General features: G+C 42.1%; 2 long non-coding RNA genes across 5 annotated transcripts; both read left to right on the forward strand.

The window, feature by feature from the left end:
* The first annotated feature begins 29,279 nt into the window (after nt 1-29,279).
* LOC127307886 (uncharacterized) lies at nt 29,280-34,520 on the forward strand. 4 transcript variants are annotated; one of them, XR_007855956.2, is made up of 5 exons: nt 29,280-30,109; nt 31,621-31,969; nt 32,689-32,827; nt 32,927-33,033; nt 34,120-34,520. It is a non-coding gene; the product is annotated as an uncharacterized lncRNA (long non-coding RNA). The 4 variants fall into 4 exon arrangements; XR_007855957.2 differs by having other exon boundaries at nt 29,282-30,109; nt 32,689-32,781; XR_007855953.2 differs by having other exon boundaries at nt 29,283-30,109; nt 32,689-32,816.
* Nucleotides 34,521-34,762: 242 nt separating this feature from the next.
* LOC127309641 (uncharacterized) lies at nt 34,763-36,222 on the forward strand. Its single transcript, XR_007857257.1, has 2 exons — nt 34,763-35,724; nt 35,822-36,222. It is a non-coding gene; the product is annotated as an uncharacterized lncRNA (long non-coding RNA).
* Nucleotides 36,223-72,089: the final 35,867 nt, after the last annotated feature.

A 72,089-nucleotide genomic window follows, 5' to 3' on the forward strand; every position in this document is an offset into this window, starting at 1 on the left:
TTTAAAGGTAGCACTCAAGCAATTTACTTTGGAATGGCGGAGAAATACCATGTAGTAGGTAGGTATGGTGGACACAAATGGCATAGTGGTTGGCTCAAGGATTTTGGATGCATGAGAAGTATTCCCTCTCGATACAAGGTTTAGGCTAGCAAGGTTATTTGAAACAAACACAAGGATGAACGGTGCAGCAAAACTCACATAAAAGACATATTGTAAACATTATAAGACTCTACACCATCTTCCTTGTTGTTCAAAACTCAATACTAGAAATTATCTAGACTTTAGAGAGACCAAATATGCAAACCAAATTAGCAAGCTCTAGGTGTTTCTTCATTAATGGGTGCAAAGTATATGATGCAAGAGCTTAACATGAGCACAACAATTGCCAAGTATCACATTATCCAAGACATTTTAGAATTACTACATGTAGCATTTTCCAATTCCAACCATATAACAATTTAACGAAGAAGAAACTTCGCCATGAATACTATGAGTAAAGCCTAAGGACATACTTGTCCATATGCTACAGCGGAGCGTGTCTCTCTCCCACACAATGAATGCTAGGATCCATTTATTCAAACAAAAACAAAAACAAAAACAAAAACAAAAACAAACCGACGCTCCAAGCAAAGCACATAAGATGTGATGGAATAAAAATATAGTTTCAGGGGAGGAACCTGATAATGTTGTCGATGAAGAAGGGGATGCCTTGGGCATCCCCAAGCTTAGACGCTTGAGTCTTCTTAGAATATGCAGGGGTGAACCACCGGGGCATCCCCAAGCTTAGAGCTTTCACTCTCCTTGATCATATTGCATCATACTCCTCTCTTGATCCTTGAAAACTTCCTCCACACCAAACTCGAAACAACTCATTAGAGGGTTAGTGGACAATAAAAATTAACATGTTCAGAGGTGACACAATCATTCTTAACACTTCTGGACATTGCATAAAGCTACTGGACATTAATGGATCAAAGAAATTCATCCAACATAGCAAAAAGGCAATGCGAAATAAAAGGCAGAATCTGTCAAAACAGAACAGTTCGTATTGACGAATTTTATTGGGGCACTAGACTTACTCAAATGAAAATGCCCAAATTGAATGAAAGTTGCGTACATATCTGAGGATCACGCACGTAAATTGGCTTAATTTTCTGAGCTACCTACAGGGAGGCAGGTCGGAATTCGTGACAGCAAAGAAATCTGAAACTGCGCAGTAATCCAAATCTAGTATGAACTTTTCTATCAACGACTTTACTTGGCACAACAAAACACAAAACTAAGATAAGGAGAGGTTGCTACAGTAGTAAACAACTTCCAAGACTCAAATATAAAACAAAAATACTGTAGTAAAAACATGGGTTGTCTCCCATAAGCGCTTTTCTTTAACGCCTTTCAGTTAGGCGCAGAAAGTGTATATCAAGTATTATCGAGAGACGAAGCATCAACATCATAATTTGTTCTAATAATAGAATCATAAGGTAACTTCATTCTCTTTCTAGGGAAGTGTTCCATACCTTTCTTGAGAGGAAATTGATATTTAATATTACCTTCCTTCATATCAATAGTAGCACCAACGGTTCGAAGAAAAGGTCTTCCCAATATAATGGGGCAAGATGCATTGCATTCAATATCCAAGACAACAAAATCAACGGGGACAAGGTTATTGTTAACCATAATATGAACATTATCAACTCTCCCCAAAGGTTTCTTTTTAGCATTATCAGCGAGATTAACATCCAAATAACAATTTTTCAATGGTGGCAAGTCAAGCATATCATAGACTTTCTTAGGCATAACAGAAATACTTGCACCAAGATCACATAAAGCATTACAATCAAAATCATTGACCTTCATTTTAATGATGGGTTCCCAACCATCCTCTAGCTTTCTAGGAATAGAAGTTTCAAGTTTTAGTTTCTCTTCTCTAGCTTTTATGAGAGCATTTGTAATATGTTTTGTGAAAGCCAAGTTTACAGCGCTAGCATTGGGACTCTTAGCAAGTTTTTGTAAGAACTTTATAACTTCAGAGATGTGGCAATCATCAAAATCTAAATCATTATGAGCTACAGCAATGGGATCATCATCCCCAAGGTTGGAAAAAATTTCAGCAGTTTTATCACAAGCAATTTCAGCAGTTTTAGCAATTTCAGGCAGTTTTGTACGCTTTGCACTAGGAGTAGAAACATTACCAACACCAATTATTTTACCATTGATAGTAGGAGGTGCAGCAACATGTGAGGAATCAACATTACTTGTGGTGGTAATAGTCCAAACTTTAGCTACATTATTCTCTTTAGCTAGTTTTTCATTTTCTTCTCTATCCCACCTAGCACGCAATTCAGCCATTAATCTTATATTCTCATTAATTCTAACTTGGATGGCATTTGCTGTAGTAACAATTTTATTTTCAATATCCCTATTAGGCATAACTTTCGATTTCAAAAGATCAACATCAGAGGCAAGACTATCAACCTTAGAAGCGAGAATATCAATTTTATTGAGTTTTTCCTCAACAGATTTGTTAAAGGCAGTTTGTGTACTAATAAATTCTTTAAGCATAGCTTCAAGTCCAGGGGGTGTGTTCCTATTATTATTGTAAGAATTCCCATAAGAATTAGCATAACCGTTACCATTATTATAAGGATATGGCCTATAGTTATTACTAGAATTGTTCCGATAAGCATTGTTGTTGAAATTATTATTTTTAATGAAGTTTACATCAACATGTTCTTCTTGGGCAACCAATGAAGCTAACGGAACATTATTAGGATCAACATTAGTCCTTTCATTCACAAGCATAGACATAATAGCATCAATCTTATCATTCAAGGAAGAGGTTTCTTCAACAGAATTTACCTTCTTACCTTGTGGAGCTCTTTCCGTGTGCCATTCAGAGTAATTAATCATCATATTATCAAGGATCTTTGTTGCTTCACCAAGAGTGATGGACATAAAGGTACCTCCAGCAGCTGAATCCAATAAATTCCGCGAAGAAAAATTTAGTCCTGCATAGAAGGTTTGGATGATCATCCAAGTAGTCAGTCCATGTGTTGGGCAATTTTTAACCAAAGATTTCATTCTTTCCCATGCTTGTGCAACATGCGCAGTATCTAATTGTTTAAAGTTCATTATGCTACTCCTCAAAGATATAATTTTAGCAGGGGGGTAATATCTACCAATAAAAGCATCCTTGCATTTAGTCCAGGAATCAATACTATTCTTAGGCAGAGATAGCAACCAATCTTTAGCTCTTCCTCTTAATGAGAAAGGAAACAATTTCAATTTAATAATATCACCATCTACATCCTTATACTTTTGCATTTCACATAGTTCAACAAAATTATTAAGATGGGCAGCAGCATCATCAGAACTAACACCAGAAAATTGCTCTCGCATAACAAGATTCAGTAAAGCAGGTTTAATTTCAAAGAATTCTGCTGTAGTAGCAGGTGGAGCAATAGGTGTGCATAAGAAATCATTATTATTTGTGGTCGTGAAATCACACAACTTAGTATTTTCAGGAGTACCCATTTTAGCAGTAGTAAATAAAGCAAACTAGATAAAGTAAATGCAAGTAACTAATTTTTTTGAGTTTTTGATATAGCAAACAAGATAGCAAATAAAGTAAAGCTAGCAACTAATTTTTTTGTGTTTTGATATAATGCAGCAAACAAAGTAGCAAATAAAATAAAGCAAGAAAAAAACAAAGTAAAGAGATTGGGAAGTGGAGACTCCCCTTGCAGCGTGTCTTGATCTCCCCTGCAACGGCGCCAGAAATTTGCTGCTGGCGTGGAGTTGACGTGGGAGATAGAAATCTTTGTGGTGTAACTTTTCTTCAGGTCCCCGGCAACGGCGCCAGAAATTTGCTTGATGCGTGTAGTTGACACGTCCGTTGGGAACCCCAAGAGGAAGGTGTGATGCGCACAGCGGCAAGTTTCCCTCAGTAAGAAACCAAGGTTTAATCGAACCAGTAGGAGTCAAGAAGCACGTTGAAGGTTGATGGCGGCGGGATGTAGTGCGGCGCAACACCAGAGATTCCGGCGCCAACGTGGAACCTGCACAACACAACCAAAGTACTTTGCCCCAACGAAACAGTGAGGTTGTCAATCTCACCGGCTTGCTGTAACAAAGGATTAACCGTATTGTGTGGAAGATGATTGTTTGCAGAAAACAGTAAAACAAGTATTGCAGTAGATTGTATGCGATGTAAAGAATAGGACCGGGGTCCACAGTTCACTAGAGGTGTCTCTCCCATAAGATAAACAGCATGTTGGGTGAACAAATTACAGTTGGGCAATTGACAAATAGAGAGGGCATGACCATGCACATACATATTATGATGAGTACTGTGAGATTTAATTGGGCATTACGACAAAGTACATAGACCGCTATCCAACATGCATCTATGCCTAAAAAGTCCACCTTCAGGTTATCATCCGAACCCCCTCCAGTATTAAGTTGCTAATAACAGACAATTGCATTAAGTATTGCGCATAATGTAATCAGTGACTACATCCTCGAACATAGCACCAATGTTTTATCCCTAGTGGCAACAAAGACATCCATAATCTTAGAGGTTCTTGTCACTCCTCCAGTTCACGGAGACATGAACCCACTATCGAGCATAAATACTCCCTCTTGGAGTTACTAGCATCAACTTGGCCATAGCATCTACTAATAACGGAGAGCATGCAAGATCATAAACAACACATAGACATAACTTTGATAATCAACATAACAAGTATTCTCTATTCATCGGATCCCAACAAACGCAACATATAGAATTACAGATAGATGATCTTGATCATGTTAGGCAGCTCACAAGATCCGACAATTAAGCACAATGAGGAGAAGACAACCATCTAGCTACTGCTATGGACCCATAGTCCAGGGGTGAACTACTCACTCATCACTCCGGAGGCGACCATGGCGGTGAAGAGTCCTCCGGGAGATGAATCCCCTCTCGGCGAGTGCCGGAGGAGATCTCGAGAATCCCCGAGATGGGATTAGCGGCGGCGGTGTCTCGATGGGTTTTCCGTATCGTGGCTCTCGGTACTGGGGGTTTCGCGACGGAGGCTATTTGTAGGCGGAAGGGCAGGTAAAGAGGCGGCACGAGGGGCCCACACCATAGGTCGGCGCGGCCAGGGCCTGGGCCGCGCCGCCCTAGGGTGTGGCCACCTCGTGGCCCCACTTCGTCTCCTCTTCGGTCTTCTGGAAGCTTCGTGGCAAAATAGGACCCTGGGCGTTGATTTCGTCCAATTCCGAGAATATTTCTTTACTAGGATTTCTGAAACCAAAAACAGCAGAAAACAGAATCGGCACTTCGGCATCTTGTTAATAGGTTAGTTCCAGAAAATGCACGAATATGACATAAAGTGTGCATAAAACATGTAGATATCATCAATAATGTGGCATGGAACACAAGAAATTATCGATACGTCGGAGACGTATCACGCGCCCGGTACGGCCATACCGCATCTCCGTGGGGGCCCGTTTTGGCCGGATGGCAATTTAAACTAAGTTAGAAAATCCCTTGGAGTCGCATGGCGTCATTTTATGTGTCCTAGTAACCACTCCAAAAGACGGAATTAGGATATAACAATTATTTTGAAAAACCCTTCACAAACAGAGCTATCACGTCCGGAGTTCTATGGCTTTTAGGGCAAATGAGTAGGAAACGGTCCGTGACACCGCATAGTTTGTCGGAACGAGGCCATATTTGGCACGTGCGTGGTCCCTGGGATGGGAAGCAATGCACCGGAAGCGGATTTCCAATCCGACCCATGGCCGATGGATTTTTCATTTTTGGGGTGCCAAAATGGGGTTTTTTTGTGAAGCAGCTACATGAGGCGTATTTTAGTATTGCGCGAGACCTCCGCGTAGTGGTAGGATACCGCCTCCGCACCACATATCACATGCCATATGTGCGTGCTAGCTATCTGGAAATCCCTGTGGCTTCCTGCGGTGTCCCGCCGAATCCGCTGGAAACTGACCGGATTTGAACTAGGGGTACACTTTCCGTCGCTCAATAAATTCCGCGAAAAATGGTTTTAGGTCTATAACACATCACTTTATGTGCTAATTTTTTTCCGTTTAGCATGTTGGCGAACGGTGCACCAGTAGCGTCCGTCTTGCCATTTCGCATCTCCCGAGGGGGGCGTTTTGGCCAGATGGCAAGCTGGACGTCATATTTGGATTACTCTAATTTTTAGGTTCAAATGATGATATGGATGTTATATTTAGATTCCTCTCATTTTTCTGATCGATTTAGACATATTATTTGTGGAATTTCAGTTTTTCGATTTAAAGATATTAATTATTCCATATTAAATAGAAAAAACCAAAAAATAAAATTATTTTATTGTTATTTGAATTCAATATTATTGTTCATTGTTACTTATATATTCATTGTTGTTTACTTAAGTAATTTTTTGGAATTCAAAAATAAAGAGTTGTGACATCACGGTTCAAGGGTTAATAGGGTTGATAGACTATTATTATCAGTAAGGTGTCAATTCTTTAAGGGAAGCTCATCCGAATGGAACCAAGAAGTTAAGCGTGCTGAGGTTGGAGTAGTGTGAGGATGGGTGACCGGTTGAGAAGTTTAACCATGATTGTAATTTGACCTAGGATTAAGTGTACTTAGAGTTAAAAGTGTATGGGTGAAAGATAAACAAGAAAAAAAAATGGTGTAAAAAAAATTAAAATTTTAAAAATTTTAAAATTCTATGCCGACGGCAAAGCCCTCTGCATATAAAAAAATTTATTTTTTTCCGAATTTTTTTTTTAATGTTTTTTGGAAATATGAAAATTCAAAATTTTAAAATTTGTATGCCGACGGTTTTGCAGTCGGCGTAGCGTGCTACGCCGAGGGCCGGGCTACGCCGACGGCAATATTGTCTATGCCGAGGGACCTAAACGCCGACGCCATACGCCGAGGGCTGCCGTCGGCGTAGCCTACGCTGAGGGCCAGGCGTGGCTACGCCGAGGGCAGCTGGCCGTCGGCGTATGCGTCCATTCCTGTAGTGGAGGTCTTACTGCCCTCGCCGGCGCCGGCGGGTGGCTGCAGGGTCAGGGGCGGTGGCTGACTCTGCTGCCTTTTCTCGGTAATCGAGCGACAAAGCTTGGAGGCATTCTGTGTTTGGAAGATACGAAGCGGTACGAGGCTTGCGGGAGATTTTCCACGCCTTTCGGAGCGTGCGACTTCGGAATTGGAAGAGGCCGCAGAGCACTTGTGGGAGGGTGCGCTCAGAAAGTTATTGTGTTTCCACGGTTTAATTCCATGACTAGTCCAAACGTGTCAAAGCGGGCTACAAATTCCAGATAACCAATTCCAGGTCAGTTTTCCAACATCTAAACACAGTGTTACAGATTTGGCTTGTAAGAATACGGAATTATATAAGTACTTCAAGCACAATGGTTATCACAAGGAAAGTAAACTCGAGTATAGAGATAACCGAGGCACGCGGAGACGAAGATGTATTCTCGTGTTCCCCCACACGAAGTGAGGTACGTGACATTGGAGATGCGGGCTACCACGAAGGTCTCCCGAATGCCACAAAGGCTCACCTTCTTCTCCAAGCTAATACCACGAAGGACAAAGGTCTTTCTGTTGGAGATATGCCCAAGAGGCAATAATAAAGTGGTTATTATAATATCTTTGTGTTTATGATAAATGTTTGCATACCATGCTATAATTGTATTAACCGAAACATCGAGACATGTGTGTTATGTAAACAACAAGGAGTCCCTAGTAAGCCTCTTGTATAACTAGCTTGTTGATTAATGGATGATCATGGTTTCGTGATCATGAACATTGGATGTTATTCATAACAAAGTTATGTCATTAGTTGAATGATATAATGGACACACACCCAAATGAGTGTAGCATAAGATCAAGTCATTAAGTTCAATTTGCTATAAGCTTTCGATACATAGTTGTCTTAGTCCTTCGACCATGAGATCATGTAAATCACTTACACCGGAAGGGTACTTTGATTACATCAAACGCCATTGCGTAAATGGGTGGTTATAAAGATGGGATTAAGTATTCGGAAAGTGTGAGTTGAGGCATATGGATCAATAGTGGGATTTGTCCATCCTGATGACGGATAGATATACTCTGGGCCCTCTCGGTGGAATGTCGCCTGATTAGCTTGCAAGCATATGATTGGATCATAAGAGATGATATACCGCGGTACGAGTAAAGAGTACTTGTCGGTAACGAGGTTGAACAAGGTATGGAGGTACCGATGATCAAACCTCGGACAAGTTGAATATCGTGTGACAAATGGAATTGGCATTATAAGTAAATGGTTCAATCGATCACTAAAGTCATTGTTGAATATGTGGGAACCATTATGGATCTCTAGATCCCGCTATTGGTTATTGCTCGGAGAAGAGTCTCGACCATGTCTGCATAGTTCGCCAACCGTAGGGTGACGCGCTTAAGGTTCGATGTCGCATAAGTAGATTCGGAATATGAGATGGAGTCCGAAGTTTTTGTTTGGAGTCTCGGATAGGATCCAGGACATCACGAGGAGGTCCGGAATGGTCCGGAGAATAAGATTCATATAAGGGAAGTCATTTACCGGGGTTCGGGAAAAAGTCCGGTGTTTTGACCGGAGCTTCTAGAAGGTTCTAGAGGGCCACCAGTGGGCCCACCACCCCGGGATAGGCCACATAGGCGCCACATGGCATGGTGGGTCCAGCCCACTATGACATGTGGGCTCAGGCCGGCCCCCCTTAGAGATAAGATCTATCTCTAATTTAAATGGTTTAAATTTAGAGATAGAATCTATCTCGAGATTAAAGCGTTTAAACGAAGAGATAAAGGGAAGACTTGGGGGGAAGACTTCCCCCTCTTGATCCGCCGGCAAGGAAGGAGGTGGGGCCAGGGGGAAACCCTAGGCCGACCCCTCCCCCTATATAAAGAGGGGAGGGGGTGGCCGGCCACACCACATCTCCTCCAACCCTAGCCGCCCCCTCTCTTCCTCCTCCATACGCTGTGCAGGCTTAGGCGAAGCCCTGCAGCAAATCTTCTCCACCACCACCACCACGCCGTCGTGCTGCTGGGATTCCGTGGAGATCTACCACACCTCCGCTGCCCGCTGGAACGGGGAGAGGAAGGGGCTTCATCGACACCGTACGCGCGACCGAGTACGTACGGAAGTGCTGCCGGATTGCAGCACCGGAATGATCGTCTACACCAACAACGAGATTAATCTCGTAGGCTTTGGAATCTTCGAGGGTTAGTCTCATCTCCATCTCGTTGTTCAGATCTCATAGATTAGATCTTGGTTTTTCCATAGATTAGATCTTGGTTTTATTCGTCTTTGCGGTAGGAAATTTTTTGTTTTCTATGCAATGAATCCCATCAGTGGTATCAGAGCCATGTCTATGCATAGATCTGTTGCATGAGTAGAACACAATGGTTTTGTGGGCGGTGATGTTTTTGTTGCTTTAGTTTGTGTACTTTGCTTCTTGCGGGATGGTGGGATGAAGCGGCCCGGGCTAACTTTACATGACCGCGTCTCATGAGACTTGCTCCACGCTTGACATGCAACTTGTATTGCATAAGTGGCTTTGCGGGTGTCTGTCTCTCCCACCATAGTGAAGATTGTAATTTGCACTTCTATTGTCAACACTAGTATCACCGTTGTGGTTCATGTTCGTAGGTAGATTGGATCTTACTCGAAAACCCTAAACCACGTAAAATATGCAAACCAAATTAGAGGCGTCTAACTTGTTTTTGCAGGGTTTGGTGATGTGATATGGCCAAGATGTGATGATGATTATATTTGATGTATGAGATGTTCATTATTGTATCATGGCAACCGGTAGGAGCCTAATGGTTGTCTTTAATTTTTGTTAAAGACCTGCGTGTCTATTCATCATGTAATAGCTTTATTTCAAGTAGTTGTTATAGTAGCTATAAGTGATGGACAACCATGAAGCGGCGCCACTGGCCTTGACGCCATGCTGGTGATGATGGAGATCATGTCCGTGCTTTGGAGATGGAGATCAAAAGCACAAGAAGAAAGGCCATATCATATCACACTTTATGAATTGCATGTGATGTTAATCCTTTTTATGCATCTTATTTTGCTTAGATCGCGACGGTAGCATTATAAGATGATCCCTCTCACTAAATAGCAAGATAATAAAGTGTTCATCCTTAGTATGCACCGTTGCTAAGACTTGTCGTTTCGAAGCATCTCGTGATGATCGGGTGTGATAGACTCTACATGTGCATACAACGGGTGCAAGCCAGATTTGCACACGCGGATACCAAGGTTGCCTTGACGAGCCTAGCATGTACCGACATGGTCTCGGAACACGGGATACCGAAAGGTAGAGCATGAGTCATATGAATGATATGATGAACACTTTGAGTGTTCGCCTTTGAAGCTACATCTTTTCTCGTGAAGATCGGACTTGGTGTAGTGGATTTGGTTCGTGTAATCACTAAGACAATGCGAGGGATGTTGTTTTAAGTGGGAGTTCACCTAGTTAATTTAAGAATTAAAATTGAACTTATTTTATCATAAACTTAGTCTAAACTCTTTGCAAATATGTTGTAGATCATGGCGCCCCCCTCCATCAATTTTAACCAGTTCCTAGAGAAAGAAAAGCTTAAGGGCAATGGTAGCAACTTCACTGACTGGTTCCGTCATGTGAGGATTTTCCTCACTGGTGGAAGCCTGCAATATGTGCTCGATGCACCGCTAGGTCCCCCCCACCTCCTGCAGTATCCGAGGACATAAAGAATGTTTATGAGACTCGGGCAATTCGATACTCTGAAGTTCAGTGTGCCATCTTGTGCAGCCTAGAGGCAGAGCTCCAAAAGCGTTTTGAGCACCACGACCCGTGTGAGATGATGCGTGAGCTCAAGCTTATATTTGAAACTCATGCGGTCGTGGAGAGCTATGAGGCCTCGAAACAGTTCTTTAGCTGCATGATGGAAGAGGGCAGCTCCGTTAGTGGGCACATGTTCGCCATGTCCGGACATGCGAAGAAGCTCAGTGACATGGGGATGATGATCCCTAACCAGCTGGGTATTCATCGTGTTCTTCGATCACTGCCACCAAGTTGCAAGAACTTCGTGATGAACTACAACATGCAGAACATGAATAAAGATTTACCTGAACTCTTTTCCATGCTAAAATCTGCTGAAGTAGAGATAAAGAAGGAGAATCAAGTGTTGATGGTCAACAAGACCACCGGTTTCAAAAAGCAGGGCAAGCCTAACAAGGGTAACTTTAAGAAGGGCGGCAAGAAAGTTGCAGCGCATCCTGAGAAGCCTAAGGCTGGTCCTAAACCTGAGACTTTGTGCTATTACTGCCAGGGGAAGGGGCACTGGAAGCGCAATTGCTCCAAATACTTGGCCGATCTGAAGAGCGGCCACGTCAAAAAGAAAGGTATATTTGATATACATGTTATTGATGTCTATCTTACTGGTTCTCGTAGTAGTGCTTGGGTATTTGATACTGGTTCGGTTGCTCACATTTGTAACTCAAAACAGGAACTGCGGAATAGACGAAGCCTGGCAAGGGACGAGGTGACGATGCGCGTTGGAAATGGATCCAAAGTCGATGTGATCGCCGTCGGCACGCTCCCTCTACATCTACCTTCGGGATTAGTTTTAAACCTTAATAATTGTTATTTGGTACCTGCGTTGAGCATGAACATTATATCTGGATCTTGTTTGATGCAAGACGGTTATTCGTTTAAGTCTGAGAATAATGGTTGTTCGATTTATATGAGTAATGTCTTTTATGGCCATGCACCTGAGATGAATGGTTTATTCTTGTTAAATCTCGATAGTAGTGATACACATGTTCATAACATTGATGCTAAGCGAATTAAATTGAATGATAATTCTACTTATATGTGGTATTGTCGTCTTGGTCATATTGGAGTGAAGCGCATGAAGAAACTCCATTCCGATGGACTTCTTGAGTTACTTGACTTTGAGTCACTTGATAGATGCGAAGCATGTCTAATGGGAAAAATGACTAAGACTCCATTTTCTGGTACAATGGAGCGAGCTACAGACTTATTGGAAATCATACATACCGATGTGTGTGGACCAATGAGTGTAGCATCGCGCGGTGGTTATCGTTATGTTCTAACCTTCACGGATGATCTGAGTAGATATGGATATATTTACTTTATGAAACATAAGTCCGAGACTTTTGAGAAGTTCAAGGAATTCCAAAGTGAAGTAGAAAATCAACGTAACAAGAAGATTAAGTTTTTGCGTTCTGATCGCGGAGGCGAATATCTGAGTTATGAGTTTGGCATGCATTTAAAGAAATGCGGAATACTTTCACAGTTGACACCGCCAGGAACACCACAGCGCAATGGTGTGTCCGAACGTCGTAATCGAACTCTCTTAGATATGGTTCGGTCTATGATGTCTCTTACCGATTTGCTGTTATCGTTTTGGGGTTATGCATTAGAGACAGCCGCATTCACTTTAAATAGGGCACCATCTAAATCCGTTGAAATGACACCGTATGAATTATGGTTTGGGAAGAAACCTAAGCTGTCGTTCCTTAAAGTTTGGGGTTGCGAAGCTTATGTAAAGAAGTTACAACCTGACAAGCTAGAACCCAAAGCAGAGAAATGTGTCTTCATAGGATACCCTAAAGAAACAATTGGGTACACTTTCTATCACAGATCCGAAGGCAAAAATCTTTGTTGCCAAGAACGGATCCTTTCTTGAGAAGGAGTTTCTCACTAAAGAAGTGACTGGAAGGAAAGTAGAACTCGACGAGGTTGATGAACCTTCTCTCATAGATCAGAGTAGCGCAGTGCCGGAAGAAGTTTCTGCGCAGCCTACGCCGATAGGAGAGGAAGCAAATGATGATGATCATGAAACTTCGAACGAGGAAGCTACTGAACCTCGCAGATCGACGAGGGAACGTACCACTCCTGATTGGTATGATCCCTATCTAAATGTCATGATTGTGGACAACAATGATGAGGACCCTGCGACGTATGAAGAAGAAATGATGAGCCCAGATTCCAACAAATGGCAAGAAGCCATGAAATCCGAAATGGGATCCATGTATGATAACAAAGTATGGACTTTGGTAGACTTACCTGATAGCCGCAAGGCTGTCGAGAATAAATGGATCTTCAAGAGAAAAATAGATGCTGATGGTAATATTACTGTCTATAAAGCTCGACTTGTCGCAAAGGGTTTCCGACAAATTCAAGGAGTTGACTACGATGAGACTTTCTCACCTGTAGCGAAGCTAAAGTCTGTGAGGATTTTGTTAGCAATAGCTGCATTTTTTATTATGAGATTTGGCAGATGGATGTCAAAATGGCATTCCTCAATGGTGATATTGAGGAAGAGTTGTATATGGTACAACCCAAAGGTTTTGTCGATCCTAAAAATGTTGACAAGGTATGCAAACTTCAGCGTTCCATTTATGGACTGAAGCAAGCATCCCGGAGTTGGAACCTACGCTTTGATAGGGTGATCAAAGACTTCGGTTTTATACGGACTCATGGTGAGGCATGTATTTACAAGAAAGTGAGTGGGAGCTCTGTAGCGTTCCTGATATTATATGTAGATGACATATTATTGATTGGGAATGATATAGAACTATTAAGCAGCGTTAAAGGTTATTTGAATAAGTCTTTTCCAATGAAAGACCTTGGTGAAGCAGCGTACATTTTAGGCATCAAGATTTATAGAGATAGATCAAGACGCCTAATAGGCCTTTCACAGAGTACATACCTGGACAAGATTCTAAAGAAGTTTAGAATGGATGAAAGCAAGAAAGGGTTCTTGCCTATGTTGCCAGGTAAGGTCTTGAGTAAGACTCAAGGTCCGGCTACGGCAGATGAAAGAGAGAGGATGAGCAAGATCCCTATGCTTCGGCAGTAGGCTCTCTCATGTATGCCATGCTGTGTACTAGACCGGATATCGCACATGCTGTCAATTTGACCAGCAGATATCAAAGTGATCCAGGAATGGAACCTTTGGACGTGATCAAGAATATCCTGAAGTACCTGAAAAGGACTAAGGATATGTTTCTTTGTTATGGCGGTGACCAAGAGCTCGTTGTAACCAGTTACACCGATGCAAGTTGGAACACCGATCCTGATGACTCTAAGTCTCAGTATGGGTACGTGTTTATATTGAATGGTGCGACGATGGTGGAGCAGTTCCAAGCAGTGCACGGTGGCAAAATCTTCAACAGAATCTGAATATATAGCGGCTTCAGAGGCTTCATCGGAAGCGGTATGGATGAGGAGGTTCATTGTTGAGCTTGGTGTGGTTCCTAGTGCATTGGACCCGTTAGTCCTTTATTGTGACAACACGGGTGCCATCGCCAATGCAAAGGAACCAAGGTCACACAAGAAGCTAAAGCATATCAAGCTGCGTTTTCATTCGATTCGCGAGTACATCGAAGATGGTGAAGTAGAGATTTGCAAAGTACACACAGATCTGGATGTTGCAGATCCGTTGACTAAAGCTCTCCCTAGGGCAAAGCATGACCAACACCAGAATGCTATGGGTGTTAGGTACCTTACAATGTAATCTAGATTATTGACTCTAGTGCAAGTGGGAGACTGTTGGAGATATGCCCAAGAGGCAATAATAAAGTGGTTATTATAATATCTTTGTGTTTATGATAAATATTTGCATACCATGCTATAATTGTATTAACCGAAACATTGATACATGTGTGTTATGTAAACAACAAGGAGTCCCTAGTAAGCCTCTTATATAACTAGCTTGTTGATTAATGGATGATCATGGTTTCGTGATCATGAACATTGGATGTTATTAATAACAAGGTTATGTCATTAGTTGAATGATATAATGGACACACACCCAAATGAGCGTAGCATAAGATCAAGTCATTAAGTTCAATTTGCTATAAGCTTTCGATACATAGTTGCCTTAGTCCTTCGACCATGAGATCATATAAATCACTTACACTGGAAGGGTACTTTGATTACATCAAACGCCATTGCGTAAATGGGTGGTTATAAAGATGGGATTAAGTATTTGGAAAGTGTGAGTTGAGGCATATGGATCAATAGTGGGATTTGTCCATCCTGATGACGGATAGATATACTCTGGGCCCTCTCGGTGGAATGTCGTCTGATTAGCTTGCAAGCATATGATTGGATCATAAGAGATGACATACCGCGGTACGAGTAAAGAGTACTTGTCGGTAACGAGGTTGAACAAGGTATGGAGATACCGATGATCAAACCTCGGACAAGTTGAATATCGTGTGACAAAGGGAATTGGCATTGTATGTAAATGGTTCAATCGATCACTAAAGTCATCGTTGAATATGTGGGAGCAATTATGGATCTCTGATACGTCTCAAACGTATCTATAATTTCTTATGTTCCATGCTACTTTTATGATGATACTCACATGTTTTATACACATTATATGTCATTATTATGCATTTTCCGGCACTAACCTATTGACGAGATGCCGAAGAACGATTCTTTGTTTCTGCTGTTTTTGGTTTCAGAAATCCTAGTAAGGAAATATTCTCGGAATTGGACGAAATCAACGCCCAGGGTCCTATTTTTCCACGAAGCTTCCAGAAGTCCGAAGAGGAAACGAAGTGGGGCCACGAGGTGGCCACATAACAGGGCGGCGCGGCCCAAGCCCTGGCCGCGCTGGCCTACTGTGTGGGCCCCTCGTGATGCCCCCTGACCTACCCTTTCGCCTACATATAGTCTTCGTCGCGAAACCCCCAGTACCGAGAGCCACGATACGGAAAACCTTCCAGAGACGCCGCCGCCGCCAATCCCATCTCGGGGGATTCAGGAGATCGCCTCCGGCACCCTGCCGGAGAGGGGAATCATCTCCCGGAGGTCTCTTCATCGCCATGATCACCTCCGGATCGATGTGTGAGTAGTCCACCCCTGGACTATGGGTCCATAGCAGTAGCTAGATGGTTGTCTTCTCCTCATTGTGCTATCATGTTAGATCTTGTGAGCTGCCTATCATGATCAAGATCATCTATTTGTAATGCTACATGTTGTGTTTGTTGGGATCCGATGAATATTGAATACTATGTCAAGTTGATTATCAATCTATCATATATGTTGTTTATGTTCTTGCATGCTCTCCGTTGCTAGTAGAGGCTCTGGCCAAGTTGATACTTGTAACTCCAAGAGAGAGTATTTATGCTCGATAGTGGGTTCATGCCTCCATTAAATGCAGGACGGTGTGAGAAAGTTCTAAGGTTGTGGATGTCTTTGTTGCCACTAGGGATAAAACATCGATGCTTTGTCTAAGGATATTTGTGTTGATTACATTACGCACCATACTTAATGCAATTGTCTGTTGCTTGCAACTTAATACCGGAAGGGGTTCGGATGATAACCTGAAAGTGGACTTTTTAGGCATAGATGCATGCTGGATAGCGGTCTATGTACTTTGTCGTAATGCCCTGATTAAATCTCATAGTACTCATCATGATATATGTATGTGCATTGTTATGCCTTCTTTATTTGTCAACTGCCCAACTGTAATTTGATCACCCAACATTTGTTTATCTTATGGGAGAGACACCACTAGTGAACTGTGGACCCCGGTCCTATTCTTTACATCTGAAATACAATCTACTGCAATTGTTCTTTACTGTTCTTCGCAAACAATCATCATCATCCACACTATACATCTAATCCTTTGTTTACAGCAAGCCGGTGAGATTGACAACCTCACTATTACGTTGGGGCAAAGTACTGTGATTGTGTTGTGCAGGTTACACGTTGGCGCCGGAATCCCCGGTGTTACGCCGCACTACACTCCGCCACCAACAACCTTCAACGTGCTTCTTGGCTCCTACTGGTTCGATAAACCTTGGTTTCTTTCTGAGGGAAAACTTACTGCTGTGCACATCACACCTTCCTCTTGGGGTTCCCAACGGACGTGTGTCTCACGCGCATCAAGACTATTTTCTGGCGCCGTTGCCGGGGACCTGAAGAAAAGATACACCACAAAGATTTCTAACTCCCACGTCAACTGTACGCCAGCAACTGTTTTCTGGCGCCGTTGCCGGGGAGATCAAGACACGCTGCAAGGAGAGTCTCCCACATCCAATCTCTTTACTTTGTTTTTGTCTTGCTTTACTTTATTTTATTTACTGCTTTGTTTGCTCTCTATATCAAAAATACAAAAAAATTAGTTGCTAGCTTTACTTTATTTACCGTCTTGTTTGCATTCTCCATATTAAAAACACAAAAAAATTAGCTACTTGCATTTACTTTATTTAGTTTGCTTTATTTACCACTTCTAAAATGAATACTCCTGAAAACACTAAGTTGTGTGACTTCACAAACACTAATAATAATGATTTCTTATGCACACCTATTGCTCCACCTGCTACTACAGCAGAATTCTTTGAAATTAAACACCTTTCTTGAATCTTGTCATGAGAGAGCAATTTTCTGGTGTTAGTTCTGATGATGCTGCTGCCCATCTTAATAATTTTGTTGAACTATGTGAAATGCAAAAGTATAAGGATGTAGATGGTGATATTATAAAATTGAAATTGTTTCCTTTCTCCTTAAGAGGAAGAGCTAAAGATTGGTTGCTATCTTTGCCTAAGAATAGTATTGATTCATGGACTAAATGTAAGGATGCTTTTATTGGTAGATATTATCCTCCTGCTAAAATTATATCTTTGAGAAGTAGCATAATGAATTTTAAGCAATTAGATAATGAACATGTTGCTCAAGCATGGGAGAGAATGAAATCTTTGGTAAAGAATTGCCCAACCCATGGACTAACTACTTGGATGATCATCCAAACCTTCTATGCAGGATTAAATTTTTCTTCACGGAACCTATTGGATTCAGCTGCTGGAGGTACCTTTATGTCCATCACTTTGGGGGCGGCAACAAAGCTTCTTGATAATATGATGATAAATTACTCTGAATGGCACACTGAAAGAGCTCCACAAGGTAAGAAGGTAAATTCTGTTGAAGAAACCTCCTCCTTGAGTGATAAGATTGATGTGATTATGTCTATGCTTGTGAATAGTAGATCTAATGTTGATCCTAATAATGTTCCTTTAGCTTCATTGGTTGCTCAAGAAGAAAATGTTGATGTGAACTTCATTAAAAGTAATAATTTCAACAACAATGCTTATAGGAATAATTCTGGTAACACCTATAGGCCATATCCTTCTGCTAATGGTAATGGTTATGGTAATTCTTACAACAATAATAGGAGTGTACCCCCTGGTCTTGAAGCCATGCTTAAAGAATTTATTAGTACACAAACTGCTTTTAACAAATCTGTTGAGGAAAAGCTTGATAAAATTGATATTCTTGCTTCTAAGGTTGATAAACTTGCTTCTGATGTTGATCTTTTAAAACTGAAAGTTATGCCTAATAAGGATAATGAAAATAAGATTGTTTGTACAGCAAATGCCATCCAAGTTAGAATTAATGAGAATATAAGATTGATGGCTGAATTGCATGCTAGGTGGGAAAGAGAAGAAAATGAAAAACTTGCTAAAGAGAATAATGTAGCTAAAGTTTGGACTATTACCACCACTAGTAATGATATTGATTCACATGTTGCTAAACCTCCTACTATCAATGGTAAAATAATTGGTGTTGGCAATGTTTCTACTCCTAGTGCAAAGCGTGCAAAATTGCCTGAAACTGCTAAAACTGCTGAAATTTTTCAAAACGTTGGGGACAATGATTCCATTGCTGTAGGTCATAATGATTTAGACTTTGATGATTGTCACATCTCTGAAGTTATAAAGTTCTTACAAAAACTTGCTAAAAGTCCCAATGCTAGTGCTATAAATTTGGCCTTTACAAAACATATTACAAATGCTCTCATAAAAGCTAGAGAAGATAAACTAAAACTTGAAACTTCTATTCCTAGGAAGTTAGAAGATGGTTGGGAGCCCATCATTAAGATGAGGGTCAATGATTTTGATTGTAATGCTTTATGTGATCTTGGTGCAAGTATTTCTATTATGCCTAAGAAAATCTATGATATGCTTGACTTGCCACCATTGAAAAATTGTTATTTGGATGTTAATCTTGCTGATAATGCTATAAAGAAACCTTTGGAGAGGATTGATAATGTTTGTATTATGGTTAACAATAACCTTGTCCCCGTTGATTTTGTTGTCTTGGATATTGAATGCAATGCATCTTGTCCCATTATATTGGGAAGACCTTTTCTTCTAACTGTTGGTGCTACCATTGATATGAAGGAAGGTAATATTAAATATCAATTTTCTCTCAAGAAAGTTATGGAACACTTCCCTAGAAAGAAAATGAAGTTACCTTATGATTCTATTATTAGAACAAATTATGATGTCGATGCTTCATCTCTTGATGTTACTTGATTCACACTTTCTGCGCCTAGCTGAAAGGCGTTAAAGAAAAGCGCTTATGGGAGACAACCCATTATTTTACTACAGTAATTTTGTTTTATATTTGAGTCTTGGAAGTTTTTACTACTGTAGCAACCTCTCCTTATCTTTATTTTATTGCATTGTTGTGCCAAGTAAAGTCTTTGATAGTAAAGTCAATACTAGATTTGGATTACTGCACAGAAACAGATTTCTTGCTGTCACGAATTTGGGCATGGTTCTCTGTAGGTAACTCAGAAAAATCTGCCAATTTACGTGCGTGATCCTCAGATATGTACGCAACTTTCATTCAATTTGGGCATTTTCATCTGAGCAAGTCTGGTGCCTCTAAAAAATTCGTCTTTACGGACTGTTCTGTTTTGACAGATTCTGCCTTTTATTTCACATTGCCTGTTTTGCTATGTTTGATGGATTTCTTTGTTGCATTAACTTTCAGTAGCTTTGTGCAATGTCCAGAAGTGTTAAGAATGATTATGTCACCTCTGAATATATGAATTATGCACTGACCCTCTAATGAGTTTGTTTCGAGTTTGGCGTGGAGGAAGTTTTCAAGGGTCAAGAGAGGAGGATGATACAATATGATCAAGAAGAGTGAAGAGTTTAAGCTTGGGGATGCCCCCGTGGTTCATCCCTGCATATTTTAAGAAGACCCAAGCGTCTAAGCTTGGGGATGCCCAAGGCATCCCTTCTTCATCGACAACTTATCAGGTCACCTCTAGTGAAACTATATTTTTATTCCGTCACATCTTATGTGCTTTGCTTGGAGCGTCTGTTTGTTTTTGTTTTTGTTTTGTTTGAATAAGATTGGATCCTAGCATTCTTTGTTTGGGAGAGAGACACGCTCCGCTGTTTCGTATGAACACATATGTTCTTAGCTTTATCTTTAATGTTCATTGCGAAAGTTGGACTATTTCATTCATTGTTATATGGTTGGAAACGGAAAATGCCGCATGTGGTAAATGGTATAATGTCTTAAATAATGTGATACTTGGCAATTGTTGTGCTCATATAGATCATGTTTAAGCTCTTGCATCATGTACCTTGTACCTATTAATGAAGAACTACATAGAGCTTGTTAAAATTTGGTTTGCATGATTGATCTCTAGAGTCTAGATACTTTCTGGTTAAGGTGTTTGAACAACAAGGAGACAATGTAAAGTCTTATAATAGTTACAATATGTTCATATGTGAGCTTTGCTGCACCTTTTATACTTGATTTTGCTTCAAACAACCTTGCTAGCCTAGCCTTGTATTGAGAGGAATTCTTCTCGTGCATCCAAATCCTTGAGCCAAATACTATGCCATTTGTGTCCACCATACCTACCTACCACATGGTATTTCCCCGCCATTCCAAAGTACATTACTTGAGTGCTACCTTTAAATTTCTATTCTTTGCCTTTACAATATATAGCTCATGGGACAAATAGCCTTAAAAACTATTGTGGTGAAGAATATGTACTTATGTGTCTTATTTCTTAATAAGTTGCTTGTTGAGCGGTAACCATGTTTCTGGGGACGCCATCAACTTTTACCTCTGTTGAATATCATGTGAGTTTCTATGCATGTTCGTCTTGTCTGAAGTAAGGGAGATTTTCATGATCAAATGGTTTGAGTATGCATACTGTTAGAGAAGAACATTGGGCCGCTAACTAAAGCCATGATTCATGGTGGAAGTTTCAGTTTGGACAATTAATCCTCAATCTCTTATGAGAAAATTAACTGTTGATGAATGCTTATGCATTAAAGAGGAGTCCATTATCTGTTGTCTATGTTGTCCCGGTATAGATGTCTAAGTTGAGAATAATCAAAAGCGAGAAATCCAATGCGAACTTTCTCCTTAGACCTTTGTACAGGCGGCATAGAGGTACCCCTTTGTGACACTTGGTTGAAACATATGCTATGCAATGATAATCCGTGTTAATCCAAGCTAATTAGGACAAGGTGCGAGCACTATTAGTATACTATGCATGAGGCTTGCAACACATATGCTTTATTACTACCGTTGACAAAATTGTTTCTATGTTTTCAAAATGAAAAGCTCTAGCACAAAAATAGTAATCCATGCTTCCCTCTGCAAAGGGCCTATCTTTTACTTTATTGTTGAGTCAGTTCACCTATTCTTTCTATCTTAGAAGCAAACACTTGTGTAAACTGTGTGCATTGATTCTTACATGTTTACCTATTGCACTTGTTATATTACTTTGTGTTGACAATTATCCATGAGATATACATGTTGAAGTTGAAAGCAACCGCTGAAACTTATATCTTCCTTTGTGTTGCTTCAATGCCTTTACTTTGAATTTATTGCTTTATGAGTAACTCTTATGCAAGTCTTATTGATGCTTGTCTTGAAAGTACTATTCATGAAAAGTCTTTGCTATATGATTCATTTGTTTACTCATTATCTTCATCATTTCTTCGAATCGCTGCATTCATCTCATATGCTTTACAATAGTATTGATCAAGATTATGATAGCATGTCACTTCAGAAATTATCTTTGTTATCGTTTACCTACTCGAGGGCGAGTAGGAACTAAGCTTGGGGATGCTTGATACGTCTCAAACGTATCTATAATTTTTTATGTTCCATGCTACTTTTATGATGATACTCACATGTTTTATACACATTATATGTCATTATTATGCATTTTCCGGCACTAACCTATTGACGAGATGCCGAAGAGCCAGTTGCTGTTTTCTGCTGTTTTTGGTTTCAGAAATCCTAGTAAGGAAATATTCTCGGAATTGGACGAAATCAACGCCCAGGGTCCTATTTTTCCACGAAGCTTCCAGAAGTCCGAAGAGGAAACGAAGTGGGGCCACGAGGTGGCCACACAACAGGGCGGCGCGGCCCAAGCCCTGGCCGCGCCGGCCTACTGTGTGGGCCCCTCGTGACGCCCCCTGACCTACCCTTTCGCCTACATATAGTCTTCGTCGCGAAACCCCCGATCGAGAGCCACGATACGGAAAACCTTCCAGAGACGCCGCCGCCGCCAATCCCATCTCGGGGATTCGGAGATCGCCTCCGGCACCCTGCCGGAGAGGGGAATCATCTCCCGGAGGTCTCTTCATCGCCATGATCGCCTCCGGATCGATGTGTGAGTAGTCCACCCCTGGACTATGGGTCCATAGCAGTAGCTAGATGGTTGTCTTCGCCTCATTGTGCTATCATGTTAGATCTTGTGAGCTGCCTATCATGATCAAGATCATCTATTTGTAATGCTACATGTTGTGTTTGTTGGGATCCGATGAATATTGAATACTATGTCAAGTTGATTATCAATCTATCATATATGTTGTTTATGTTCTTGCATGCTCTCCGTTGCTAGTAGAGGCTCTGGCCAAGTTGATACTTGTAACTCCAAGAGGGAGTATTTATGCTCGATAGTGGGTTCATGCCTCCATTAAATATGGGACAGTGACAGAAAGTTCTAAGGTTGTGGATGTGCTGTTGCCACTAGGGATAAAACATCGATGCTTTGTCTAAGGATATTTGTGTTGATTACATTACGCACCATACTTAATGCAATTGTCTGTTGCTTGCAACTTAATACCGGAAGGGGTTCGGATGATAACCTGAAAGTGGACTTTTTAGGCATAGATGCATGCTGGATAGCGGTCTATGTACTTTGTCGTAATGCCCTGATTAAATCTCATAGTACTCATCATGATATATGTATGTGCATTGGTATGCCTTCTTTATTTGTCAATTGCCCAACTGTAATTTGTTCACCCAACATTTGTTTATCTTATGGGAGAGACACCACTAGTGAACTGTGGACCCCGGTCCTATTCTTTACATCTGAAATACAATCTACTGCAATTGTTCTTTACTGTTCTTCGCAAACAATCATCATCATCCACACTATACATCTAATCCTTTGTTTACAGCAAGCCGGTGAGATTGACAACCTCACTGTTACGTTGGGGCAAAGTATTGTGATTGTGTTGTGCAGGTTCCACGTTGGCGCCGGAATCCCTGGTGTTGCGCCGCACTACACTCCGCCACCAACAACCTTCAACGTGCTTCTTGGCTCCTACTGGTTCGATAAACCTTGGTTTCTTCTCGAGGAAAACTTACTGCTGTGCACATCACACCTTCCTCTTGGGGTTCCCAACGGACGTGTGTCTCACGCGCATCAAGACTGTTTTCTGGCGCCGTTGCCGGGGACCTGAAGAAAAGATACACCACAAAGATTTCTAACTCCCACGTCAACTGTACGCCAGCAATCTCCAGATCCCGCTATTGGTTATTGCTCGGAGAAGAGTCTCGACCATGTCTGCATAGTTCGCGAACCGTAGGGTGATGCGCTTAAGGTTCGATGTCGCATAAGTAGATTCGGAATATGAGATGGAGTCCGAAGTTTTTGTTCGGAGTCTCGGATAGGATCTAGGACATCACGAGGAGGTCCGGAATGGTCCGGAGAATAAGATTCATATAAGGGAAGTCACTTTCCGGGGTTCGGGAAAAAGTCTGGTGTTTTGACCGGAGCTTCTAGAAGGTTCTAGAGGGCCACCAGTGGGCCCACCACCCCGGGATAGGCCACATAGGCGCCACATGGCATGGTGGGTCCAGCCGACTGTGACATGTGGGCCCAGGCCGGCCCCCCTTAGAGATAAGATCTATCTCTAATTCAAATGGTTTAAATTTAGAGATAGAATCTATCTCGAGATTAAAGCGTTTAAACGAAGAGATAAAGGGAAGACTTGGGGGGGAAGACTTCCCCCTCTTGATCCGCCGGCCAAGGAAGGAGGTGGGGCCAGGGGGAAACCCTAGGCCGACCCCTCCCCCTATATAAAGAGGGGAGGGGGTGGCCGGCCACACCACCTCTCCTCCAACCCTAGCCGCCCCCTCTCTTCATCCTCCATACGCTGTGCAGGCTTAGGCGAAGCCCTGCAGCAAATCTTCTCCACCACCACCACCACGCCGTCGTGCTGCTGGGATTCCGTGGAGATCTACCACACCTCCGCTGCCCGCTGGAACGGGGAGAGGAAGGGGCTTCATCGACACCGTACGCGCGACCGAGTACGGAAGTGCTGCCGGATTGCAGCACCGGAACGATCGTCTACACCAACAACGAGATTAATCTCGTAGGCTTTGGAATCTTCAAGGGTTAGTCTCATCTCCATCTCGTTGTTCAGATCTCATAGATTAGATCTAGGCTTTTCCATAGATTAGATCTCGGTTTTATTCGTCTTTGCGGTAGGAATTTTTTTGTTTTCTATGCAACGAATCCCATCACTTTCCCTTATGATTAGCTTTTCCTCCACTTCGGAGATGGCAAACTCCACAACCACTTCACAACCTCCACGAAGGAGAAGCATGTGCCTCTTGACAATCTTCCACGAAGAGATTACCGGAGCACCAACTGTCAAGAAAACTAGGTGGTAACCCATCCAAGAGTAACAAGCTCATGGTCTCTTACTCGAATTAATCGTAATGGAGAGCTCAATACTTATGCAAGTATGCAAAAGCAAGAACACCAAAGGTGTTCAAATCCTTTACAGTCAAATCCCACCGAAGCAACTAATACTATGGAGGAACTACAGAGGAAGAACAAATGAGGAAATCAACAAATGAATCCAACATCTAGATCCCAAGGGTTGCCCTCACTTAGAGGAGGAAATGATTGGTGAAGTTGTAGATCTAGATCTCCTGTTTCAAATCCCACAAAAATATGCAAGAATCATGACATGGATGGCGAGGAAACAAGCTTTTGAGGTTCAACAATGGAGTCGGAGAGAGTGAGAGAGAGCAAGTGTAATGGTTGACCTTATCTCCTAAAAGAGGAAGAAAGGCTATTTATAGTCCAAGGGAGAAAACTAGTCGTTTAAATTTGGGTGGTTTCCTGGGAGGCAGACCGGAAAAAAGTAAGCAGTGGCGGGCTATACACTGAACAAACCAGCACCAGGCCGGCATGCCGGGTTGTACGCTGGACGAACCGGCGTTAGGGCCGACATACCAGGCTGCACGCCAGAACAGTTCTTGGATACCCCTTTCGACGGTCACCGACATGGGGCTCGGCGCCGTGCCGCCTGGCCCGGCAAGGGAGCTGGCGCCAGGCCCGGCAGTGTCCCAGCGGAGACCAAACCGGCGCCATGCCCGATGCTGCCGACCGTACCGCTGACAGAAAACTATGCTTACAAAAATAGTGATAACTTTTGCGATCGGACTCCGATTTTAAATTTTGGCTTTTTGAAAAGCTAATAACAAGATATACATAATGGAGAATATAAAATCTAGGATGGAGCAAGACACTAAATGTAAAAAATGGGGGAATTTAAACCTTCCACAACGAAGAACCGATAAAACCTCCAACCTCGAAAACGCAATAGAAGATGTAAACGAATTCCGTTCTCGATTAACTTTGGGCTTGTTGAAAAGCTGGCAACAATCTCAAGAACGTCACACAGAGAAACACCAAGAAGCAACAAGAATAGGGATGCAACATATGCAATGGATTGAGCTCCCAAAGACGATGCGATCAAGTTACCAAACCGAAAGCCCCTCTTGATAGTGCGGCTATATATCCTATAATCCGGTCTCCCAACAACCATCTTGGGACCGGTTAAAGGGAAACCTAGCAAGGCCATATCTTTGCCTTCCGCACCCATCTTGATATTGATGACAACTATTCAAGCTCCATTCAAGCCGGAATGACTGACTTGATCATTGTTGCTTTGTGAAGACTCATGATTGCTCCCTCATACACCACTATGGGAAATATTTCCTTGAAGGACACCTTCATAAGTCCATTATCATCGAATGGACAACGAGCTTCAAGCATTTGTTCTCGAGATATCTAACCCACATAGACAACACAAGCACACATATATGATTGGTTAGTCACAAAGCATAATTGACAGGGTTTACCCAACCACAAGATCATATGATCCAAAGTGATACAATCTTTATGCTTTACTCTTAGTCTTGATCAAACTTCTATCTCCTCATGCTCTATCATAACATCTTAACGTACATAAAGAACTCTTAATTTGATTGCATGCTCTAAACCATAGTCAACCATAGCTCAATTCATGAGACTATCATGACACCGGTTTAGAACTATATCTTGAATTCGTGGAGGTGCGAGGAGCTCCGCGTACACGAGCGATGGGGTAGAAAGCCTACCACGCCGGCGCGCTCGAGCTCCATCCGGAATCAATGGTGGCTCCGACCACGAGCGAGATCCAGCCAATTGGGCGGCGGACGGCCTCCCGCGAGTGCGAGACTGGCGTCGTTGGGCGGTGGGCGCGTTTAATTTTCTAGCGGCTAGAATCGGGCGGGGGAGCAAGAACGCGGCTGGGGTCTACAGCGACACGCGGAAGCGGCGGGGAAACTAGGAAGGCTGCGAGGTGAAATGTCCGCGAGTGGATGAAATGACCTTCGCACCAACACCTCACACGGGATAAGAGCATCCCCAGCCGTCTCCCCGACGAGGCCCCCAGGACTGCGTTTTGTCATCCGGATGGACGAAAACGGCCCAGTCGCGCCCCTGGTTCCTCGTTTTCGTCCGGAATAGGCCTTTCATCCGTCCGGAGAGCCCAGGCCATCCCTGGCCCCCCGGGGAGCGCTCGGGGACTTCGGATGAAACGAAAGCGCGGGAAACGCCGACGAAACTTCCCGCGCGTCTGGTGGCCCAAACTTGTCGGCGAGAGACACCGATCGTCGTCCTCATCACGTCGTCTTCCGCGAGCTGTAAAAGCCTGCCGCCGGTCAGTATTCGCCGGCCGCGTAGCTTCCACGCGGCGAGTTAATGTCGTCGCCTCGGTATCACGCACGCCTACCTCTATTTATCGCCGAACTACCGAGCCTGCCCCACATTCACCTCGCTCGCCTTCCCCCAAATCTTCCCCGATCTCGAATGAACCAGCGACGATCGAGCAATGGCGAACGACGGTACGGCCAACAACGGCTTCGGCCGCCGCTCTCTCCACCAATGGGAGGGACGGCTCCTCCACATGGCGGGCTACCCGGCGCCGCCGGACTTCCGCGCGCCGGGAGGATGGAGACTAAGCGCGGGCGGCGTGCCGATCCCGCCGCCGCCAATGGGTCGGGCCGCCATGGACGACGAGATCGAAGCAGTGCTCGCCACATTCACCGACGAGCAGCGCGCGGAGCCGCGCTTCTTCCCCGACGCGTACGACTCGTGGACCGAGTTCTTTCGGCGCAGGTACGAGCGCGAACTCGCCGCGTATGACGGCCCTCCTCCTCCTCCGGCAAGGAACAACGCCGCCGGTGGTGGAGCGCGCCTGGCCGCACCCTCTCGAATGTGCTCGCGCACATCGAGGGTGAGAATTCCCCCTGTCCTGCAAATGCCGCCGCCGGAGGCGGCTACTATGTCGCGTCGGCGCGGTAGCTCCTGGCTACCGAGGAGGATGGCGCCGTCCTCCTCCTCGTCTGGGTCAAGGTCGGCGTCCAGGTCCAGCGGGTCGACGTCGGTCTTCGTTAAGAAGGAGCCGGCGTCTCCGTCGACACCGGCGCGCGTCAAGAAGGAACCGGCGTCTCCACCGCCGACCAGAGGGTGCAGCAGCGGCGCCCTCGTCATCCGCGACCAACCCTCCTCTCCGCAGCACGGGCGGAAGAGGAAGTCGGCGAAGAAGGAGGCCGCCGCGGCCGCCGCCAACCAGCTCGCCGAGGAGGAGGCGAAGCGCGCGGAGGACGCCGCGGTGGCGGAGGCGATTGCCAGGTCGCTGAAGGACCTGGTGCCCACCGACAACAGCCTCCCCATCGACGCCGCACTGGAGTGGTCCAGGCGCGACTGGGAGCGCCAGGAGGCGGAGCAGCAGCGGCGGCTGCTGGATCCGGCCGCCGCGCGCGTCAACTCGACGCCCGCGCCGCCGCACCAGCCCGCCGGAAGGAACGCCGCGCCCAGGGGAGGTGATCAAGCTCGAGGAGAGCAGCGATGACGACATCTACCGGCCGTCGCCGCCACGTGCCGGCGACGCTGGCCAGGGTACGAGCCGCTGGTACGAGGCGCCGCCGCCCCAGGACGACGCCGGCTCGAGCGACGATGATGACGGCGGCGACTACACGGCCTTCTACCGCCATTTCGGCATGTAGGAGGCCGCTTTTTAGTTTAAGTTTAAGTTTGTCAATCGCCGAATTCAAATATATGTACGAATTCGGCCTATTTATGTACGAACTCGCCTCTATATGTTAAATATCATTAAATTTCGCTTATGTTCGAACGAGCTTCGCCCAATTTTGTCTGAATTCGCCGTATTACGTCAAAATACTTACATCCATTCTGGACTCGCGGCTGGGAAATTGGGCCTCCCCAGGCCAATTTTTACATCCATCCGGCGCTATTTAGCGCCGGACTTCGGTCTGGGGAGCCCAACGGCTAGAGATGCTCTAAGGATCACCCTTGGTTCGGCTCTGGAATCCGTTCTTTTGCGGGTTGGGAGGCTACGTTTACCGACCCTGCAAAAAAATATGGTTTTGGCGAATATACGAAGTTAGGTTGTCTATTTTTCTGCCCAAAATCTCATACAAACGGTTATTACCCGAATTGGGGCAATACGGGGGTGTGATAGAGACGCTCTAATTTCCCTTCAGTTACCTCTGGATCGATTTCATATTAGATAACCCACTCCCATCCTCGCAAAAAAAAAAAAAAAGATAACCCGCTCCCTTTCACTGACTGGCTCCAGCCTCCTGGCCCCACCTTCGCCTGCTCACTCCCGGCGGTGGACGGCGAGACCAACCGGCAGCGCGCGGCCAGGTTATCCCCTATGCCCTGTTCCTCTGCTGATACTGTCCCTCTGAATTGCTAGGTTCTGGGGAGGAGAGTGATTTGGTGGGATCATCAAAATGGATTCCACTTTTTTCTGTCATAATCAGTGTGAGCCATCCAGGACGACATAAAAAGTGCTGGGTGGCTGGTTTGCTCCAAGGAGCCCTCGCTTTCTGGCCGTCTGGATCGGTACCGGCCCCGGGTCGCGCGAGTCCTTCTGACAGCGAGCGAGAAGACGGGCACGTCACTCCCGTGCCCGGTGCGCTCCTCCATCCATTCCTCTGCTCCACCAGCGAGCGCCGCGCCGCGGCGCCCTTCTCCTTCCTCTGCTCCGCTGGCAAGCGCCGCCACGTCCCTCCACTTCCATCGCTTCACCGGCGAACGCCACCGCGCGCCTCACCTTCCTGCCGCGCCATGGCGAGGGACGCCCGCCCCTCACCCTTCCTCCTAGATCCAGGCCTCGCAGCATCCACTGCACGCCGCCCTGGCTCGGGGTAACAGCGAGGGTTTAACCGACGCGCTCCGATCCCTTAGGCGACTGACGTTTTGACACCCCGACTGCCCGCGTCCCCGGAGAGCTGGCGTGTGTGGCGTCCCAGATCCGGCTCGGCGAATTCCGCCGCACCTCTTCTCCCTCGCAAGCTCTCCAGGCCACCTCTCGTCTCCTCTAGCTCGCAAGCTCACCGGCGACTGCCGATCCGAGTTCCACGTCGATGGGTGGGGTGGGGGGATAGGGTGGACGGTGCTCACCACCATGTGCCTCCCCCACCGCCGCCATCGGGCCCGGCCAGCATTGTACCTCTTCCATCTTCCTGCGCTGCTCCTACCCTTGATGTACCCCGTCAGTACCCAGATGCAAGTGACGGACATGTAGAGCTGGGCCTTGTGGCAGCGTGGAAATCAGAGCTGGTTTGCTCGAGAGGATGTTCAGCGCATCCTCTGACGCATCGACAACTTCAGGTTCACCTCTTCCGCTCTCTGTCATATAATCAACATGCTAATTGTTGATAGAATTACCAAGGATTACTGACGCTATGCACTGACTGAGTATACTTGTCTTGGTGCCAGCAGTCGTCGGATGTTTTCTTCGGTTTATGGCTGTAGGAACTAAACTGAACTGCTGAATTTTTTGATTGAAGTTTATCCTAAAATCCTACAATATGGACATGAATTTCCTTAAAACTGCTAATTATTAACAAAGTTGCACTGACTTTGATGTGTACCTTGTTTTCATTGCTATTCGATAGCTAGATGGCTGTCATGTAAGTATTTTTCTTAGATAAATTCGGGTGAATCATGTGGATAGTTGATAATATCAATATTTATACTGTTTCTACAAATAATGGGCAAGTAGGCTTTGAAGTGTTAAGCACACCAACGAAATGCAGACACTTGCAGGTTGTAGATACCGGGAGCATATATGCTGTTTGCTGGAGTTCTGACAGTAAACAAGTAATTTTTAATATGAGTTGTTCCCTGTTACTGTAGACATACATAATGTCACCATATTCAGGTCCATCAACATTGAGATTGGTGCCTGTCGAGTTCCTTCATTAGGCATGATTACAAAGCCGACCACATACTCATATAATTTTGTTCACAGAACATAATGCTGTCAATCATAAAGCATGATCTATCTATATTGTAGATAGAATATCTGCAAAATTGGAGCTATCTATCTATCACAAGGTCTAAATACTTTAGTCTGGATTCTTTTTGGAAAAATCATGAAGTGTCTCACATGATCATAACTAATTAAGCGTTAACCGAGATTAAAAGGATGGGAAATTAATTAGGTTTCTGTCATTTGGTTCTCTTGCATATTACTATAATGTCAATCTATAAGTTGCAGTTTGTCATGCATTAAGTTGTCGTTACTGGATTACCTAGTTGCTTCTCAGGTGCATTTGATGAGTTGCAGTTTTCATGCAGTAAGTTGTAGTTACCGGCTTACCTAGTTGCTTTTCGGGTACATTTAATTAGTTATAGTTTGTCATGCAATAAGATGTAGTCACCGTAGACACCCCTTGATGTTTTCCATAACTATCAAAATTGTAGTTTCCAGTCCACCAAGTTGCAGGTACCTATCTACTAAGTTGCTGCAAAAATCGTGTGCTTCTACTTTTTAAGATCTTGGGTGATGTACTTTCGAGTTTATCTAAGTCACCTATCATGTATTATTGAGTTGCTCCAGGGTGGGCCATGAAAATACCTGAACTGTAACCTATCAATACCTCTAATTTTTCCTAACTTTAATTTCAAGTTGTGTATAGGTTGTTGCTAAGTTGCCCACTGAAAATTATTTTGTTGCTGATCTGGTGACATATCATAGTTTTTGTGTGAAAATTAATGCACTCGATCCTGATAGTATATTGATCTAATGATACCCAACTTTAATGCCAAGATATCCACTAGTTCTTAAGTTGTTGTCGTTGAGTTACTGATCCGGTTGTTGTTAAAAAAATTGATAGCAGTGGTAATGTGTTGAATTTGGCTTGGATTCCATCATCCTAAGACTATGTCGTTGCCGCTTCACCATGGTTTGGTTGACAATGGTGGCTCAAGCACGGTAGCTGGACCTGGAGGAGATGGTTCATGGTGGAGCATTTGCTTCTACCAGATAGAGCTTGGTATCCTATACTTAGAAGCGGTGGATCCCGGGCGGTGCAGCTAGTACCATATCAAGAACGGCGGTGGGGGAGGCCATGGTGCCTACCTCGAGCCGGTGGTGGAGAGAACAATGCCTAGTTTGAGCCAGTCGCAGCGCCCCCGATGCCTAGCTCGAGCACTAGCTTGAGCCAACCATTGCCCCCGACCAACGTAACTTGCTTATCCATTTTAACTAACCTGCTGGCTGCTACGTTGTTAAGTTGCATTCTAGTAATGTTGAACTTAGCTAAACATTGATGCTAAGTTGCTTTATGGTAAAGTTGACGTAAAATTGATGCTAAGTTGATATTTTGGGTAATGTTTAAGTAGTGCAAACAATGATAATAAGTTGATTTCTGGATAATGTATAAGTTGCATGAACATTGATGCTAAGTTGCTTTCTGGGTAATGTTTAAGTTGCATAAATATTGATGCTAAGTTGGTTCCTAGGTAATGTTTAAGTTGCGTAAACATTTGATGATAAGTCATCTAAACATTGATGCTAAGTTGTTCTATGCGTAATGCCTAAGTTGTATCAACTGGTCATGAAGTTGCTAATCTGGATAGACGTACCGTACCACAAGACATTTTTTTTGGCGTTTATATGTTGAACAAGGGACATAAATAAGTTCCTAATGTCAATTTTGGCATTTTCGATTTTGGTGGGCAGGGATCTTAGTTGTTTTTTATCTGCTCATTATGTTGCATATACAGGGATCTTAGTTGTTTTACTTGCACTTGAGTGTGTACTTATGCAATTGTTAGTTGCTTCTGTCCCTCAAATCAAGTCGTTTTAGATACGTTAGGTTAAGTTGCAAATACCTACCTGTTTAGTTGAATCCACTATCCAATTTTTGTGTGTAATTTGATCGCTTCATGTTTATGTGCAGGTGTAGGGCATGTGAGGGCGAGGGGTCAGTGCAGGTGTCCCCAGTTCAAACTCAGTGGAATAGTGAAGCACCAGGTCGCTGCCGGGACACCAGGTCGGCTTTGTCGGCGACGGCCTCAAGGACACACAGTATACTATATGTCTCTATATGTAGCACTGTATCATCTGAAAATTTATTATCCTATAATGTTCAGAGTGTCAGATGTCTAAAGCTGCCTGCTGATTTCTTATTTATTCAGATGAATGTGATGAGGGCTGCCAATAAAAAGCTCAAGGGGATGATGAAAACTGTCAAGATCAAGGACAGTGATGTACATCATATTGCTTCTTCCCATCTTAGTTAGTTGTAAGTTCCATCTTACTGCATAATAGATGGTGGGAAATGCAAAGTACTACTTGATAGGTCTTGTTTGGCACTGGCAGGCCTACTACTAAATATGGTGTATAAGAAACTTAGGATCTTACTAACCGCAGAGTCTGTCCTTGCCAGTAGAGTCAAGTTACTCACAGTCCATGTAGTAGGAGGTTTTTTGTTTTGTTTTTTTGGTTTGACCAAGCAAATCATTTACATGACAAATTTTCTCTTTAGTTTGCTCATTAGTTCAGATTAAGTTACCTAATGCTTCTCTTATCATTCTGTTTTCTGAACATCCCTGGATGAGCTGACTGTTGTTTTTTGGTCAGATCCAGGTGCAACAACATAAATGAAAATATTGCTTTGTGAAGTTGTATTCTTCTCCTTTTCATTTAATTAGTTTGTTATTGCCAACATCTATAAGTTATTATCTCAATCAAATAATATTGATTGCATAAGTTTTTTTGTACAATACACACTAATTTAATTTAGTTTTTTTGCTTCATCTTTCTTTTAAATTTTGTTGATTCGCCAGCATAACTAAGTTGCTTATACCATTTAGTTAAGTTCATTGTACAAATTAGCCTAAGTTGCATGTTGATTCTCTATTAAGTTTGGTTTTCTCACTTATCCATGAACGCAGTGGAGTTTCTCTAGTTTATCCTCTCTTTTTCTTCCATTAAGTTGTTTTTCTAAGATTCTGAAGTTGTTTCTACCACCTAATTAAGTTGTTTAAGCATCTTAGCCTATGTTGTGCATTGAACCTTTATGCAAATTCTTGATTTTCCACGTATCCATGGATGTATTGGGAGTTGTTTTTGCCAATATACTTAAGTTGCTTCTACCACTTAGTTTATCAATGTACTTGGGTCTATTATTGTTCTTGGTTTTCCACATATCCATGGTTGTTCCGCCGCAACTTTTTTTATTAAAGTACTTGGGTTTATTAATTAAGTTGTCCCGCCAACATAAATAAGTTGCTTCTGCCATTTAACTAAGTTGATTAGAGATCTTAGTCTAAGTTGTTTTTTTATTTATTTTTCTTTCTATTTTTTGAAGTATTGTTTTATGATACAGGTTTGTACTTTCTCTGAGGGCACTACTTATTATCGTGTGCCTATCACCCGCAGCCGCTGCCTTCCCCGCGTAGGAGCAACTTCCTTCGGTGTGGTGCCTGGAGGCGGCCACTGGCGGGTGTTTTTTTTTTCAAATCCTCGGAACAAACAGACGAGACCTATGTTGGGATTAGGAGGTGGCTCTACCGTGGTTGACTTTCGCCTGGGCTCAAGCCTCCAATGCTTATCCTCTACCATATCCATTTTCTGGATTGTTGTGGTTTGTCCAATCCTAAATCTTAGTTGTAAGCGTGTAAGCAAATGCCAAGGTTGATTTAGTGTAGTTCAAATTTTCCACTTGTGGGATAGTAAGACATGGAAATCTGACCATTTTCGAATTTCTACCAGACAGCGCCGACGTTAGCTAGGTGTCTGTGTCAAGTTAATTGAAGTTGTTTTCTCCTGTGTTGTATCCGTAACCGTAGATCCATGGTAATTTCTAGAGAAAGAGGGGGGGGGGTAAAAGAAGGCAGAAAGCAACCTGGGCCTGGGGAGATGTGGGGATGGTGCGCGATTTCACCCCTAAGAGAGGGTGAAACACACGATTCACGTGAGGGCATCTGGGCGGGAGGGTGGATGTTTTTTCCCGAAATAGATTTGCGGGTTGCCGTGACGTATAGCCTTGGTTGGGGAAGTTTCCTTTTTGGGGTGAGGGCTCGGTGGGACAAACGAGCCCCTGATTGCTCGCTAGATAGGTCCAAAAGATTTTAGAGTAGATTCGGCAGTCTCCAGACAGCAATTTCAGTGGGAGGACACAATGTTTCGATTCGTCTAGGAGCTCTGCACTGGAGTGCTACCTATGTGGTCTTAAGATATGGTAATTACTAGGTTGGACTGTAGTGGTTTCACCCAACACTGGACTCTATCAATAGAACTTTTTATTTCCCTATCTTAGTAATTTTTCAATGCATCAAATCGATACAAATCAGTTCAGGAGGAAAGATCAAGGATTAGTTGGTTCTGAAGAAGTTCATCACATTGTTATCTACGCTAGGTTAAAAGCTTTTTCTTCCATGTTGTTCAAGCTCAAAGAGAGTAGGACACATGTTTGTACATAATGGGGTTTGACCGTTTGAGGTTATGTGGAATCTCATTTGCCCAGCCTAAATATAAAAAAATCAGAACTTTAAACTTAGCTGTTGGAGAAAGTCTAACTTTGACCACCAACAATAATATTAGTCACTGATTATTGTCCTGTCAAGTGCAAAAAAACTGAATACTTTGCTCTCTCACGGATGAATAAAAGCTTTGACGATGATTTTGTTTACTCTGCCAGCTGAACACCCACTGTATATAGTACTACCAATGTCTATAAATAAACGTCTAAGATTTGTTTAAATCTAAATGTATCTAAAGTTCTAAACGCTATTTAGCGGCTAGATACATTCAAATTTAGATAAATCTTAGACGTCTATTAATAGACGGAGGGAGTATGTTTTTTCTCTGTTTTTGTGTTAGAGCTACACACTTTGTCATTAGACCTTCTGAAGGTGCACTGACTTGAATCTTGACTACGAAATTGTCGATCAGAACAAGCTCAAGGCTTCCACTTCCCGTGGTGGAAGAGGTAAAATAGCAGCTTTCTTTGGCCTTTTATCTTTGCTCATAAGGATCTTCTTTTACTCTGCTTCACTCTGATCCTCTTTCTGCTTGCATATGTACAGCTATACGCCAGGGCCGTGGCCACGGTACAATGACTATGATGATGTGCGTGTGGAGAGGTCTAAAGGCAAGTGCTATGTTTTCATGTTCACATTGTGCAGTCAATGCTTAGTTTTATTTTTATTATTTAATTCCTATTTCAGATGCGCTGGTTCTTGCAAGCGAGCTATCATACGGAGGCAATTGGGTACACAATACTCGCATGGTTCATCGTTTCAGAGGTATATCTCTGATGTTCGGAAAGCTTACTGCTATTTTTTCTTGTGGTTCTATAGGCCATGCTCTAGACAAAGAAGACATGTTTCAAATGTATTTATATGCTGATTCATGGCAATTTCGTATCCTTTATGACTTTTGCTAATGTATAAATATGTTTTTCTTGTAAATGATTCGAGTTCCAAAACACATCCTAATCAGCATGAAAGCCGGGGGTTTCACGGAAAGTGTCTTGAGGACACATGAGCACCAGTGCTCTCGATTTTTAAAAAGAATTTTAAAACATATTTTCTAAGACTAAAAAATCTAAAATTAAATATGCACATACATAGTATATTATATTTTAAACTTTATAAAAAGGAAAAACATCCAAATAGTTCAGCATGATCAATTGTTTCCGACTAAAAATGGGAGTTTTCAAACCTATACATACATCCACAAATTGTTTTTTTTCATGCAACTCAAAATACAAAATAATTTCTTCCAAAGTTTCTCACACGTATTCAGGACATGTATATATTGATGTAATGTATTTTTAAATTTTTTGAAACACATAAATATAATATTTTAATATTTTAAAAACCAAGAGCAATGTGTTGCTTAGGTGCACAAAATCTGCTCTCGGGGTTTCAGGCACTTTCTCATAGCTTTCTTGTTTTAACCATTGGCAGCTTTTATTTTATCGATGGTTTTGTAGGAAAGTGTAAAATGCATACTATACTATAATAAGTCTTTTTAAAAACAGAAACACATTTACAAAAGTATTTTCATATCCAATTGGATGCACACAAAGACCTGAACTAATTTGCTTCTTTTTAAACAGAAAACTTTTGTCTCTATTCTTAGTTTCTAATTTGTATAAAGAAGTTTACCTCTGTTTTATATTTCCTAACTGTTATGCATGAGATGTCTATGGCACTTTCAGAATTTAGCTCCCTTGAGGATTCGTCGAATTGTGACAACCTGATAGTATAAATTACTAGGAATGTTGGTTGAGAATAAATTTGAAAGGATAAATCATTTGATGAACTTCTAGACTTCTTTCACCATAACAAAGGAAATGTTAGTTTTTACGGTATTTGCTGACCGTTTGTGTCACACCCATGGACCGGGTCTGGACGAGACAACCTCCGCGCGCTTATAGACCTAGTAGTTTATACACGCGCAAAGCTAAAAATGCAGGCTTGAACCAGCATAGTGTATCATACATTAAAATACAAATTTATTTACAATTACACAATTATTATAACTAGATTTTCTAAGCCACTTTCCACCCCCTGGTCCAGCCTAATCTTCTGACGACAAGATCTTCCGCACATGTTTAAGCTAATGACTGATGCGTCTAAAAAAATAAGGGAGCTAGGTGAGTACGACAAGTCATAGTCAGCAAACCAATTATACACAATTATATAAAATGTAAATATACTTTCATTCCCCAAAAAACAAGGCGGTTTAAGTAATTAGGCAAATTAAAATCATGGCGCCACACATGAAAGTAAGCTTCCCAACCCGGGAGTCACAAGGGTGAAATTCATACTTTTACACTGGGTACTGTGACATCTATATCTTCAATTAGCACCACACAGGCGCTCGAGGAGCAGAGGTCTTTAGCCCGCTAAGACATGGACACCTTGATCTACCTATGTTGGTCATTTCTACGAATCCATCATCGACACGTTCCTAAACAAGGGTCATTTGTATCGAAGAACTCAGACGGTCCCATACCTGAACTGTGATCGGTACAATATGTTAACCTTTGTAGCACCAATTTTTCTCTTATAAAAAAAATCCAGTTCTTAGTTGATCAATTCTTCTTAATATTCGTGTTAATGCCTAGTTTGTATTGGTGGCTCAAGCGGATCCATCACCCTATAGCAAAACCGGCTCATTAGCCCACAAATATTTCTGACACCATCTACCAACTACGTATCATGCATTTAACAACAATGTGTAGTATTCTACGAAAATACATCAAAGGGTATAAACAGCTTGCCTCAGATAAAAGGTATTGGCATTGGCACAGAAATCTAGATCGATGTATCTTCTAATAGAAAACTAGCAAACATAATCCACTAGCAGTATAAATATTGGAGTCCTCCAGACTCTATGCGTCGGCTCTACTCTATATTTGAGCAGCGTCTCCTTCTACTCAGCTCCTCCACAATCGGCAGCACCTCCCTTTCTACATTTCAATCTAACGCCTGCATCTAGCTAGCTAGCTCGGCCTCTCTCACTCTCCGTAGTCTCACACTCACTTTCTTTCTCTCATTCTAACGCTAGCTCTCTCACTCTCTCGTTTTGATGTCGTCCGTTGAGCAGGGCCGGCCCTGGGGAGGGTCTGGTGGGGCGGCCGCCCCGTGCCCAGAAAAATTAGGGGCTCATATTTTCTGGATAGATTTACTATACATCGCAGAAAAAAAAAGCAGTTTTACGATTTTAGATGGGCTTGGTGTACAGTTGGACCTTTTCTTTTCCTATTGGTTTCCAATCCGATTGGCCGGCCACGACTTGAGTCAGCGTCTGAAATCCGTTCCATCTATCGATATGTGAAACATCGCCAATTTGCCCGAGCCCGATGCCTCGATTCCCTGCATGCCCTCTCGCGGTTCGTGGCTATCACCCATGTCGCCTGGTTCCTGCCCTCGCTCTCGCCGATCGCGCCCGACCGACCGCGAGACGATCTGCTAACTACTGCCCTCCTGCAGACTACGGTGTTGCCTGCTAGTCCGTCGGCCAGTGGTCGTCGCAGTTGGCAGTCCCAGTCCGCTCGTCGTCAATCAGGCAATCATCCAATTCGCGTATTAGATTAAGATAGAAGGTAAGAACGCCCGCTGCAGTTCTCTTGGAATTCTACTATATGCTCGCCTATAATTCGGGTTCTGAATTTTGATTAGCAGTTGTTGTTCTTATTTGTAGGAGCGGAGTTAACTAGTTTGGCAACTCCATACATCGACAAGAAGTTAATGGACGATTTTGATATTGATTCCATCGTCACGGACTTTGATTCTAGGAATTGGCGGAGAAAATTTTAAGGTATCATGTATACATTGTTTTATATGAATATTGAAGTTGTGTATACTTAAAAGTATTTATTTTTCATCATCTTATACATGCAAAAAAAATAGTAAGAGGGACCTAAAATTTTAGTTTCGTCCGGACCTCCGAAATCTCAGGACCGGCTCTGCCGTTGAGGCAGAGGTAGGAGCATCCATTTATACGAAGACTACGTCGGTTCACTAGCTAAAATATACGAGGCGCATGTCGGCAAGACCCGTACAAGCTAACTCTCCTCTCACTAATTAAACATGCATGTGTCCACCTAGGAAACGTTGCTGACCATCTCTGCCAACAGATCCTAGCTTCCTATAGTTTGAAGCCACGTTGACAAGCTTATGATTGAATGCCACGCATAAACCATGCCAATAAGAGCCCGACACCAAACTCCAATTCTATTCTTCTCACTCATAAGAACAACGTATAGTAGTACGTATATACTAAGCAAACTGCTACTATTTCATCAGTACTATGCTCTAGCTAGATCCATCGATACATAGCATAGTACATGCATTAGTACTAATGGACATGCCCAAAATTCAGGTTCTTTAGTCTGTAATCAACTCTATTTATAAATTATTTTTATCAAGCATTGAATCAGCACCAAAATCCTAATTTTCTTTGCAAATTTTATCTAAACAAAGCATTAAGACTTACTTACAAAATTATAAATTAATTAATAACTTTTAAAATCAGGGGTATTACAGTATGATTTGCATATACCTACTCAGTATTCAAATAAACTGTGTGAGCTGAGATTGAGAGATACGAAAGTGTCAGTTTAGACGATTTAGAGTTTGGAAAAAAAATAGTGCAGTCTTAAGAAGCATACTCTCCAAATAAGATTTTTTATTACCGACAACTAATAGCAGGATGTTAACTAGTTGTGAAATACTATTGCTTTTCAAGCATGTATTGCTCAGAGTGTGGTATCTGATGCGAATTATGCCGCTACTCATTTGAGTTAAGCTACACATATGTAGATGATTACATATACCACGGATCCAATGGATATAAGGTCTGTCACTGCTCTTCCGTTAATGCTGAGCGCTGGGTCGCAGGCCCTGTCGCATGCCTCCTCCTTAGAATGCCAAAATCGACAATGAGTGGCGGAGGAGAACAGGGCGTGCCTCCGGGGTGAGGAAATGGCGGCAGAGGTGCGGAGAGGGCGCTCGCGTTGAGGCCAGCGGCTGGAAGATAAGGGTTGTCTGGTTGCCAGCATTGGGGATGCAGGGGAAGGATGCCCGACGAGAGAGAAACAGAGGTACGCAGAAAGTGGGAAGGTCGAGTGGAAAGGCAGGTGATGGGGTGGCGATGTCACAATTCGGATTCGGGTACTAGTTTATTTTCTTTTTTTCCGTAGTCTCACCGTCTCAAGGAATGTTTGATGTTAATTAAGGTTTAAAAAGAAAATTCGGCTCGGAAATTATGGCTTCTTGATATAAATCAGTCCTAAATGCATTTTGAAACACTGTCTTTCTCAATTTGCATGTGTATTATATTTACATCTCGGGAACTTCCATGTATTTATATTTGCAATTACATGAGCATAAGCTTTTTTGTATTTTTCGGTGGCAACATACAGATATATTTTACTACCAGCAGACAAAAAATCTTGTGTAGCTACTCAATAAAACGCCAAGCCCATGCCCGCCACGCACAAGCTACGAAAAAAAGAAAATGACAACATCACAAAACAAGGCAGCAACGCACGGGTCTTTCTAGTACTATTATATAAAGCGGACATTGTCGAACAACACAAGGGAGAATTAAGCTATTTAGGAATTTAGGGTGCTTCCCAAGAGAACAACACTAGGGGACAGCTCCAAACCACTCTATGCCTTTGTGAAATCCAAGGCCAAGGCGGACGACATTGTCAATGCTCTCACATGTATGGGCGTGTCCTATTTGTTAGATATATATTGATTTGTATGCACCGCTACTCTCTCTGAATCGGTTTAACAGTTTAAGATAAAGATTTTAATCATTAATGTAATCAACAAAATATAAATTATATGTCTCAAAACTTATATTGTTAGATTTCTATAGAAAAAGGTTTCTAAAAATAAAAATATTGTGACATATATTATATATTTTATTGACCAAAATAATGGTCAAAATCATTTCTTAAACTACGTGCCTTGTTAGACCGATCCGGAGGGAGTAGTATCTAGCAAGGATATTGTATTCTTCTCAAAATGAACTTAAAATAATGTTTCCTTTTGAAAGGAATACGGTAGGAAAAGGCCCTACAGTGATTTTATTTTTAAATAATAAAAACCTAAATTCACGTCATTGGGGACTTGAATCTAGGTGGTTGGTTTGTACATCCACTTCCCTAACCAAGTGAGTTAATGTTACGGTAGAAGTTCTTCACTGTATTTCAATCTTAGTTTATTCGTACCCGTATATGAGTATAGTTTTCGATTGTTTTTTTTATCAAAGGGAGTGAAACTCTTGTAACCATACGTGGTTCTTTCATCAAAAATTAACACTACATCCGTTTTAAAATATAAGCTTTTTTAGAAAGCTAAATCTTACAATTTGGAACCGGGGTAATATTGACAAAAGATAACCTCTAAGCGTAATTGAAATGGTTCTAAAAGATGTGCTTTTCGTGACCTAGAGGAGTTTGTTAACCTTTTTTTCTTGTCCCTTTGCTCGTCTTATTTGAAGAGTTGTTAACACTACTAGAAAAAGACCTAGCCGTAGGATCACTACCAATGGTTGCAATATAGCCGTGGCACACCTCTACATGGTGCTCCACTGCTATCACAGTTACCAGTGGCGTACTTGGTGAATAGTGTGTCACTACTATGTTTGACAAAGGCTTGACCCACCCCCTATACATAGCAATGGCGTACCATGTACAGGCACTTATGTGTGCCTTTTTGGTTTTGAAAATAATAAATAAATTGATAGAAAATTGAAAAAATGAAATCCTTCGAGTTGCCCATGTATTATGTTATCTAGTTTTAATAAAAATTAACAAACATGAATTTCGAAATTTTTTCTAAAAAAATGGCATCATATTTCGGTAAAATGGGATTTCTGGTTGCATACGACCTTCTATGAAAACTTTTTTATATGGAAATGTATGTAAGCGGAATTTTACATCTGATTTTAACGCCATTTGGGCGTTTAGAGAATTTTTAGATTGACCAAAATCAAAAAGGAAACATGAAATTTTCAGGTTTAAGATTTCGGGCAAAAATTTCAAAAAAAAAATAAAAACAATAGCAGTGGCGCACTAAGGCTTGTGGTGTGCCACTGGTAACTTCCCGCCCTACCAAATTTGAAATGGCCGGCTACCCTTTACCCTTATCCCCACCCTCCTCCTCCTCCTCCTCCTCCTCCTCCTCCTCCTCCTCTACTACTCCTCCACTCCCTCCTCCTCCAACTCCTTCCTCCCCCTCTTCCACTCCGGCCACCTCCTCCACTTTCTACTCCTCTACTTCCTCCTCGTCCACTCAGGCCTCCTCCTCCACTACGGCCTCCTCTTTCAATCCCCCTCCTCCACGTTCTCCATCTTCAGCATCCTCCTCCTCCACTCCTCCTCCTCCTCCTCCTCCTCCTCCTCCTCCTCCTCCTCCTCCTCTCCTCCTTCTTCTTCTCCTCCACTCCTCCTCTTCTCCTCCTTCTTCTTCTCCTCCTCCACTCCTCCTCATCCTCCATCCTCACCTCTCCATCCTCACCGATGGCTTGGCTATGAGCATGAACATGAACGGGGCAAATAATTTAGGCACTAAAAACAAGCAAAAAAATTCGAAAAATGTGCCAGATCCAGATCTGGATCCAAATTTCAAATTTTAGCAGTGGCGCGCCTACTTTTTGTCTAATGGCGCACCTCACACTTTTAGTAGCAATGGCGTGATAGGTGCCACTAATAGCCAATTCTGGTGCGCCACTAATTAACTTTTTCCTAGTAGTGTAATTTTAGCTTTAATATCCCTCCACGAACAAATGTAACGAATATATTCAGAAACTAGTTGAACGGGCTCGAATTCGTCTAGGCCCGTGTGGTTTAATTTGGACACTTTGGAACTGTAAATATGATATGATTTTTAGCAAAGTGTGAACTGCACATATTTTACATGTTATCCATGTATCTATTTATTGGACCCAAGAGAGGCCTTACCTGCTGCCAGATGCGCATCTAGTTCCTATGGATTCTAGATGCAACATCTGGAGACAATAGCTTGGGTTGTTTACAACCGAGGTGAATTCAAGATGGTTAAGCGTATTGTACTTTTTAAAAAAAATTGCTGGTTGATTTTTATGTATAGATACATGAGACGTAAATTGTTGACTTATGAATAATGCAATAAATAGATGTGTGCATCAGTTGATGCAGAAGCCGGGGCTCCGCTCCCATTTCAGATAAAGACATGGTTCTGGTAACTAGCCGGTTACAAGAGATATCGACACCATGTAGAGTAAGTGTTCATTCCATGAAATATAAAGAAATATTGGTAAATGTGATTTTCACACTTGATTTTTTCCTTCAAAATGGGGATATAATCCCGGCTTCTGCATCATGATGATGCACACGGCCATTTATTAAAAAGGTTCGAGTTCAATATTGTTTTACAACTCAAGCATCGTCAAAAATTGATACAAAAATCAACCAGTGAAAAAAGCACAAAATGCTCTGAGTACATATAAAAGTATTCTCCTAGTATGATGCCAGCCAGCCTGGCACCAAATATCCTGAGCGACCATCTGAAGCCGTGTGCATCTAGAAGCCATGGCATCCCGCTGTCCCTTAGGTGAAAGGAGGACCCAAAGCTTAACCCAATGTGACACCATATGGATAACCTGCAAGAAATGAAAAGATTGTTTTTTTGTTATATATAATATCATTTCTTACCCTCCATATAGACCAACATAAAGCAGAAACCACAATTCAGATAAAAGCCTTAGATTGTCTATCTACTCCATTTAACCAATTACTAAACATATTAGTACTATTTGTTGGAGGTGGAAGATCATACGTGAAATTAACTATACGCCAAAGAAGTTTAGCTAAAGGAAACTCAAAGAAAAGGTGTTGAATAGTTTCCTCGTCTCCACAAAAAACACATTTCGTGCACCCATTCCAGTGTCGTTTGGCTACATTATCTTTAGTTAACAGAACCTTGTTACTCAGAAACCACATGAATATCTTTATCTTGAGGGAAAATTTAACCTTCCAGAGATACTTTCTCAAAAAAGGGGTATGGTCACTCATAAGGTCCTCATACATAGACTTGACCATAAATAAACCATTAGGTGTGAGACCCCATACAAAACGATCATTTTCTTCATTCAAGTTTACCATCATCAGTTTGCGGCATAGTTGTAACCATGAGTCCATTTGTTACCACTCAACACCCGTCGGAAACTAATATTCAGAGGGGTTTGAGCTAACACATGAGCTAATGTTACATTTTTGTGATGCACAATATTATACAAAGACGGATATTGCTGAGCTAAAGACACTTTTTCCTAACCATGTATCTTCCCAGAAATGGGTACCCATCCCATTACCCACTTTGAAAAAACCTCTAGAAAAAATTCTTCCTTAACCCCATCAATCCCTTCCAGAAGGGAGAATCGGTAGGCTTAACCTGCACCTCAGATAAGGTCTTCTGTCTTAAGTATTTAGTATGTAGTAGTTCTTTCCACATCCTGTCTTCATTAGGAAGTTTAAAGAGCCATTTTCTCAATAAATATATGTTCTTGATTTCGAGAACCTCAATACCTAAGCCCCCTTGATCTTTGGGTTGGCATACAATATTCCATTTTGTGAGTCTATATTTTTTTTTGTTCATCGGACTGCCAAAAGAACCTAGATCTATAGAAGTCCAAACGTTTTCTTACCCCAATAGGTATTTTTAGGAAGGACAACAGAAACATCGGTAAGCTAATTAAAACTGAATTGATAAGGACTAGCCTATCACCATGGGATAGTAATTTCTCTTTCCAGCATCCCAACTTACTCTCAAATCAGGTCTCCACCGGATACCAATAAAAACTACTGAATTTCTATAATGGATAGAAATACCCAAGTAACTAAAAGGGAGTGAACCAGCCTCACATCCAAAGATCTATCTGTACTGGTCCTCCTCATCCTTGGCCTTTCCAAAAAAAAATCTCACTTTTGTGAAAATTAATTTTAAGTCCTGAAAGCTCTTCAAAAAGACATAGAATTAACTTCATATTAACCGCTTTTTTTAAGTCATGTTCTAAAAAAAGGATCGTATCATATATAGAGATGTCACCCCCAACAATATGAGGGATAAGCCCTCCTACTTGACCATCCTATTTTGCTCGTTCAATTAAGATGGCAAGCATGTCAACTACAATATTAAAAAGCATTGAAGAAAAAGGATCCCCTTGCCGCAACCCTTTTTTGCCTGAAAATAATGACCAATGTCATCACCTTTACACCCACACTCCCCCTTGAACAAACTGCTGAACCAGCCTACTCCACTCCGGAGCAAAACCCTTCATTCTCAACATTTGTTGCAAAAAGGGTCATTTCACTTTATCATAAGCTTTTTCGAAATCAATTTTTTTTTTAAAAATCCCATCCATTTTCTTACTGTGTAACTCATGAATTGTTTCATGAAGAATGACCACCCCTTCTAAAATATTTCTACCCGGCATAAAGTACTGATTGTGTTGGTTTTATAATTCTTGGTGCAATCCCTGTTATTCGATTAGTACCAGCCTTAGTAAATATTTCAAAACATACATTTAACAAATAAATAGGTCTATATTGTTGTATTTTGACCGCATCTTCTTTCTTGGGTAGTAATGTGATTACGCCAAAATTAAGTTTTTAGATATGCAAATCCCCTGTACTAAACTGGGTGAACAACGCCATCAAGTCATCCGTTATTACTTCCCAAATTTTTTGATAAAACTCGGCCGGAAAACCAACCGGTCCAGGAGCCTTATTAAGTTCCATCTGTGAGATTTCCTCATATACTTCCTCTTCCGAAAAAGGAAATGTAAAAATCTCATTTTTAGCCGATGAAATTTGCGGGATATCTTGTACCACATCCTCTACTAAAGAAATATTACTTGGTACCGGTGCCCCAAACAATTTTTTATAGAACTCAGTGATATAGATCTTCAAATTATCTTCCCCGACAATAGTTCCTTATTGTTGCACTAACTAGAAGATTTTCTTTTTCGATGTTTACCATGCGCTATCAAGTGAAAGTATCTCGTATTATTCCATCCCTCTTGAATATGTTTAACTTTTGCTCGTTGTGCCCATTTCGACTCCTCTTCCCTTCTTAATTTATTTAAACTTTCATTTGCTTTTTTAAGCTCTTCCCTTTCATTCAAATTCAATGGATTTGTTTCCGCTTTCAAATCCAAATTATCAATAATAGATAACAATTTCTCATTTTCTTTTTTATATTTTCCACTGTGATTCTTTGCCCATCCTTTGAGAAATCTTATAATATGCCTTAATTTATTCAACCAAACCTCCATGGGATTTGCTCCCTCTACAACTGATTTCCACTCCTTTACTATCATATCAAAAAAAATCTTCTTATCGCAACCAATGTAACTCAAAAGAAAATTTTGACTTATTACCCAGATGTGTTTTTATTCCCGAATCAATAGTATCGGGGTGTGATCTGAATCCGCTCTTATCAATGCTCGTATAATAACAAGTGGAAATTTTTGTTCCCAAGATATGGATGCTAGAACTCTATCTAGCTTCTCATATGTAGGTTCATCACGCTTACTTGCCCAAGTAAATTGTCCCCCCGATAGAGCAATTTCACGTTGATTCAAATGCTCGATGATTGCATTAAAAACAAAAGGCCAACATGCCCTGAAGTTATCATTATTTTTTTATTCCCTCTTTCTTATGATATTGAAATCACCCCCTACCACCATAGGTAATGTTTCAGATTCACATGTCCTTACTAATTCTGCCAAAAATTCTGCTTTGTGCGTATCTTGGGCAGCCCCACGTACTGGCACCATGATCCATTCAAAATCATCTCTCTTACATTTAATATGAAGCTTTACACAAAAATCACCCGTGCTGACCTATAACACCCGAAGCGTATCTAAATTTATTCCCACTAGAATACCCTCAAAACGACCATGAGGTGGTAAACAAAACCAAGAGAAATTATATCCCGCGACAAGTTGATTCAGAAAGGGTATAGAGAAGTTAGATCTCCCAATATCCAACAAGGCTATGAAATCTAACTTATGCTCCCTAATTGCCTCTTTGACAAACAAGTGCTTAGCAGTATCTCCAAAATCCCCCGGATTCCAATTTATTCCTTTTATTAGTATCATAAATTTTCCTCTGCCTAGTTTTCGTTTCCCTCATAACCGGCTCTATATTCTCCACATGATCATCCAACCCCAACGAGATATCATCATCCTCTACCAAATCCTCGCATAGAGTAGAAACTTTTGACATTACAAGAGAGGACAAACCCTCTTCTTCATTGACATTCTCACTCATATTTTTTGTAAGATTGTTAGAATACGTTCCTCTTCTAACAACTTAATGCCTTTAATAGACTTTGCCACCTCCCCCTCGGATAAACCTAAAGAAACTCCTGAACGACTCGCTCTATGACTTATTTACTAATCTGGGATATTCACAATAGAAAATTTAGGAGCTATAGGTTTACCTGAACTGCAAGAAGCCTCACGCAACTCTGCCTGCCTCATTGCCTTCTCCATCTGAGGCATATCCACATCAGGTTGACTCTCCAATCGGGAAATGGAACTCACTCCAACTGATGCCTTTGGTATCCCCCCCAAAAGCTATGATCTCCTGAAAGATCGAGATGTCGCCTAGAGGGGGGGTGAATAGGCAATTGAAAACTCTTACGGATTTGTCTTGTAAGAATGCAGAATTAAACTAAGGTTTAGTCTACATGCACAAACCCTAAATATGCTAAGCTCAACTAAATGTAACAATAGCAACTAGAGCTAAGCAAGATAGGCACAATATATATGTATCACAAGTGATAGCAAGATATATGTACTTCAAGCACGATGGTTATCACAAGGAAAGAGAGCTCGGGTATAGAAATAACCGAGGCACGCGGAGACGAGGATGTATTCCCGTGTTCCCTTTCTTTGCAAGAAGGTACGTCACGTTTGGAGGAGTGGAGGTCCCACGAAGGATTCCCCGCGCCACGAAGGCTCACCCTATTCTCCGAACCACACCCACGAAGGATAATGGCCCTTTCCTTATGGTTAGCTTTTCCTCCGCTCCGGAGATGGCAAGCTCCACAACCACTTCACAAGCTCCACGAAGGAGAAGCCCGGGCCTCTTCACAATCTTCTTGAAGAGATCACCGGAGCACCAACCGCCAAGCCAACTAGGAGGTCTCCCTCCAAGAGTAACAAGCTCACGGTCTCTCACTCGAACTAATCGTGGTGGAGAGCTCAACACTATGCAATGATGCAAAGCAAGAACACTAGAGGTGTTCAAGTCCTTCACACTCAAATCCCACCAAAGCAACGAATGCTAGGATGAGATTGGAGAGGAAGAACAATGGGGAAAGTCAACAAAAGACTCCAAGATCTAGATCCCAAGAGTTCCCCTCACTTAGAGAAGAAATGGATTGGTGGAAGTGTAGATCTAGATCTCCTCTCTTAGATCCCTCAAGAATGAGCAAGAATCATGGGGGGAGACAAGAGAGAGAGCAAGTTCTTCAAAGGCAACAATGGAGGTGAGAGAATGAAAGAACTAACTCAGCCCAAGGTGGAAGAAGGGCTATTTATAGCCCAAGAGCAAATATAACCGTTGGGGAAAAGTTGAGCTGAGTCAACCGTCGAGGAGGCCGGTCAACCGGGCCTGGGGCCGGGCCGTCCGGTCCAGGGCCCGGTCAGACCGGGCCACAGACCGGACCAGCCGGTCCAAACTGGTCGGCAGGCCGGACCCCGACCGGGGTAACTTTGTGTCGTCCAGGAGGTCACCCGGTTGGCGCCCGGTTGGCGCCCGGTTGACCGGTCGGCACGCCGGGCCATCCGGTTGGGAGGCCGGCTGACCGGGCGGCAGACCGGAACCGGCCGGCGCATGGGCCGGTCCGACCGGGTCCCTGACCGGGTGAGCAGGAAAACATGTTATACAAAAACTGTGATAACTTTTGTGTCCGGACCCCGATTGACATGAAACCAATTTTGTTGGAAATATGGAGACTCCTCACAGAACATTTTAGATGATTTTAGAGAGGGAGTCTCCCACCGTCAAGAAACGGTGAAGATGTCCAAACTCGAAAATGCAATAGAAGATACATGTAGATTCCGTTTTCGATGAACTTGGGCTTGTTGTAAAGCTAGCAACAAGCTCAAGAACCTCACACAGAGAAACACCAAGAAGCAATAAGGATATGCAAAGTATGCAAAGGATTGAGCTCCCTAAGACGATGTGATCAAGTTACCCAACCGAAAGCCCCTCTTGATAGTGCGGCTATCTATCATATAATTCGGTCTCCCAAAAGCCACCTTGAGACCGGTAAAAGGAGAACCTAGCAAGGCCATACCTTTTTCTGGTGCATCCCGCTTGATCTTGATGATAGCTCTTCACGCTCCACTCAAGCCGGAATGCCTCACTTGATCATTGTTGCTTTGTGAAGACTCACAAATGCTCCCCCATACACTATGATGGGAAAGCTCCATTGATGCACATCTTCACATGTCCATTATCACCAAATGGACGACAAGCTTCAAGCATCTGATCCACTTGAGATGCTCATCTTGAACTTGCCCAACTCAACCTTGTATCTTCTCATACTCACTTAATATAGAGCATGGCTAATATTGAGTTCCACATAAGAACTCCATCTTCATTTCATCTTCTTGATCATATCACATATGTATCTTTAAATCGATGATCTTGATGCCAATACACAAGGTGTATCTTTATATTCATGGCATCCATACTTGAATCCAACACATGGAATTCAAGAAGTACCTATGGAATATTCCTTCATATAAACTCAATGAAAACATTAGTCCATAGGGGTTGTCATTAATTACCAAAACCACACATAGGGGCAATGTACCCTTACATCTCCTCCATTGTGGGTTGAACTAGCACATTTGGTGAACTCTCCATTAGGGATAATGATAAAGGGTCTATTGTAATGTTGGAAGAAGACTGAAAAGAAATAGGGGACTTACCCTTAGTCTTCATAGATGAGGCATTCCCCATCGGACTTTGAAGAACAGTTGTAGCATCCTCTTCTTTCTTATTTAAAATGTGATCTTCCCTAGCACCATCCACCGGCTGTTCCAACGACATAGCCAGGTTAGGCTGCAATACACCACCTGCATCAAAAGTAACACTCCCATCAGATACGCTATTTGAAAGAAATGTTTGCCGAAACCATCATATTATCATCCAAACCATATTTAAAATTTTCAGAAATTGGTGCCATACCCTTTCCCTTCTCTAACCGGAGCATAGAAGATCCCAGCGCACCAATCCCAGCTACCCCAGTCATGAGCTGATCATTGTCAATCATTGCCTTATCAAAACCATTGGCATGCACGGCCGGCGCTGGCTCGCTCCCACTGGCTCGGCGGATCTTCTGCGCCGATGAAGTCGCTGCCCTGATAGTCGATGTAGCCTCCGTAGCCACACTGGATCCCGCCTGGTGAACACTCCGGTCAGTGCGCACACACGTGGCAGCAGCCGACCGGCCCCGCTGATGTTTGCTGATGTTGCTGTTGCATGTCTGCTGCATGCCTGGCGATGGCACAACCTCATCAGGATGCATGCGCAGTTGGCCATCGGCCAATGGATGCGCAACATCTGCAAACCCCCGCAGTCTATCCCTGTCGGCCCCCGATCCCAATGCCAAGATTCCCACCCGGGGCAATCCCGAGGTGGATTTTCTAGGTGTAGAATCTGCATCAAAATCATCACCAATTTTGTCATTTAGCACCAGATTTTCAGCATGAGATAATGGCTTGGAAATTAGATTTTTTTACCCAAATTTGGGACAGAGAGGGGGTACATGTAAGGCTAAGCTGTAAATTGATAGACCCAATATTAATTGCTTCAATTTCTTGATCTTACAATTGCATCCCATCCACCCCATTGTTCTCATAAGAACCACCTTGTCCATCATTATTTGAGGTAGCTCCCTCATCTGCTCCTTTGGGATCCATATCCATAGGATTGCCCCTCCCATTGTTCTTCTCTCCATTCTATGCATCATCGTTCCCATCATTACCATTGTTTGCCTCAACCATATTTACTTCTTGGGACCCATTAGCTGCCTCCACTTCAAAACGCGGCTTAAAGAAACCCCTTGTAATGAACACATCACTGTCTGCAGGAATAAGATTATGATCCAAACACCCAATCTTGGTCCTAAGCACCTTATTGTCATGAGTGTATGCCATGTCAACAGCCAGAGTCTTTTCAAATAGAGTTCCCACTCCCCATAGGGACAGATAATCTGATCTAATGTCATTTGGCAATCCTGACACACGAACCCAAACTTCTGGCAATGTATAAAGTGGCTCCTCCAAAGATGACCAGAGATCAAAAGTCAAGCAAGATTCCCTGTCAGTGCATATGTAAGTACCAAAATTCTTCAATCTCTGAACTTCCTGCTTGCTTGGTAGTTTAACACTGAATATATTCTCTCTGAAATGAAAAACTTCCCAATTGAACTTGTCAGATGGAAAGAATCTTCTTTAGTTGATCAATTATTTCAGGGATAGTCATAGCATCTCCATCAACAGTGACTTTGGCTAACTTTACTCAACTTTGGCCTTAAAGCACCACAAGGAAGCTCAAAAAACACGAGAACCTCATTTGCATAACCATGTATAATTGTTGTGGGCTTTGGAGCTTGCAGAAGGTGACAAGCTAGGGCTAAATGATGGAATAACTCACATAGATCACAAAAAGGCGTAGGACAGTCATCAATATGATGTCCAGGTTGTTTACAACGAAAACACCCAGTTTTGTCCTCCTTCTTCTTCAGAGGACCTTGGCCTTCATTATCTTTTCCTTTTGCTCCAGCTCCCTGAGTATCCTGAACCCCCTAAATTATCACCGGTGTATGCTGTGGGATTGCATTGGGCACCGCTACCGACATCACCGCATGATAACCCGTACCCCCGGCCAAAATATCAGTATTTGCTACAACCTGTGGTGTAACCTGAGCCGGTTCAGAGATTTTGTGGCTGTCGTGACCGCAACAAAAACCGCCTGCACCGTTTGTTGTAACAGATCAACATCAATACCACTTCGTGATGGTGCGCTAGCCCCATTGTCCCGAACTCGATGTTGAAAGCCTCCACCACGAGTTGTGTTCCATCTCTGTTGATTCCCGCCATACCCAAAACTGTTACCATTGTTATAATTACAACTTCGGTGAAAATTATTAGCTCCGCCCCAATTCTCCTATTGATTTCCACTGCCCATACCAACCGTACCACTAGACTACCCTGATACGTCTCCAACGTATCTATAATTTCTGATGTTCCATGCTAGTTTTATGACAATACCTACATCTTTTGCTCACACTTTATAATGATTTCATGCATTTTCCGGAACTAACCTATTAACAAGATGCCGAGGTGCCAGTTCCTGTTTTTTGCTGTTTTTTGGTTCCAGAAAGGCTGTTCGGGCAATATTCTCGGAATTCGACGAAACAAAAGCCAAACATCTTATTTTACCGAGACAGACCCGGAACACAGAAGGATATACAAAGTGGGGCCACGAGGCGCCCACACCATAGGGCGGCGCGGCCAAGGAGGGGCCCGCGCCGGCCTATGGGGTGGGGCCCTCGTGCCTCTCCTCGCGCCGCCTCTTCGCCTATATAATCCCTCGCGACGCAATAACCCTACACCAATTGACGAAACTCCAGAAAGACTCCAGGGACGCCGCCGCCATCGCGAAACTCCGTTTCGGGGGACAGAAGTCTCTGTTCCGGCACGCCACTGGGACGGGGAATTGCCCCCGGAGTCATCTCCATCGACATCACCGCCATCCTCATCGCCGTTGTTGTCTCCCATGATGAGGAGGGAGTAGTTCTCCCCCGAGGCTGAGGGCTCTACTGGTAGCTATGTGGTTTATCTCTCTCTCCCATGGTGTGATCTTTATGTGATCATGAGCTTTGTATCACTATTAATCTATGAGCTACTCTAGTGATGTTATTAAAGTAGTCTATTCCTCCTCCATGATGTAATGTTGACAGTGTGTGCATCATGTAGTACTTGGCGTAGGTTATGATTGTAATCTCTTGTAGATTATGAAGTTAACTATTACTATGATAGTATTGATGTGATCTATTCCCCCTTTCATAGCTATTGTTGACAGTGTGTATGCTATGTTAGTACTCGATCTAAATTGCAACGGTCTATTATGCACTCTAGAGGTTACTTTAATATGAACCCCGGATGTTGTGGAGCTTGTTTACTCCGGCTTGAGGTGTGCTTTTGTAGCCCTACACAATGAATGGTGTTTGTTATCCAACAAGAGAGTGTAGAAAGTAGCATTTATTTATTCAGTTATGTGATCAATGTTGAGAGTGTCCACTAGTGAAAGTATGATCCCTAGGCCTTGTTTCTAAGCATTGAAACACCATTTCCAACAAGTTCTGCTACATGTTTGCTTGCTGCCATTTTTATTTCAGATTGCAATTACTACTTACAATCATCCATATTACTTGTATTTCACTATCTCTTCGCCGAACTAGTGCACCTATACATCTGACAAGTGTATTAGGTGTGTTGGGGACACAAGAGACTTCTTGTATCGTAATTGCAGGGTTGCTTGAGAGGGATATCTTTGAACTCTACCTCCTTGAGTTCGATAAACCTTGGGTGATTCACTTAAGGGAAACTTGCTGCTGTTCTACAAACCTCTGCTCTTGGAGGCCCAACACTGTCTACAGGAATAGAAGCGTGCGTAGACATCAAGCTATTTTCTGGCGCCGTTGCCGGGGAGGTAAGGTAAAAGGTATTCACATCCTCCGACTACTAAGCTATTTTCTAGCACTGTTGCTGGTGTGTGAGTGCTCGAAGCTATTTCCTTTAGATTCTGCAACTATATCTTATTGTTTCTTGTTTTTATTTCACTAGTTAGGCTTAATGGAAAACAACAACAAAATTAGAGATCTTTATGAACTTTATATTGAATTTGGACATGATGTGTTTGAAGAGAGAATTAAAAAACCCATGGAACTTTGTTTGCAAAATAGTTGTAGCAATGTTATTAGCATGAACTCTTTGAACACTATTATTGCTAATGCTATGGAAGAATTTAAGCTTGGGGAAGCTGGTTGTGATATTTTTAGTCCCCCAAGTTTTGAGGAGAAAATTTTATTTGATGATACTTTGCCTCCCATTTATGATGATTATAATGATAGTGATATTTTGGTGCCACCTACTATGGAGGATAAAGTTTATTATGATTATACTATGCCTCCTATATTTGATGATTATGGTGATGAGAATAATAATGATAGCTACTTTGTTGAATTTGCTCCCACTACAATTAATAAGAATGACTATGCTTATGTTGGGAGTAGTAATTATTTTATGCATGAGACTCATGATAAGAATGCTTTATGTGATATTTATATTGTTGAGATTGTTCATGATGCTACTGAAAGTTATTATGAGAGAGGAAAACATGGTTATATGCATCTTAATAATATTAAATTTCCCCTCTTTATGTTGAGAATCTTGAAGTTACTCGTGTTTTATCTTCCTATGCTTATCACTTTGCTCTTCATGAATTTATTTGTGTACAAGATTCCTTTTCATAGGAAATGGGTTAGAATTAAAAGTATTTCATACTTGCTTTTTGATGCTCTCTTTGCTTCAACTCTCATCCTTATGTGAGCATCATTGAAATTACTGAGCCCATCTTAATGGCTATAAAGAAAACACTTCTTGGGAGATAACCCATGTTTTTAATTTGCTACTGTTTTGTTGTGTCTTGGAAGTTGTTACTACTGTAGCAACCTCTCCTTATCTTTATTTTATTACATTTTTGTGCCAAGTAAAGTCTTTGATAGTAAGGTTGATACTAGATTTGGATTACTGCGTAGAAACAGATTTCTTGCTGTCACAAATTTGAGTTGGTCTCTCTGTAGGTAACTCAGAAAAATCAGCGAAAATTCATGAGTGATCCTCAGATATGTACGCAACTTTCATTCAATTTGAGCTTCTTCATCTGAGCATGTTAAGTGCCTCTAAAAAATTCGTCTTTACGGACTGTTCTGTTTTAATAGATTCTGCCTTTTATTTTGCATTGCCCCTTTTGCTATGTTGAATTGATTTCTTTGTTCCATTAACTTTCAGTAGCTTTGAGCAATGTCCAGAAGTGTTAAGAATGATTGTGTCACCTCTGAATATGTGGATTTTTGATTATGCACTAACCCTCTAATGAGTTTGTTTTGAGTTTGGTGTGGAGGAAGTTTTCAAGGGTCAAGAGAGGAGGATGATACAATATGATCAAGAAGAGTGAAAAGTCTAAGCTTGGGGATGCCCCCGTGGTTCACCCCTGCATATTTCAAGAAGACTCAAGCATCTAAGCTTGGGGATGCCCCCGTGGTTCACCCCTGCATATTTCAAGAAGACTCAAGCATCTAAGCTTGGGGATGCCCAAGGCATCCCCTTCTTCATCGACAATTTATCAGGTCACCTCTAGTAAAACTATATTTTTATTCCGTCACATCTTATGTGCTTTACTTGGAGCGTATGTATGTTTTTATTTTTGTTTTTGTTTGAATAAAATCGGATCCTAGCATTCTTTGTTTGGGAGAGAGACACGCTCCGCTCTTTCATATGAACACTGGTGTTCTTAGCTTTACTTTTAATGTTCATGGCGAAGGTTGAAAACTGCTTCGTTCATTGCTATTTGGTTGGAAACAGAAAATGCTTCATGTGGTAATTGGTATATTGTCTTGAATAATTTGATACTTGGCAATTGTTTTGTTCAAATAGATCATGTTTAAGCTCTTGCATCATGTACTTTGCACCTATTAATGAAGAACTACATAGAGCTTGTTGAAATTTGGTTTGCATGATTGGTCTCTCTAAAGTCTAGATATTTTCTGGTAAAGTGTTTGAACAACAAGGAAGACAGTGTAGAGTCTTATAATGCTTGCAATATGTTCTTATGTAAGTTTTGCTGTACCGGTTCATACTTGTGTTTGCTTCAAACAACCTTGCTAGCCAAAGCCTTGTACTGAGAGGGAATACTTCTCGTGCATCTAAAACCTTGAGCCAAAACCTATGCCATTTGTGTCCACCATACCTACCTACTATGTGGTATTTCTCTGCCATTCCAAAGTAAATTGCTTGAGTGCTACCTTTAAAATTTCATTCCTTGTCTTTGCAATATATAGCTCATGGGAAAATAGCCTTAAAAACTATTGTGATAAAGAATATGTCGCTTATGTATCTTATTTCTTATAAGTTGCTTGTTGAGCGGTAACCATGTTTCTGGGGACGCCATCAACTATTACACCTTTGTTGAATATCATGTGAGTTGCTATGCATGTTCGTCTTGTCTGAAGTAAGGGTGATTTATCATGGTCAAATGGTTTGAGTATGCATATTGTTTGTTAGAGAAGAACATTGGACCGCTAACTAAAGCCATGTATCATGGTGGAAGTTTCAGTTTGGACATTAACCCTCAATCTCTTATGAGAAAATTATCTGTTGTTGAATGCTTATGCATTAAAGAGGAGTCCATTATCTGTTTTCTATGTTGTCCCGGTATGAATGTCCTTAAGTTGAGATCTATCAAAAATGAGAAATCAAATGCGATCTATCTCCTTGGACCTTTGTACAGGCGGCATAGAGGTACCTCTTTGTGACACTTGGTTGAAACATATGTTATGCAATGATAATCCATGTAAATCCAAGCTAATTAGGACAAGGTGCGAGCACTATTGGTATTCTATGCATGAGGCTTGCAACTTATAGGATGTTTTATGCATAACACATATGAATTATTACTACCGTTGACAAAATTGTTTCTATGTTTTCAAAATAAAAAGCTCTAGCACATAAGTAATCCCTGCTTCCCTCTGCGAAGGGCCTTTCTTTTACTTTATGTTGAGTCAGTTTACCTACTTCTTTCTATCTTAGAAGCAAACACTTGTGTCAACTGTGTGCATTGATTCTTACATACTTGCTTATTTGCATTCATCATATTACTTTGTGTTGACAATCATCCATGAGATATACATCCATGAGATATACATGTTGAAGTTGAAAGCAACTGCTGAAACTTATATCTTCCTTTGTATTGCTTCAAAACTTTCTACTAAGGATTTATTGCTTTATGAGTTAACTCCTATGCAAGTCTTATTGATGCTTGTCTTGAAAGTACTATTCATGAAAAGTCTTTGCTATATGATTCAGTTGTTTAGTCATTGTCTTTACCATTGCTTCGAATCACTTCATTCATCTCATATGCTTTACAATAGTATTGATTAAGATCATGATAGTAGCATGTCACTTCAGAAATTATCCTTGTTATCGTTTACCTACTCGAGGGCGAGTAGGAACTAAGCTTGGGGATGCTTGATACGTCTCCAACGTATCTATAATTTCTGATGTTCCATGCTAGTTTTATGACAATACCTACATGTTTTGCTCACACTTTATAATGATTTCATGCATTTTCCGGAACTAACCTATTAACAAGATGCCGAGGTGCCAGTTCCTGTTTTCTGCTATTTTTGGTTCCAGAAAGGCTGTTCGGGCAATATTCTCGGAATTCGACGAAACAAAAGCCAAACATCTTATTTTACCGAGACGGACCCGGAACACCGAAGGAGATACGAAGTGGGGCCACGAGGCGCCCACACCATAGGGCGGCGCGGCCAAGGAGGGGCCCGCGCCGGCCGATGGGGTGGGGCCCTCGTGCCTCTCCTCGCGCCGCCTCTTCGCCTATATAATCCCTCGCGACGCAAAAACCCTACACCAATTGACGAAACTCCAGAAAGACTCCAGGGACGCCACCGCCATCGCGAAACTCCGTTTCGGGGGACAAAAGTCTCTGTTCCAGCACGCCACTGGGACGGGGAATTGCCCCCGGAGTCATCTCCATCGACATCACCGCCATCCTCATCGCCGTTGCTGTGTCCCATGATGAGGAGTGAGTAGTTCTCCCCCGAGGCTGAGGGCTCTACCGGTAGCTATGTGGTTCATCTCTCTCTCCCATGGTGTGATCTTTATGTGATCATGAGCTTTGTATCACTATTAATCTATGAGCTACTCTAGTGATGTTATTAAAGTAGTCTATTCCTCCTCCATGATGTAATGTTGACAGTGTGTGCATCATGTAGTACTTGGCATAGGTTATGATTGTAATCTCTTGTAGATTATGAAGTTAACTATTACTATGATAGTATTGATGTGATCTATTCCCCCTTTCATAGCTATTGTTGACAGTGTGTATGCTATGTTAGTACTCGGTCTAAATTGCAACAGTCTATTATGCACTCTAGAGGTTACTTTAATATGAACCCCGGATGTTGTGGAGCTTGTTTACTCCGGCTTGAGGTGTGCTTTTGTAGCCCTACACAATGAATGGTGTTTGTTATCCAACAAGAGAGTGTAGAAAGTAGCATTTATTTATTCAGTTATGTGATCAATGTTGAGAGTGTCCACTAGTGAAAGTATGATCCCTAGGCCTTGTTTCTAAGCATTGAAACACCGTTTCCAACAAGTTCTGCTACATGTTTGATTGCTGCCATTTTTATTTCAGATTGCAATTACTACTTACAATCATCCATATTACTTGTATTTCACTATCTCTTCGCCGAACTAGTGCACCTATACATCTGACAAGTGTATTAGGTGTGTTGGGGACACAAGAGACTTCTTGTATCGTAATTGCAGGGTTGCTTGAGAGGGATATCTTTGACCTCTACCTCCCTGAGTTCGATAAACCTTGGGTGATTCACTTAAGGGAAACTTGCTGCTGTTCTACAAACCTCTGCTCTTGGAGGCCCAACACTGTCTACAGGAATAGAAGCGTGCGTAGACATCATACCCTTGAATAAAATTCCGACCTCCTCCCAAACCAGCATTTGCGGCATTACCTTGAAAACCATGAGCTACTCCATAGCCATGGCCTCCACGGGCACCACCCAGGTTTTGTCGGCCATGAGCAGCATTGGCACCCTCACCTTGGTATCCCCCACGGCCTTGGAAACCACCACGCCCTTGGAACCCGCCACGGCCTTGGTAGGTGATGCGTGTGGTTGGCACGTCCGTTGGGAACCCCAAGAGGAAGGTGTGATGCGCACAGCGGCAAGTTTCCCTCAGTAAGAAACCAAGGTTTAATCGGACCAGTAGGAGTCAAGAAGCACGTTGAAGGTTGATGGCGGCGAGATGTAGTGCGGCGCAACACCAGTGATTCCGGCGCCAACGTGGAACCTGCACAACACAACCAAGATACTTTGCCCCAACGAAACAGTGAGGTTGTCAATCTCACCGGCTTGCTGTAACAAAGAGTTAACCGTATTGTGTGGAAGATGATTGTTTGCAGAAAACAGTAGAAACGATGTGCAGTAGATTGTATTTCAGTAAAGAGAATTGGACCGGGGTCCACAGTTCACTAGAGGTGTCTCTCCCATAAGACGAACAGCATGTTGGGTGAACAAATTACAGTTGGGCAATTGACAAATAAAGAGAGCATGACCATGCACATACATATCATGATGAGTATAGTGAGATTTAATTGGGCATTACGACAAAGTACATAGACCGCCATCCAACTGCATCTATGCCTAAAAAGTCCACCTTCAGGTTATCATCCGAACCCCTTCCAGTATTAAGTTGCTAACAACAGACAATTGCATTAAGTATTGCGCGTAATGTAACTAGTGACTACATCCTTGAACATAGCACTAATGTTTTATCCCTAGTGGCAACAGCACAACACAACCTTAGAACTTTCTGTCACTGTCCCAGGTGTCAATGCAGGCATGAACCCACTATCGAGCATAAGTACTCCCTCTTGGAGTTACAAGCATCTACTTGGCCAGAGCATCTACTAGTAACGGAAAGCATGCAAGATCATAAACAACACATAGATATAACTTTGATAATCAACATAACAAGTATTCTCTATTCATCGGATCCCAACAAACGCAACATATAGAATTACAGATAGATGATCTTGATCATGTTAGGCAGCTCACAAGATCCGACAATGATAGCACAATGGGGAGAAGACAACCATCTAGCTACTGCTATGGACCCATAGTCCAGGGGTAGACTACTCACACATCACACCGGAGGCGACCATGGCGGCGTAGAGTCCTCCGGGAGATGATTCCCCTCTCCGGCAGGGTGCCGGAGGCGATCTCCTGGATCCCCCGAGATGGGATCGGCGGCGGCGGCGTCTCTGGAAGGTTTTCCGTATCGTGGTTCTCGATGCGGGGTTTCGTCACGGAGACTTTTTATAGGCGAAAGGGCAGGTCAAGAGGCGGCACGGGGCCCCACACTACAGGCCGGCGCGGCCAAGGGGGCCGCGCCGCCCTATAGTGTGGCCCCTCCGTGGCCCCTCTTCGTCTCTCCTTCGGACTTCAGGAAGCTTCGTGAGAAAATAGGCCCCTGGGCTTAGATTTCGTCCAATTCCGAGAATATTTCCTTACTAGGATTTCTGAAACCAAAACAGCAGAAAAAGAATCGGCACTTCGGCATCTTGTTAATAGGTTAGTTCCAGAAAATGCACGAATATGACATAAAGTGTGCATAAAACATGTAGATAACATCAATAATGTGGCATGGAACATAAGAAATTATCGATACGTCGGAGACGTATCAGCATCCCCAAGCTTAGTTCTGCTCGTCCCGAGCAGGTAAAACGATAACACAGATAATTTCTGGAGTGACATGCCATCATAATCTTGATCATACTATTTGTAAAGCATATGTAGTGAATGCAGCGATCAAAACAATGTATATGACATGAGTAAACAAGTGAATCATAAAGCAAAGACTTTTCATGAATAGCACTTCAAGACAAGCATCAATAAGTCTTGCATAAGAGTTAACTCATAAAGCAATAATTCAAAGTAGAGATATTGAAGCAACACAAAAGAAGATTAAGTTTCAGCGGTTGCTTTCAACTTGTAACATGTATATCTCATGGATATTGTCAACATAGAGTAATATAATAAGTGCAATAAGCAAGTATGTAGGAATCAATGCATAGTTCACACAAGTGTTTGCTTCTTGAGGTGGAGAGAAATAGGTGAACTGACTCAACATTGAAAGTAAAAGAATGGTCCTCCATAGAGGAAAAGCATCGATTGCTATATTTGTGCTAGAGCTTTGATTTTGAAAACATGAAACAATTTTGTCAACGGTAGTAATAAAGCATATGCATCATGTAAATTATATCTTATAAGTTGCAAGCCTCATGCATAGTGTACCAATAGTGCCCGCACCTTGTCCTAATTAGCTTGGACTACCTGGATTATCACCGCAATACATATGCTTTAACCAAGTATCACAAAGGGGTACCTCTATGCCGCTTTGTACAAAGGTCTAAGGAGAAAGCTCGCATTTGGATTTCTCGCTTTTGATTATTCTCAACTTAGACATCCATACCGGGACAACATAGACAACAGATAATGGACTCCTCTTTTAATGCTTTAAGCATTCAACAACAATTAATAATTTTCTCATTTGAGATTTGAGGATTGTTGTCCAAAACTGAAACTTCCACCATGGATCATGGCTTTAGTTAGCGGCCCAATGTTCTTCTCTCACAATATGCATGCTCAAACCATTCAACTCAGTGTAGATCGCCCTTACTTCAGACAAGACGAAGATGCATAGCAACTCACATGAAATTCAACCAATGAATAGTTGATGGCGTCCCCAGTGAACATGGTTATCGCACAACAAGCAACTTAATAAGAGATAAAGTGCATAATTACATATTCAATACCACAATAGTTTTTAAGCTATTTGTCCCATGAGCTATATATTGCAAAGGTGAATGATGGAATTTTAAAGGTAGCACTCAAGCAATTTACTTTGGAATGGCGGAAAATACCATGTAGTATAGGTAGGTATGGTGGACACAAATGGCATAGTGGTTGGCTCAAGTATTTTGGATGCATGAGAAGTATTCCCTCTCGATACAAGGTTTAGGCTAGCAAGGCTTATTTGAAACAAACACAAGGATGAACCGGTGCAGCAAAACTCACATAAAAGACATATTGAAAACATTATAAGACTCTACACCGTCTTCCTTGTTGTTCAAACTCAATACTAGAAATTATCTAGACCTTAGAGAAACCAAATATGCAAACCAAATTTTAGCATGCTCTATGTATTTCTTCATTAATGGGTGCAAAGCATATGATGCAAGAGCTTAATCATGAGCACAACAATTGCCAAGTATCACATTACCCAAGACATTTATAGCAATTACTACATGTATCATTTTCCAATTCCAACCATATAACAATTTAACGAAGGAGAAACTTCGCCATGAATACTATGAGTAGAAACCAAGGACATACTTGTCCATATGCTACAGCGGAGCGTGTCTCTCTCCCATAAAGTGAATGCTAGGATCCATTTTATTCAAACAAAACAAAAACAAAAACAAACCGACGCTCCAAGAAAAAGCACATAAGATGTGATGGAATAAAAATATAGTTTCAGGGGAGGAACCTGATAATGTTGTCGATGAAGAAGGGGATGCCTTGGGCATCCCCAAGCTTAGACGCTTGAGTCTTCTTGATATATGCAGGGGTGAACCACCGGGTGCATCCCCAAGCTTATAGCTTTCACTCTCCTTGATCATGTTGCATCATACTCCTCTCTTGATCCTTGAAAACTTCCTCCACACCAAACTCGAAACAACTCATTAGAGGGTTAGTGCACAATAAAAATTAACATATTCAGAGGTGACACAATCATTCTTAACACTTCTGGACATTGCATAATGCTACTGGACATTAGTGGATCAAAGAAATTCATCCAACTTAGCGAAAGAGGCAATGCGAAATAAAAGGCAGAATCTGTCAAAACAGAACAGTTCGTATTGACGAATTTTAAAATGGCACCAGACTTGCTCAAATGAAAATGCTCAAATTGAATGAAAGTTGCATACATATCTGAGGATCATGCACGTAAATTGGCTTAATTTTCTGAGTTACCTACAGGGAGGTGGACCCAGATTCGTGACAGCAAAGAAATCTGGAACTGTGCAGTAATCCAAATCTAGTACTTACTTTTCTATCAACGGCTTAACTTGGCACAACAAAACTCAAAACTAAGATAAGAAGAGGTTGCTACAGTAGTAAAAAACTTCCAAGACACAAAATAAAAACAAAGTACTGTAGGTAAAAATATGGGTTGTCTCCCATAAGCGCTTTTCTTTAACGCCTTTCAGCTAGGCGCAGAAAGTGTGTATCAAGTATTATCAAGAGACGAAGTTTCAACATTACCTTGGGCTTTACCCTTACCTTTCTTATTGTTCTTCTTTCCCTTTGGTTTAGGAAATGTATGAGTTTCCCCCGGTATAGAGGTGAATTTCAGAGTGTCTTCTCCAACATCAATGACTGCTCCCAATAGTTTCAGCAGGGATCTTCCGAGTGTGAATTTTCCTGTTTCAACAACAAGATAATCAATGGATATTGTTCTTCCAAGAATGGTTGTATGCACACCTGCGGCTATTCCTTTAGGAATTATAGTAGAGTTATCAATGAGAGTTATTTCTTCTCCTCCTTCCTCGACTCCCCAAAGTTTCAAATATTTATAAATACTTTCAGGCATAAGACAAAATTCATACATAATATCACAGTAGGCATGGAGAGTTCGATCACCGATGACAATTTTAACGGCAGGATCCCACATTGAGAGTTTAGAGTTCACTAAAACTTGTTCAAGACGATTACGAACGTGGCAATAATTATCATTCAAGCGAGATGTACTTATCTCGAGATTATTTAATCTACTATAAATGCTAGTGAGGACTGAATCAAAGTTATTAGCTGAATCATGTGATGCAACCAACTTCTTTATGGCATTAAAAGCTTGATCCCCATTGCAATGAAGGAAATCTCCTCCCACTAAAGTATCTAAAGCATATCTATAGCGAACCATAAGACCAAAATAAAAATTACTGAGGAGCAAACTTAGAGTCATTTGAGGTTCAGTTTTACGATATGAAGTAAAAATTCTAGACCAAGCATCCTTAAAACTCTCCTCATCCCCTTGTTTAAAAGTGAAAACTAATTCTTCAGGCGAAGAAGTAACAGGTTCAGAGCTAGACATGGTAACAAAAGTAACTAATTTTTTTTTTTTGTATTTTAATATAGAGTGCAAGACAATAAAGCAAACTAGATAGAATAAATGCAAGTAAACTAATTTTTTTGTGTTTTTGATATAGCAAACAAGATAACAAGTAAAGTAAAACTAGCAACTAATTTTTTTGTATTTTGATTTAGTGCAGCAAACAAAGTAGTAAATAAAACTAAGCAAGACAAAAACAAAGTAAAGAGATTGAGAAGTGGAGACTCCCCTTGCAGCGTGTCTTGATCTCCCCGGCAACGGCGCCAGAAATTTGCTTGATGCGTGTGGTTGGCACGTCCGTTGGGAACCCCAAGAGGAAGGTGTGATGCGCACAGCGGCAAGTTTCCCTCAGTAAGAAACCAAGGTTTAATCGGACCAGTAGGAGTCAAGAAGCACGTTGAAGGTTGATGGCGGCGAGATGTAGTGCGGCGCAACACCAGTGATTCCGGCGCCAACGTGGAACCTGCACAACACAACCAAGATACTTTGCCCCAACGAAACAGTGAGGTTGTCAATCTCACCGGCTTGCTGTAACAAAGAGTTAACCGTATTGTGTGGAAGATGATTGTTTGCAGAAAACAGTAGAACAGTATTGCAGTAGATTGTATTTCAGTAAAGAGAATTGGACCGGGGTCCACAGTTCACTAGAGGTGTCTCTCCCATAAGACGAACAGCATGTTGGGTGAACAAATTACAGTTGGGCAATTGACAAATAAAGAGAGCATGACCATGCACATACATATCATGATGAGTATAGTGAGATTTAATTGGGCATTACGACAAAGTACATAGACCGCCATCCAACTGCATCTATGCCTAAAAAGTCCACCTTCAGGTTATCATCCGAACCCCTTCCAGTATTAAGTTGCTAACAACAGACAATTGCATTAAGTATTGCGCGTAATGTAACTAGTGACTACATCCTTGAACATAGCACTAATGTTTTATCCCTAGTGGCAACAGCACAACACAACCTTAGAACTTTCTGTCACTGTCCCAGGTGTCAATGCAGGCATGAACACACTATCGATCATAAGTACTCCCTCTTGGAGTTACAAGCATCTACTTGGCCAGAGCATCTACTAGTAACGGAAAGCATGCAAGATCATAAACAACACATAGATATAACTTTGATAATCAACATAACAAGTATTCTCTATTTATCGGATCCCAACAAACGCAACATATAGAATTACAGATAGATGATCTTGATCATGTTAGGCAGCTCACAAGATCCGACAATGATAGCACAATGGGGAGAAGACAACCATCTAGCTACTGCTATGGACCCATAGTCCAGGGGTAGACTACTCACACATCACACCGGAGGCGACCATGGCGGCGTAGAGTCCTCTGGGAGATGATTCCCCTCTCCGGCAGGGTGCCGGAGGCGATCTCCTGGATCCCCCGAGATGGGATCGGCGGCGGCGGCGTCTCTGGAAGGTTTTCCGTATCGTGGTTCTCGATGCTGAGGGTTTCGTCACGGAGACTTTTTATAGGCGAAAGGGCAGGTCAAGAGGCGGCACGGGGCCCCACACTACAGGGCCGCGCGGCCAAGGGGGCCGCGCCGCCCTATAGTGTGGCCCTCCGTGGCCCCTCTTCGTCTCCTTCGGACTTACGGAAGCTTCGTGAGAAAATAGGCCCCCCGGGCTTTGATTTCGTCCAATTCCGAGAATATTTCCTTACTAGGATTTCTGAAACCAAAAACAGCGAGAAAACAACAATCGGCACTTCGGCATCTTGTTAATAGGTTAGTTCCGAGAAAATGCACGAATATGACATAAAGTGTGCATAAAACATGTAGATAACATCAATAATGTGGCATGGAACATAAGAAATTATCGATACGTCGGAGACGTATCAGCATCCCCAAGCTTAGTTCTGCTCGTCCCGAGCAGGTAAAACGATAACACAGATAATTTCTGGAGTGACATGCCATCATAATCTTGATCATACTATTTGTAAAGCATATGTAGTGAATGCAGCGATCAAAACAATGTATATGACATGAGTAAACAAGTGAATCATAAAGCAAAGACTTTTCATGAATAGCACTTCAAGACAAGCATCAATAAGTCTTGCATAAGAGTTAACTCATAAAGCAATAATTCAAAGTAGAGATATTGAAGCAACACAAAAGAAGATTAAGTTTCAGCGGTTGCTTTCAACTTGTAACATGTATATCTCATGGATATTGTCAACATAGAGTAATATAATAAGTGCAATAAGCAAGTATGTAGGAATCAATGCATAGTTCACACAAGTGTTTGCTTCTTGAGGTGGAGAGAAATAGGTGAACTGACTCAACATTGAAAGTAAAGAATGGTCCTCCATAGAGGAAAAGCATCGATTGCTATATTTGTGCTAGAGCTTTGATTTTGAAAACATGAAACAATTTTGTCAACGGTAGTAATAAAGCATATGCATCATGTAAATTATATCTTATAAGTTGCAAGCCTCATGCATAGTGTACCAATAGTGCCCGCACCTTGTCCTAATTAGCTTGGACTACCTGGATTATCACCGCAATACATATGCTTTAACCAAGTATCACAAAGGGGTACCTCTATGTCACTTTGTACAAAGGTCTAAGGAGAAAGCTCGCATTTGGATTTCTCGCTTTTGATTATTCTCAACTTAGACATCCATACCGGGACAACATAGACAACAGATAATGGACTCCTCTTTTAATGCTTTAAGCATTCAACAACAATTAATAATTTTCTCATTTGAGATTTGAGGATTGTTATCCAATCCTGAAACTTCCACCATGGATCATGGCTTTAGTTAGCGGCCCAATGTTCTTCTCTCACAATATGCATGCTCAAACCATTCAACTCAGTGTAGATCGCCCTTACTTCAGACAAGACGAACATGCATAGCAACTCACATGAAATTCAACCAATGAATAGTTGATGGCGTCCCAGGTGAACATGGTTATCGCACAACAAGCAACTTAATAAGAGATAAAGTGCATAATTACATATTCAATACCACAATAGTTTTTAAGCTATTTGTCCCATGAGCTATATATTGCAAAGGTGAATGATGGAATTTTAAAGGTAGCACTCAAGCAATTTACTTTGGAATGGCGGAAAATACCATGTAGTATAGGTAGGTATGGTGGACACAAATGGCATAGTGGTTGGCTCAAGTATTTTGGATGCATGAGAAGTATTCCCTCTCGATACAAGGTTTAGGCTAGCAAGGCTTATTTGAAACAAACACAAGGATGAACCGGTGCAGCAAAACTCACATAAAAGACATATTGAAAACATTATAAGACTCTACACCGTCTTCCTTGTTGTTCAAACTCAATACTAGAAATTATCTAGACCTTAGAGAAACCAAATATGCAAACCAAATTTTAGCATGCTCTATGTATTTCTTCATTAATGGGTGCAAAGCATATGATGCAAGAGCTTAATCATGAGCACAACAATTGCCAAGTATCACATTACCCAAGACATTTATAGCAATTACTACATGTATCATTTTCCAATTCCAACCATATAACAATTTAACGAAGGAGAAACTTCGCCATGAATACTATGAGTAGAAACCAAGGACATACTTGTCCATATGCTACAGCGGAGCGTGTCTCTCTCCCATAAAGTGAATGCTAGGATCCATTTTATTCAAACAAAACAAAAACAAAAACAAACCGACGCTCCAAGAAAAAGCACATAAGATGTGATGGAATAAAAATATAGTTTCAGGGAGGAACCTGATAATGTTGTCGATGAAGAAGGGGATGCCTTGGGCATCCCCAAGCTTAGACGCTTGAGTCTTCTTGATATATGCAGGGGTGAACCACCGGGTGCATCCCCAAGCTTAGAGCTTTCACTCTCCTTGATCATGTTGCATCATACTCCTCTCTTGATCCTTGAAAACTTCCTCCACACCAAACTCGAAACAACTCATTAGAGGGTTAGTGCACAATAAAAATTAACATATTCAGAGGTGATACAATCATTCTTAACACTTCTGGACATTGCATAATGCTACTGGACATTAGTGGATCAAAGAAATTCATCCAACTTAGCGAAAGAGGCAATGCGAAATAAAAGGCAGAATCTGTCAAAACAGAACAGTTCGTATTGACGAATTTTAAAATGGCACCAGACTTGCTCAAATGAAAATGCTCAAATTGAATGAAAGTTGCGTACATATCTGAGGATCATGCACGTAAATTGGCTTAATTTTCTGAGTTACATACAGGGAGGTGGACCCAGATTCGTGACAGCAAAGAAATCTGGAACTGTGCAGTAATCCAAATCTAGTACTTACTTTTCTATCAACGGCTTAACTTGGCACAACAAAACTCAAAACTAAGATAAGGAGAGGTTGCTACAGTAGTAAACAACTTCCAAGACACAAAATAAAAACAAAGTACTGTAGGTAAAAACATGGGTTGTCTCCCATAAGCGCTTTTCTTTAACGCCTTTCAGCTAGGCGCAGAAAGTGTGTATCAAGTATTATCAAGAGACGAAGTTTCAACATTACCTTGGGCTTTACCCTTACCTTTCTTATTGTTCTTCTTTCCCTTTGGTTTAGGAAATGTATGAGTTTCCCCCGGTATAGAGGTGAATTTCAGAGTGCCTTCTCCAACATCAATGACTGCTCCCAATAGTTTCAGCAGGGATCTTCCGAGTGTGAGTTTTCCTGTTTCAACAACAAGATAATCAATGGATATTGTTCTTCCAAGAATGGTTGTATGCACACCTGCGGCTATTCCTTTAGGAATTATAGTAGAGTTATCAATGAGAGTTATTTCTTCTCCTCCTTCCTCGACTCCCCAAAGTTTCAAATATTTATAAATACTTTCAGGCATAAGACAAAATTCATACATAATATCACAGTAGGCATGGAGAGTTCGATCACCGATGACAATTTTAACGGCAGGATCCCACATTGAGAGTTTAGAGTTCACTAAAACTTGTTCAAGACGATTACGAACGTGGCAATAATTATCATTCAAGCGAGATGTACTTATCTCGAGATTATTTAATCTACTATAAATGCTAGTGAGGACTGAATCAAAGTTATTAGCTGAATCATGTGATGCAACCAACTTCTTTATGGCATTAAAAGCTTGATCCCCATTGCAATGAAGGAAATCTCCTCCCACTAAAGTATCTAAAGCATATCTATAGCGAACCATAAGACCAAAATAAAAATTACTGAGGAGCAAACTTAGAGTCATTTGAGGTTCAGTTTTACGATATGAAGTAAAAATTCTAGACCAAGCATCCTTAAAACTCTCCTCATCCCCTTGTTTAAAAGTGAAAACTAATTCTTCAAAGTAAGAAGTAACAGGTTCAGAGCTAGACATGGTAACAAAAGTAACTAATTTTTTTTTTTTTTTGTATTTTAATATAGAGTGCAAGACAATAAAGCAAACTAGATAGAATAAATGCAAGTAAACTAATTTTTTTGTGTTTTTGATATAGCAAACAAGATAACAAGTAAAGTAAAACTAGCAACTAATTTTTTTGTATTTTGATTTAGTGCAGCAAACAAAGTAGTAAATAAAACTAAGCAAGACAAAAACAAAGTAAAGAGATTGAGAAGTGGAGACTCCCCTTGCAGCGTGTCTTGATCTCCCGGCAACGGCGCCGTAAATTTGCTTGATGCGTGTGGTTGGCACGTCCGTTGGGAACCCCAAGAGGAAGGTGTGATGCGCACAGCGGCAAGTTTCCCTCAGTAAGAAACCAAGGTTTAATCGGACCAGTAGGAGTCAAGAAGCACGTTGAAGGTTGATGGCGGCGAGATGTAGTGCGGCGCAACACCAGTGATTCCGGCGCCAACGTGGAACCTGCACAACACAACCAAGATACTTTGCCCCAACGAAACAGTGAGGTTGTCAATCTCACCGGCTTGCTGTAACAAAGAGTTAACCGTATTGTGTGGAAGATGATTGTTTGCAGAAAACAGTAGAACAGTATTGCAGTAGATTGTATTTCAGTAAAGAGAATTGGACCGGGGTCCACAGTTCACTAGAGGTGTCTCTCCCATAAGACGAACAGCATGTTGGGTGAACAAATTACAGTTGGGCAATTGACAAATAAAGAGAGCATGACCATGCACATACATATCATGATGAGTATAGTGAGATTTAATTGGGCATTACGACAAAGTACATAGACCGCCATCCAACTGCATCTATGCCTAAAAAGTCCACCTTCAGGTTATCATCCGAACCCCTTCCAGTATTAAGTTGCTAACAACAGACAATTGCATTAAGTATTGCGCGTAATGTAACTAGTGACTACATCCTTGAACATAGCACTAATGTTTTATCCCTAGTGGCAACAGCACAACACAACCTTAGAACTTTCTGTCACTGTCCCAGGTGTCAATGCAGGCATGAACCCACTATCGAGCATAAGTACTCCCTCTTGGAGTTACAAGCATCTACTTGGCCAGAGCATCTACTAGTAACGGAAAGCATGCAAGATCATAAACAACACATAGATATAACTTTGATAATCAACATAACAAGTATTCTCTATTTATCGGATCCCAACAAACGCAACATATAGAATTACAGATAGATGATCTTGATCATGTTAGGCAGCTCACAAGATCCGACAATGATAGCACAATGGGGAGAAGACAACCATCTAGCTACTGCTATGGACCCATAGTCCAGGGGTAGACTACTCACACATCACACCGGAGGCGACCATGGCGGCGTAGAGTCCTCCGGGAGATGATTCCCCTCTCCGGCAGGGTGCCGGAGGCGATCTCCTGGATCCCCCGAGATGGGATCGGCGGCGGCGGCGTCTCTGGAAGGTTTTCCGTATCGTGGTTCTCGTCTTGGGGTTTTCGTCACGGAGACTTTTTATAGGCGAAAGGGCAGGTCAAGAGGCGGCACGGGGGCCCCACACTACAGGCCGGCGCGGCCAAGGGGGGGGCCGCGCCGCCCTATAGTGTGGCCCCTCCGTGGCCCCTCTTCGTCTCTCCTTCGGACTTCTGGAAGCTTCGTGAGAAAATAGGCCCCTGGGCTTTGATTTCGTCCAATTCCGAGAATATTTCCTTACTAGGATTTCTGAAACCAAAAACAGCAGAAAACAGCAACTGGCACTTCGGCATCTTGTTAATAGGTTAGTTCCAGAAAATGCACGAATATGACATAAAGTGTGCATAAAACATGTAGATAACATCAATAATGTGGCATGGAACATAAGAAATTATCGATACGTCGGAGACGTATCAGTAGGCACCGCGGCCCGCGTTGAATCCTTGATGCCCCGAATTGAATCCACCTTGGCCACTATCGCCATTCATGGAGTTTGCCAGACATCACCGCCGCACAACAGGCTCACCCGCCTCAATCTTTCTCTAGGCTAACCCTAACAGGTTACGAAAAGCTCATCCAACGACAACGTTTCCGACCTTGGCATCCCTTGGAACTCGATCACCGTTCGATCGTGACGAGGTCGAGAGTCGATGCCTCGTGAAAAATGGGCCACAACGATCCAGATTATTCTTTCGGCTAGCCCGCAGCCTTGCCAGGCCCATAACATGAACATTTGAAATTTCCGCTTTTCTCGGATCATGTGCCCTCCTGTCGATTGATGACCCACAAGTATAGGGGATCGCAACAGTCTTCGAGGGAAGTAAAACCCAATTTATTGATTCGACACAAGGGGAGACAAAGAACACTTGGAAGCCTTAACAACGGAGTTG

The sequence above is a fragment of the Lolium perenne genome, chromosome 6 (genome assembly GCF_019359855.2).
Source record: "Lolium perenne isolate Kyuss_39 chromosome 6, Kyuss_2.0, whole genome shotgun sequence".
In the NCBI taxonomy this organism is placed as follows: Eukaryota; Viridiplantae; Streptophyta; class Magnoliopsida; order Poales; family Poaceae; genus Lolium; species Lolium perenne.